At 39.8% G+C, this 72,089-nt stretch overlaps 1 protein-coding gene and 1 pseudogene across 1 annotated transcript; both read left to right on the forward strand.

The window, feature by feature from the left end:
- The first annotated feature begins 763 nt into the window (after nucleotides 1-763).
- LOC120609992 (uncharacterized) lies at nucleotides 764-879 on the forward strand (annotated as a pseudogene).
- Nucleotides 880-4,350: 3,471 nt separating this feature from the next.
- Nucleotides 4,351-33,174, forward strand: KIFBP (kinesin family binding protein). Its single transcript, XM_039871979.1, has 7 exons — nucleotides 4,351-4,851; nucleotides 14,976-15,074; nucleotides 17,067-17,146; nucleotides 17,464-17,647; nucleotides 20,278-20,362; nucleotides 28,225-28,340; nucleotides 31,715-33,174. Exons 1-7 carry the CDS (start codon nucleotides 4,426-4,428, stop codon nucleotides 32,588-32,590), a joined length of 1,866 nt encoding a protein of 621 aa, XP_039727913.1. The 5' UTR covers nucleotides 4,351-4,425; the 3' UTR covers nucleotides 32,591-33,174.
- Nucleotides 33,175-72,089: the final 38,915 nt, after the last annotated feature.

Consider the following 72,089-nt stretch of genomic DNA (forward strand, 5'->3'; position numbering starts at 1 on the left):
GAAATAAGACATCACCCAGCAATAGGTAGGAGGGGCCTAAGACTTGAGGCTGCCCGGTCCCCAGCAGCTGAATGGGACAGAGACTATGGCAGTGGCAGCTGCAGACACCTCTTAAAGGGGCCGTGTCTGCAACTGCGACCAGACTTCTTCGTTGACAGACCTGCTCGCTCTGAGCACCAGCGCCGGGCTGACTGCATGGGGGGCACTAGGGACTTACAGGAGGACACTGAGTTGTTGGAGCAAGGGCCAGAGGCAAGGCTTTCTCCTGGGCAGAAGTGCCAGTGGTATCCCTTGTTTCTCTGTTGAGCCCTCCCCTCTCCCAGTGCATGGACTCAGCACCGCCATAGCTGAGACGTCATTGAACTGGGGTTGCTCTTCTCAGAGGATTCGCTGAAACTCCACATCCCTCAGCTCGGGGCCCTACCCAAGCCACATTTAGTTGTGTCCTCGGTGAGTTCTGTGCCACTTGCTGAACAGCTCCAAGACTCACTAGTAGCAGCTGACCTTGGTTTCTGGTGTGGTTTCTTGAGGCAACTAGAAGCATAACATCTGTGAACTGCTTGCTTAATCTTAACAGGTGGTCCTCGAGGAGCACAGGCTGGGACTAAACTTAGTCCCTCTCAGGACTGTGCCACTAGACACCTGCTACACAAAGCCACGCTAATAAGACAGGGAGGACATGGTTTCATAGTGTAGCGGTTAGCACATCTGCTTTACATGCAGAAGGTCCTGAGTTTGTGCCTTAGTGGAGGAACGGTCCATGGTCTACGGCCATGCCACCCTGAACGAGCCCGATGTCTGATCTCAGAAGCTAAGCACGGTTGGGCCTGGTTAGTACTTGGATGGGAGACCACCTAGGAAGACCAGGTGCTGTAGGCATAAATTAAAAAAAAAAGTCCAGGAGACTTAGGAGCTTTGATTAGTACATAGAAACAGACACAGAAAGGCATCTGAAATGGGAAGACAAGCAGAAACCATATGAAAGAACAGAACGTAGATCAAAGAAAAATGCAGTCAAGCAATCTCACAGATGCAGAGTTCAAACCACTGATTATAAAGATGCTCGATGAAATTAAGGGAAGTGTAGCTGAACTCAGTGAGAACTTTAATAAAGGGATAAAAAACAAAAATGGAAATGAAAATTATAAAAGGGAACCAGTCAGAAATGAAAAAATACATTATCTGAGATGAAGAGTATATCAGAGAGAATCAACAGTGGCAGAAAAAGAGCATCGAAACACCGATATAGAGGATGGGGAAGCCAAGGACACTCAGTCAGAACGGCAAGAAAAAAGTAACCATGAATATAATAATAATTTAAGGAGCCTATGGGACAAAATTAAGGGTAACAACATCTGTGTCATCTTCAGGAGTATCTGAAGAAGGAGAACAAGAAGTTGAATATATATTTGAAGAAATAATGATTCGAAAACTTCCCTAACCTGGCGAAGGAAATAGATATTCAACCCCAGGAAGCTCAGAGAGTCCCCCAAAAGATGAACCCAAAGAGGCCCACACCAGGACACATCATAATTAAAATGCCAATGGTTAAATACAAAGAGAGACTCTTAAAAGCAGCAAGAGAAAAGCAGTTATCTACAAGGGAGCACCCATAAGACTGGCAGCTGATTTCTCAACAGAAGGACAGAAGGGTTTGGCACAAAATATTCAGTGTTGAAAACCCAAGATCTACAACTAAGAATACTTTATCCAGCGAAGCTATCATTTAGAGTCGAAGGACAGATAAAGAGCTTCCCAGACAAAAATAAGCTAAAGGAATTCATCAGCACTAAGCCAGCATTACTTACAGGAATTGTTGGAGTGACTTCTTAAGAAGAAAAAACATGTATCAAAAACATGAATAAAGAATGGTAACTACTTACTTATCAACAAGTATCTCAAATGGAAAAGAATTAAGTGCTCCACCCAAAAGATAGGAAAGCTGAATGGATAAGAAAACAAGACCCCTACATATGCTGCCTATAAGAGACTCACTTCAGATTGAAAGACACAGACTAAAATGAAGAGGATGGAAAAAGATGTTGCCTTGATGGACCTAGAAGGTATTGCACTGAATGAATTAAGTCAGAGAAAGACAAATACCACATGATTTCATGTACATGTGGAATCTATGAAATAAAATAAACAACAACAATAAAAACAAAAACAAACTCAAATACAGAGACTATTTTGAGGGCTACTAGATGGGAGGGAGTTTGGGGGGTACAGTGAAAAAGAGCAAAGGGATTAAGGAGTACAAATGGATAGATACAAAATTGTCATGGAGATATAATGTAACAGCATAAGGAACATAGTCAACAATGTTGCAAAATGTAAGGGGCAAGAGTGGTACCTGATTTAGTTGGGTGACCATTTTGTGAGTTATATAAATCTCTAATCACTATGCTGTACAACTGAAACTAATATATAATTGTATGCCAACTATAATTGAAAAAAACATTGAATTATATGATGTTAATATGAGCGACTAATTGTCTTTTATACTTCAGTAAAACTGGGGGAAAAGATTCAACAATTGAGTAAAATTTGTAATTTTTTGAGCAAACTCAAAAAACATAGTCGTTGAGTAAATTAATGTACATACCCCAAATGTTGCCAAATTTTCATAAATCAAATTTGTATTAATTTCTTTATATATGTAGTCAGCATATTAAAAGAACAATTGTAATTTTTCGATTGGGAGGGGCAGAAAAATGAGATGGTTATATGATGGGTTCCTGGATTACAATGTACAAAGAAGAAAAAAAATAGCGACCTTGCTTCACCTATTAACACTCCTTATCTCGTTTTGTTTCCATAACGCTCATCATCTGACATTACTATATATTTAATATATTTAATGTCTTTTCCTATACTAGTAGAGGTTTTTTGGTCTGTTTTTAATTGTTGAATTCCCAGAGCCTAGAATAGTGCCTGGCAAATTAACAGGCACTTTAGATATGTTTGGAATGAATGAATGAGTTATTTAGAATGTTGTGGAAAATGCACTGGTAGGAAGCCAGACTGGCAGCAGGAGTACCTATTAAAAGTAATGCAGATGATGTAGTCTAAACTATTGTAGATGAAAAGTAGACAGATGTAAGAGCTATGTGGAAGGTGAACCAGACAGTACTTGGTTTTACATTTAAGGATAAGAAAGAGCAAGGTGTCACCATCGGCTTGGAGTGTAGTGGTGCCATTCACTGAGATGCAGAATGTAAGGGCTAATGTGGTGTGGGAGGAAGTGGACATATGAAGAGGAAAATAACAAGTTCTCATTTGAACACACTGATGTACACAAGTCAGTGGAACATTCAGGTGTGGTTGTTCCAATTAGGAAATAGGTACTACAGTCCAAAGCTCCAGAGAGTCATCCAGACTGGAGACCAAGTTTTGGAAATAAGCAGCACATGTTTGTAACTGAAGCCCTAGGAAGTCATAAAATCTCCTTAGGACAAAAATTAGAAAGGAATCCTGAAGAACACGAACATTTTTAAAGGACAGGCATATAATTTCATTCATTTCTTAGAATAATTCTGTAGAGATAAGTAATAAATTATGGGCTCTATGCACAGTAATAAATTGTCACTTACATTTTACTATGAGACGGTCGAAGCTTAGAAAAGTTAACTTGTTAATTAGAAGATCTGAGATTAAAACTGAGCTTCCAAAATCAGTGCTAGCACTTTATAGTTAAAACTCTGTCATCCCCCACCCCACCCCCGTATTTGACTCGCTAATTTACGAAGGTATGTAATGTAAAAAGCCATGCTTGAGGTGGCTTGTCACAGCTCCGGGATTTAACTTTTGTTACTTTGGGAAGTTGTGCACATCCCTACAACCTGTATTTCATGGCTGAAGTGAAAATATTAATCGATCACTGAGTACTTTTTACTTTTATAGCTTTTGCTCGACAGGCTATATAGTAACAATAATAAACGGATCCTTGTTACATTACTAGCCAGTGCCTGAGTTACACAATAATATCAAAAGACTTCTGCCTTTCAGCTTATACCAAATAATGAGAGTAGTTAGTAGTAGTAGTTAATAGTAATTTGTATATATGCTGCCGAAATAAGCACCAGTAGACATGTTTGTAAACAATACTTCCACGTTACCTTAAAGTCAGCCGAAATTTTTATATAAGTATAACTTCGCTGGGTCAAGCGAGAGAAGAATTCACCACTACAGAGAGCGGGGCTGGAGGTGGGGGCCACCTCCCTTGGCTGCTTCGTTTCCATGACAGCGGTTGCCATGGTAATAGCTACGCCTTCCCATTGGTCATTGCCGCATTGCGGTTCCCTTGGCAGACTTCATTGGTTACCATTCTGCAGTGCTCGGACCGTAAGTGAAGTGTCGCAAAGCAGAAGGAAGGCGGGAGTCCCAATTGCAAACACTGAGGAAACCCGGGCTGCAGAGGCCGCAATGGCGAATACTGCGTGGGCCGAGATTCGTGAGAAATTCCAGGCCGCTCTGGCCCTGTCGCGAGTAGAATTGCATAAAAACCCCGAAAAGGAACCGTACAAGTGCAAATACGGCGCCCGAGTGCTGCTGGAAGAGGTCAAAGCGTTGCTTGGCCCGGTGCCTGAGGACGAGGATGAGCGGCTTCAAGCGGAGGACGGCTTAGGCGCGGAGGACGACGCCCTGGAGCTCCCGGCTGAAGTGGTGGAGGTCGAGGGCCCTAACGCACAGGGGGCAGTGAGGCTGGCGGTTATTGAGTTCTATCTCGGAGTAAACCACATCGACACTGAAGAGCTGTCGGCGGGAGAGGAGCATCTGGTGAAATGCCTGAGGCTGCTGCGCAAGTACCGGTTGTCGCAAGACTGCGTCTCCCTCTACATCCTGGCGCAGGTGAGAGCGAGCCTGGCCGGCTGCTGTCGGCCAGAGGCGAGGGGATGGAGAGGGCCCCTCTTGCCAAGGCCAAAGGCAAGTGTTATGAGACACAATTTGTCCCACGTTTTTGACAGCAGCGGCTCTCAAAACTCCCTCTCCACCTTCTTCGCCAGTTTCAGCATCACCTGCTGCTTCGCTTAGTCGTACCTAGCCAACCCATTGATTTCCGGAGACTCTCCTACAATCGTAAATGCCTTTTCCAACTCTTCCCCACCAGTCCAAATCCTGTTCATTCTATTATGAAAAAAATCCAAAGTAATTTTAATTTAAGGTCTCAAGGAAATTACAAAGAATGATCAGAGTAATTCTTAATTTAAAACCAGATATTAAAATCTTCCGTTTCTATTCTTGCCATATTCGTTTCCCAGAGAATTCCTGCCCATTCTTTAAAAGCCATCTCAAAATTCACCTTATATTTTGAATGATTTTGTTCCGAATTGACCTCTTCCTCTCACCTTTGAAATCTTATATTATTGTTTCCCATTTACATGGTATTTGGTTTACTAAGAAATTTGACGTTCTCATCGGGAACATAACACTTCAAAATTCAAATATGTATGAACTCCTTGTATGTGCCAGGTACTTTGCTAAACTCACAAGTCCTTACATCCAATAGTTCCGGTTCCTAATATTTGCAATCCCGCAAACCTTTACCAAAATTGATCATATGGTAAGTAGGCCTCAAAGAGAAACTTCAATTAAAAAGGAAATTATATAGGTCATATTTTATTATCATGGCTCAGTAAAATTAAAAGTTATATAATAACAAGAATAATATCTCTTTTTGCTCACTATTATAACTTCAGTACCTGGCACCATGTAGGCCATTCTAAATATTTGTTGAGTGGATGAATGATCTAATGAAGTCCATGAGATGTTGAATTCAAACAAAACCTCAATTATTTGAAATTTTCTTTAACTATATGGCTGCTTAAGCTCTTAATAAACATTTAAAAAATTACTTCAATATCTCAAAAATAGAATTAGAAACTTTCCTTAATGAATATAAATTCCAACATTTGTTGCATTTTATTGATTTTAATATGTACATTCTTTCATATTTTAATGTCTCCAAAATCAAGGCTGCATAACTTGGCAGTGTTTTCTTTTTGATACATAAAATAATTGTGTCTTACTAATTGTGAGATCTTACATTGAATTAAATACAGTATTTTTTTTTTTTTTGAAATTCAGTATTTCAAATAGACAACTTTTCCTGAAGGGTGAATTATTAGAGATATCCTGACTAAATCAGGAGCAAAACCTTGATTAGATGTTTTGGCCATTGCTATACATAGAAAACAAATAAGTTATTTTGGAAAAATAAAGTAATTTCTAAAAATATAAGTCACTTGTATGTGTGATTCTTGTATACCTAAAAAACCTGGTTATCAACTGAAAAACTATTAGAAATATCGGTTCAATAAAGAAGGAGGATATATAATATCAGTAGTATTCCTGTATACCAGCAATAACTTGTTAAAAATGTTATTTTGAAAAATTGCATTCACAACAGCAGTATTAGGAGTTATAGAACTGAAAATCTTAAAAGGATAGACCATGTTCGTGGGTGGCAAATTAAACATAATAGTATCATTATCCTGATATTCATTTTTAGGACTGATGTAATTTTTGCTAAAATCACAGTAGGCTTTTTTTTTCTTAGAACTTGATAAAATGAGTATGTTTATCTGGAATAATAAAGATAAGTGAATATACAAATGTGAAAAGAAAAACAATGCACTAAAACTAGCCTACCAGATACCAAAACAGTATAGTAATAATAATTTAATTAGGTTCTATTTGTGCTAGTCTGTTTCTGAACTCTACCGTTCAATTGAAGATAGAAGAGTAAAGTCTCATTTGATATTCTAATGTGGGTCCAGGTTCTGCATATCCATCTATTTATTCGTGTTATTACCTCACTATAGCCTTTTATTACATTTAACATTGCTATACATAATGAGAAATTTGACCTCACTAATAATAAAGCAAACTAAATGAAAAAGAAAATTGTATCAGATGGGCAGATTATTAAAGGTATTAATTACATTCATTGTTGGAGAGATGATGAGGAAATGGATAGTATCCATTTATATTGCTCATGGAAATATAAATTCATAGAACTTTTCTGAAGATCAGTAGGTATCAAAACTCTTGAGTCAAGACGTTGACATAAAAATTCCACATCAGTATTCTAAAATAATAGTTGAGACAGGTATGCAAAGTTATGTTAACATGGATGGTCATCACAGCATCGTTGATTTTAAAAAAAGAATAAAGTATCAGTAGATAAATGGTTAAGTAAATACCAGTACATCCATATAGAAGAACAGTATGCAGCCATTACAAATAATGGTTTATATTTGTTAACCGAAAATATCCGTATTAAGAGGGAGAGGGACGACTGTAAAGCATGTTTGAAATTAGAATGATTCTGTTTTGGTAAAAGACTGTGTGTGTGTGTATAAAAGTTTGAAAGTATTAGTTTGTGGGAGTTTATGATATTTTGACTGCTTTGTCTCAGTCTTGTGTCTCCTTCCTGGAAAACTGTGGATATGCAGAACCTGGACCCACATTAGATTATCAAATGAGACTTTACTCTTCTATCTTCATAGAGTTCTGGGGGCTCTAGGAATTATTTTTCTCTGATTTTTCTTCTGATTTTTGCTATCAGCATGTACTTTGCATTGTCATGTTGACTGAAATTCCCTAACAGATTAGTAGATTATTCTCCTCACTGCCAGGATATATGTGTATAAGGAGTACCTTTTGTGTATGTTTATAGCTTTACTGAGGTACAGTTTGACACACAATAAGCCATACATATATACAATTTGATGAATTTTGATGTATGTATATACTCATGAAACAATCATTACAGTCATTGCAGTCAAGATAATGAACATATTCACCACTAAAAGTTTCCTTGTATGCCTTTGTAACCCCTCCCCCTCCTTCCTTTATTCTTTGTCCCTTCTCATTGCCCCTCCTCCCCATTTTCTAGGATTTCATAATGGAATCATACAGTATATACTCTTCTTTTGGTCTTTCACTCAGTGTCATTTCTTTGCTGTGTCTGAGATCAAGTTTTTTTATTTTTTGGTCTGTTAATATGGTGAATTTCATTCACTGATTTTTTCTTTTTAAAAAATTTTTCAGTTACAGTCTACATATATTAGTTTCAGGTGCACAACATATGATTAGATATATATATAACTTATGGAGTGATCACCCCAATTAAATCTAGTACCCATCTGACACCATCATACTTATTGCAATATTATTGACCATGTTACTTATGCTGTACTTTACATCCCAATGCCTATTGTGTAACTACCAATTTGTACTTCTTAATCCCTTCTCCTTTTTCACCATCTCCCTAACCCTTCCCCTATCTGACAACCATCATAATGTTCTCTGTATCTCTTGAGTTTGTTTCTGTTTTTTGTTTTTATTTTATTTTTTTAGATTCCATGTATAAGTGAAATCATATGGTATTTGAATTCTCTGTCTGACTTACTTCACTTAGCATATTACCCTCTAGATCCATCCATGTGTTTCAAATGGGAAGATTTCATTCTTTTTTATGGCTGAATAATATTCCATTGTATATATGTACCACTTCTTTCTTCATTCATCTGTTGATGGACACTTAGGTTGTTTCCATATCTTGGCTGTTGTAAATAATGCTGTAGTGAACATATGGATGCATACGTCTTTTTGAGTTAGTGTTTTGGGTTTCTTCAGGTAAATACCCAGAAGTGGAATTACCAGGTCCTTCTTTGTCTTTTGTTTTTTAGCCTTTGTTTTTTAAAGTCTAAGTATTGCTACCCGAGTTTTTCGTTTGTTTGTATCCATTTTTGTGAAATATTTTTTTCCATCCCTTTACTTTCAGTCTGTGTGTCTTTCGATCTGAAGTGAATTTCTTGTAGGCAGTATATGTAAGAATCTAGTTTTCTTATCCATTCAGCCACCTTATGTCTTTTGATTGGAGCATGTAATCCATTTACGTTTAAATTAATTGTTGATAGATATGTAGTTATTGCCATTTTATTATTCATATTTTTGACCTTTTTTTCTTCTTAAAGAAGTCCCTCTAACATTTCTTGTAAAACTGGTTCGATGGTGATGAACCCCTTTAGTTGTTTTTTTTTTTTTTAAATCGGGGAAGTGCTTTAATTTCTCCTTCAATTCTGAATGATAGCTTTGCTGGGTAGCATAGTCTTGGTTGTAGGTCCTTGCTTTTCATCACTTTGAATACTTTGTTCCAGTCCCTTCTGGCCTGCAAAGTTTCTCTTGAGAAATCCACTGACAGTCTTATGGGAGCTCCCATGTAGGTAACTGACTGATTTTCTCTTGCTGCTTTTAAGATTCTCTCTTTGTCTTTAACCTTTGGCATTTTAATTATGTTGTCTTGGTGGGGACCTCCTTGGGTTCATCTTTTTTGGGACCCTTTTAGCTTCCTCAGCTTGTATGTCTGTTACCTTCATCAGGTTAGGGAAGTTTTCTGTCATTATTTCTTTAAATAGGTGTTTAATTCCTTGCTCTCTTCTTCTGGCACCTCTGTGATGGGAATGTTGGCATACTTGATGGTGTCCCAGAGGCCCCTTAAACTATCCTCATTTTTTTGGATTTTTTTGTTGTTGTTGTTCTGATTGGGTGTTTTCTGCTTTCTAATCTTCCAAATCACTGATTCAGTCCTCCACTTCATCTAATCTGCTGTTGATTCCATCTAATGTATTCCTTGTTTTAGTTATTATAGTCTTCATTTCTGATTGGTTCTTTTATGTTTTCCATTGCCATTTTTAAATTTCCTGTCTTTGTTGAAGTTCTTATTGAGATCATTGAGCATCCTTATAAGTAGTGTTTTGACTCTGCATCTAGCAGATTGCTTGTCTCCATTTTGCTTAGTTCTTTTTCTGGAGTTTTGATCTCTTTCATTTGGGACATTTTTTTTGTCTCCTCATTTTGGCTGCCTCCCTGTGTGTGTTTCTATATATTAGGTAGAGCTGCTATGTCTCCCAGTCTTGGTAGAGTGGCCTTATATAGTAGGTGTCCGGTGGAACTCAGTTGTGCAGTCTTCCTGTTCATCTGAGCTGGGTGCTCCAGTGGTGTCTCTTGTATGGGTTGTATGTGCCCTCCTGTTATAGTTGAGCCTTGATTGCTGTTGGCAGTCAAGTTGACTCTCAGGCTGACTGTCTATGAGGACAGGCTGTGATTACAGTGGACAAGCTGTTGTGTGGGGTCGACCCCAGGGAGCAAGATTCACTTTAGCGGGGCTATGGTACCTGCCAAGTCCACCCTTTGCGTGTGTCGTTTGTGGAGGTGGTTGGGTGGTTCTCTGAAGCTGGCCACTAGGTGTGTTGTTCTGGGCCTTTTGGGAGGGGCTCTGTTGTAGGCCAAGTTCAACCACTCGCTGCCAGTGCCCTGCCTGGGGCCACTTGTTATGAGCTACAAAGTGGTCTGCAGATGGTTATCACTTGTGCTGGGCTTGGATATGCCTGGGAGAGGCTAAGCTGCAAACTGAGGTCTGCTGCCACTAATACTGGGCTTAGGGGTGCTTAACAAGAGACATGGAGCATGTCCAAGCCAGATGCTGCTTGTTTGGGATTTGTGGACCTTTGAGAGGTTTTAGGAAAAAGTCTGCAGCATGACCCAAGACAGGCTGTTTGTATGGGAAAGCCACTGGAAGCAGCTTGGGTAGGCCCAAAAAGTGAGTGAGGCAGAGGTCTCAGGGAACCACCAGGGCTGGGTGACCAGTGTTAGCCAGGCTGATGGAGACTCCTGCGAGTGCAGCCTGGGTTGGGGGAGGGCTCAACAAAGGAACAATGGTTTCTGCCAGCACTTCTGTCTCAGAGAAAGCTGCTCCTCCAGCCCTTGGCCTAAAGCCAGGCAGTTTAGTTCCTCCATGTATGTCCCTGGCACCTTTTGAGGTGCCGCCCCAGTGCTAGAGCTCAGAGCAAGTGGGTCTGTCAGTGAGTCTGTGCATGGGACCTGTGACTCCAGCAGCCCTCCATCTCACTCAGCTACTGGTTTTCACAGCCAGAAGTTATGGAAACTTCTTGGTACTGGAACCCTGGGCTGGGGACCCTGGTGTGGGACTGGGACCCCTCACTCCTCAGGGGGGGACCTCTGAAGCAGAGATATGCCTCCTGATTTTTAATTGTCACACTTGGGTGTGGGAGAAGCCTGTATTGCATCTCTGTCCCTCTTAAAAGTCTTGACGTGTCGTCTTCTATACATCCTTAGTTATAGGACTTCTGTTCAGCTAGACTTCAGGTGATTCTCAATGATGGTTCTGTAGTTTAGTTGTAATTTTGTTATGACTGTGGGAGGAGATGAGTACATTTTCCTATTCCAATATCTTGACCAGAAATTATTCATTTTCCATTATTAAACCAAACTTTCATGCCTGTGATAAACTCCTCCTGGAGTTTTTACCAACAAAACTTGGGTAAACTAGTACCCTTCTTATACATTGTTGGACTCAATTTGCTTATGTTTTAACAGTTTTTGTATTTATGTTCATGAAGCTTATCAGACTGTAGTTTCCTTGTTATGTTTTTGGTTTAGTATGAAATGGGAAGTGTTTTTTCCTCTTCACTTTTCTGGAAGAATTTGTGTAGAGTCGTTGTTATTTCTTCCTTACATGTGTGGTAGAATTCACTTTTTTAAGCTGTTTTTATTTTATATTTAATTTTTTTCCCTACCTAGTCTGGTATCCTGAGAGTAAGAACATGATGATGCTCTGTGAATGATACACTACTTTCTGGTGTATTGTAGGATTTATATTATTTTTTAAAAATAATTTATGTAGAATGTCAATAGCAGTTATCTCTATGGAGTAAACACTTAAAACACTAACACTATTAATTTTGAAAAATCAAATTCTAGATTTCTTGCATGGTCCTTGCCTTCAATATCTCAATAGGTTATATATGATTCAAAAGAAAAACTTTAGTTATTTGTATACACACTCTAAGGTCTCTGCTCAGTTTAAGATTTATTGCTTCCTGTGGCACAGCCTACCCTGGATCTAGCACTAAATGCATCACCTTCCATAAATGCTCCATCAAAATAGAGCAGATGTGGCTAACCAGTTCCTGATACTAGGTAAATCTCTAGACCGTCTAGGCCAGGTACAGTATCCTGGGGTTGGGCTTAGTGGTGTCCTGGCCAAATGGAGTATCTCAAGGACTATTGTCAAAGGAAAAATAAAACTAGGGAATGAGAAAAGGTGACTTGTGGATCCATTTCTAAGATCAAGAAATAAATATTAAGGGTGATTATATTTGAGGTTGTGTAGTCAGAATAATCTGTAAGTTAGTAGTGGGCCAGAGCCCTTCAAGCTTCCTCAAGGGTCCTACAAAGGACCTCATAAGTAATATAGAGGAGAAAACTGCCCAATCTCAGTACATTATCACTATGATCTACAGTCCTAGGCACTGATGACTGATCAAGTCACTTAAAAAAAATTATAGAATAGATATAGTATGTGAAGCCTGAATACCAGAGATCTGTGTTCTAGGGGAATGATCAAGTCACCTTTAAACTATAGGGTTTCTAAACATTTTTTGTGCCATTATGCCTCTTTGCAGTCTAGCGAAGCCTATATTTTATAAACTAGAATAATGATTTTAAATGTATAAAATGTAAAGAGTTACAAAAAACCAATAATTTTGAAGTTATCAAAATATTTTTTTTAAAACAAATGTATGCAGTAATATATGTGTTTCTTTATTAACACAACACATTAAATAACACTATCCAGGGCTCCCTGAAAACTCTTAAGAATGGTAATGAAATTTCGGTTTGACAGTAATGATGCCCAATTCCCACACTATTCAAGGTACTATAATGAATTCAAGTTTTCAGATTGAGTCCCTGATCTCTCTTGGACTGTCTTTTACTGCACCAGTAAAGTGTTAGTGCTCTAACACTTTAGTGCTCTAACGAGCTCTGCCTGATCCAAATTCTAGGATTAGTTTGGAGATAGCTGGAATTGTTGTTCACATACTAAAACATCTCAACCATAAACCCACAACTGCCAGAAAATACGTTTAAGTCAATCCCAAACAGAAAGTTTTGACGTTCAAACTCAGTCTCTGCTTTCTGATAGCATTGGGTAGATTTGGTTAAAGTAAACTTGAAGAACAAACAGAATGTATTCTCTCTTTCTGGATCTACAGAGTCAATGCCCATTTGCTTTTTGTATTAATAATTATTTACCTTTATTGATGCTAAAACTAATATCTTCAATTGTTCTCCTAAGAAGTGAATGTTAGCTAATGTTGACAGTGTTGTAATTTAAACCAGAGCTGCGGCATCTATATGCATAAACATTCTATCACATTAAACATCAATTAAACATCAGTTTCCGATAAAAAAAACTAATGATGTGTCTAATAATGTTCATAATTTTGAAGTAGCAGTAACTATAATATTTTGAGATCTGCAACTGTAATATAAAGATATTTTTCACTTCTATAGATCACAAAATTCCAGGTATTATAGTACTGTTTCATTTTGTTTCCTGTATTCGTAATTTAAAAAATACAAAATTTTAGTAGGACATGTGAAAATAAATTTGTAATGTTTCTCTCATACACACAGACTCTCAATTCTCTTCATGAATACCCCGTGGGTCTATGGGCCCCAGGTTCACAATCTGCATTAAAAGTCTTATTTCCTTATCCTGTTCCCTTCCCTAGGGAAATAAGCAAAAGATGGTAGAAGCCCAGCCTCAGAAGTATACTTGCACCTGAAATACTTTCTCAAGAGAGGGGAGGCAGTCTCACCCTGTTGCCCAGCCTCAGAAGTATACTTGCACCTGAAATACTTTCTCAAGAGAGGGGAGGCAGTCTCACCCTGTTGTCTAAAAGGGAGTGAGGTGTCCAGTCTTGAGTTTTGACCGTCTAAACAAGCCTGATTTGCTCTGCACAGAGCCTGATAGAGTCATGTGGCAGGGGACAAACTGGCTTAGTTTTAAAAATGTTATTTAGGATATAATCCCAAATCTAATCAATTTCTCTTTAGTGTCTTCACGGTAGCAGAAGGAAGTTGGTGCTATGGAAATTAAAAGGAAGCAATCGATAGAAGAAAAGACACTACAAATGAATTTTTAATTGACTAGATATAAAGCTATATTATTTTAAGAATGCTGGAAATTATAAACATGTTTTATTGTTTGAAATGGTAAACATGAGAAATCTGACAACTGATGAGCAAAGGCATGTAGCATCTTCAGTTTTCATAACATATAATTTAAATTACTGGAATTTGAGAGCTCACCTACCTTTTTTCAGGTTTGAACTAAAAAATAACTTGAGAATGTTTCCTTTTTACAAGGTCTCTGGAGAAGACTGTAGAGATTTTGAAAGCATTATATGTTTCTGGCTTATCTTAAGGTCTCTGTATATCAGTTATATATTGCTACATAAAATTTTACCCCCAGATTTAGCATCTTGAAGAAAACATCAGGAATCTAGGCATTGCTTAACTAGTTGCCTCTGGCTCAAGGTCTCTCATCAGATTGTTGGCCTGTTGGGGCTGCACATCTTGAAGGCTCAGCTTGTGGGAGGATCTGCTTCCAAGCTCACTCACATGGTCATTGGCAAGATTCAGTTCCTTACACACTGTCGGTCCCAGTTCTTCGCTAGCTGTTGACTTCCCTCAGTTCCTTGCCATGTAAGTCTATCCATAGGGTGGCTGACAACATGGCAGTTGGCCTCCCTCAGAGAGAATAAGCGAGAGAGAGCACCCACAATGGAACCACAGTGTTCTCTAACCTAATCTTGGAAGAGACCTTATATTACATTTGCCATCTTCTGTGTCTTAGAATTAAGTCACTAAATCCAGCCTATGTAAGGGGAAGAGATTATACATGCCCATGAATACCAGGAGGCAGGAATCTTTAGGGATCCATCTTAGTAGCTACCTACCACTACATAAAGACAATATTATGAATAATTCATTGTTAATGAGACTCCAGAATTATTTGATAGGTAAATATTGACTTTGAAATTATGAAGTTACTTTAATTGGAAATTTATATTGTCATTATTTCTCTTATTTTTCAGAATAACCTGGGTATCTTGTGGTCTGAAAGAGAAGAAATTGGAACTGCACAAGCTTACCTAGAATCATCAGAAGCACTATATAATCAGTATATGAAGGAGGTATGTTGCATATTAGGTACATTGTAAGATTTGATTGAAACTAGTTAAGAACTGATATTAAGAATTCTTCACTCATAATATTAGTATATGACTCTTTAGTATGCTTAGGGACTTCTCTATAGAGCTGTCTAGGTGGTTATCTAATAGCTGAAATTTTACAGTACTTGCAGGCACTGTTATAAGTGATTTACAGATTTTAACTCATTTAATCCTCATGACAATTTACGAGGTAGTTACTTTGATTATCCTTATTTTAAGAGATGAGGAAATAGAAGAATAATGGATTAAGTGAGGCTGTGATTCCAACCCACATTATCTTACTCCAGAACCCATACTTTTAACCATTATACTCTTAGTAGTTGGACTTTGTCTAAAACATAAGTGAAGTGCTTTAAGAACTGTGTAGTCTAGAGAAGACTCCTGTATCTATACCAAAATGATGATAGCAGATAGAATGAGCCGTAAGCAGAATGCATAGACTGAGCATTCTTATTTGCTTTGTCAGTTTAATTCACTAGACATTTATTGTTTTACTATGCAAAATGCTAGGGAATCAAATATGAATAAAATATGGTCCCTACCCATCATAAGCTTCCCCTGGAGGGTAAAGATTGGAGCAAATCAACATGTTAATTACACCCACAAGGAATTTTAGAATGTACATTTAGACTCTGTGTTAATAGGCCCTTAACACTTTTGAGGAATATATCCCTAAATTAGAGAATTTTAAAAGTCATGGCTCTTCTACTTTGGTGTTATTTATAGCTTTCCTCTTAAAGTACTAAGAGGAACAGAGCACCACAAAGCCAAATTTAGACGTTAGTCTCCTTTTATGATTTTAGGCTTACACTCTTATAGATGAAATTGTTAATTTAAAATGCGAAGATACCAAAAACCTGTACTATTTCATTAAATACTATTAATAAGGAAACATAGAACACATAGCAAAACTGTGCTTAAAAATACCTCCATTTTAGTTGAGACTGATTTAACTGTTAGTGTTGCACACAGTCATAACAGTGAAGTATGTACATAAAATAATACATTAATTCTGCTTATCAGCACAGGGGTAAACATACTAAACAGCCCTCAAAATTGTTGAGACAGTCTCTGAACAATCACTTATCTATTGTGTTTGCCTTGGGCCTTGCTTCCTGCCTTAGTCATTTGTACTTTCTGTGAATTCTAGGAGCCCAAGTCATCATGCTTTTAGTGTTTGTAAGATCACATTTTTTAAAATAGAAAGCTTTGTTGCTATTTGGAGTTTAGTGAATTCAGTTTAAAGCAAGGGTGGGCTTGTAGATGGCACTGTGCTCTTAGAAGTAGAATGAGGCAGAGGTTAAGTACTGTTTTTCTGGAAGACTTGAGATGGGATTATAAGTGATTTACACATATTAACTCATTGAATCCCATAGCATCCTTATGAGTTAGGTACTCTTATTATCCTTGTTTTATAGATGAGGAGACAAGCACAAGAGATGGCTGACCTGCTATGGCAATAAACAATGGAATCACTGATTTTAAATTCACTGTATTGAAAGGGGGTAATCTATATACTTTTCATGTTCCCCTGAGAAAAAAATATTAGAATATTAAAAACTTTGATTTTATTTTCATTAGTGGCCAGTTTAGAGCAATATTATTCTAAGGATATGTACGTTTTTCCTATTTGTCATGCTTATGTAGGTTTTTAAAAGAACTTTTTACCAAAATTAAGACTTAAAATACTTTAAAAATTATATCTCTAAATGCAAACTGGTATTCTTTTTTTAAAAGTGTATTTGTAGTTCATCTGCAATAGCCGTTAAATTTTGTCAAGTGTGAGTTTGTAGGCAATCTTTTGTTTGACTCTTTCAGATTTTATGGGTAAGAAAATTACTTTTTGGGTAACATGAAAAGTAAACTAGTCAAAAGTATTTCTCCAGTTCCCCCAGAAGAGGGCGCTTGGTGTTTACAGTACAATTTTAGAGTCTTGTTTTTCTATAATTGTAGATTGGGAGTCCTCCTCTTGATCCTACCGAGCATTTTCTTCCTGAAGAAGAGAAACTCACTGAACAAGAGAGATCAAAAAGGTGAGTAGGTATAGAAATCATCCCTCATGGGTATTTCTACATAGTGTAGATGATTGTTGAAAAAAGCATAATGTTTTTTCTTTTAAGGCACTCATAAAGGTTATAGGATATGGATTCTGATGTGGATTAAAACCTTCATTTGTTACTTATTAGATATGTGACCCTGTTCAAATCTGAGGCTCAGTTTCCTTATCTGTAAGATAGATACACTAGCCATACCCAATTCAAAGCGTTGGTAGGAGGATCAAGATAAATGTATGTGAAATTTCCTTATAAACTAAAAACCATTATACAAATATTGTTTTTTTTCTTCATAGATTTGAGAAAGTTTATACTCATAACCTGTATTACTTGGCTCAAGTCTACCAGCATATGGAAATGTTTGAAAAGGCTGCTCATTATTGCCACAGTACTCTAAAACGCCAGCTTGAGCACAATGCCTACCATCCTATAGAGTGGGCCATTAATGCTGCTACCTTGTCACAATTTTACATCAATAAGGTAAGCTTTCAAAGTAGTTATCTAACAGAGTTACTGATAGGATATATAAAAGTAGAACCAATAATACCTTGACAATGTCCTCTTTTAAAAATAGATATCTCGTATTTTATGATGTAAACTAGACAGAAAAATGCAGAACAATTTGCCAGTGTACAATTTTGTAGCTATTGTTGCATTAATCCTTTTGGGTCTTAAAATAGTTTTATCATTGTCTCACATGTTGCTAGCCCATAAAATTACGTGTTACCTAAGATCAATTCTTTTTTGATATAAGCATGCTATCTCAATTCATTTTAGTGAGATGTTACCTTAAATTGCAGATTTTATCTTGTAGATAAAACTTTAGGCAATGGTAATCTGGTAACTGAGAATTTGTCTGAGGAAGTTGACTGTTAAATGTGGGCTTTGATAAAAGCATGTGATGCATTTCAGTTATTCTTTAGAATTAACTCTTCTATAATAATTTTTCTATATTAGAAATAGCTCTGCTTAGTTCTAGAGTTTTAGGTCTTCTTCTGGAATGTTACACAGGAACAAATTTGAGCTTTTCAGTTGTTTATCAGAATTATTCAGAATCATGTTGGTATATTCTTTATTTATTTATTTCTTCCGTCAGTCTTAAGAATTTTTAATGCTAAAACACTTTTAAGCCACCTTTCCCAGCTAGATTTTCTATTAATCTTTAATAAGATATCTCAGCAATAGAAGTTACTTTTATTTGTATTTCTTCTGATTTACAAGCTTCTCCAAAACTGTAGTAATTCTTTGCTTATGAGAGTTCCTTCTTAGATCTCTTTGGTTACCTGCTGCTGTAACTTCCTTACTGGGCCTTTATCCTTTCTAAGATTTTTGTTAGTGCTGGTTCTGTAAATGCACCCTATGTTTAAAGTATTGTCCCACAGAATTTCATTCAGAAAAGCTATTAGCAGGAGAGAAAGGGCTGTGGTGACTGCAGCATCGCTTCTAGGACTTTGGTCTAAGATCAAGCGTGTAAGTAATGCTACTGCATATATCAGAGCATTCAGTTAAATCTAACTCTCATGAATCCATTTCATTGTAGTCATCATGAAAAAATGTTATCTGGTGCCTCTGCTTATGGCACCTTTTTTATAGCTTTTGGAGGCCTCTTATTTTGTTTAGCAACTTTAAAATTACATATTCACTATGATTTTAGTTAACACTTAAAACAACATGGATATTAATAATTCTAAGACATCTAGACATTAATTGAAAGTGTAATTAAAAATTTAAAGTTGTTAAGCATTGCTTATATGGAGCATGCAGTAATTTTCATGAGTCCCTCCCCCACCTTATGCTTTTATTCATTTGTTTTTGTTTTATTTTCTTACCAAAATATTTTATATGTTTTGTTAAAACTCAATTATATTGCAAAGAGAGAGATTCGAATCATGTTTTTTAAAGAACCAATTGTCATTTATATCACCTTCATCTTCACCTGGTTCCAGTGATGAGGTTTTGCTACTTGGCGAGTCCCTACCTGGCAAGTGCTAAAGTCCCACCCACATTTACCAGCCACCTAGAGGGCTTGAGGCACTCACTGTTATAGTAGTGGTTGCTCACGAGGAGCCAATCTGAAAAAAGCTAAAGTGATAATTATGGATAAGGGATTGTAGAGGGACAATTAAAGCTGCTTTATATAAACTAACTTTTTCGGTTTTGAGGTTTAACACTAATGTTTTGATCTATAGATGTTATTGGGCTAATACTACATATGGTCCCCAGCTGTCTTCAAGATGGCTTCTGAATTTGCCATAAGGGAAAGTTACATTTAATGCTGAGATTTTAAAGTCATAGCCAACCATTAAAAATCATCTTAGCAAAATCAGGTATTACTAATACGAATTAGACATTATATTTAATGAGGGTGGCTTCCAACTAAAAGTTGTCTTCAGCTTTGTACTTCTGCTGAGTGGTCCTGAGACTCACATGACAAATGCAACATATTTATATTAACAAGGAGACATTCTCTAAGTGTTTGAGAAGTTTACCATGCCCACATTTGAATTATGAAGCCTTCAAGTGTGTTGGTAAAGCAATATCATAAAGTTTTTACCTGTGGAAATCTGTTGGCTTCAAAATTTGGTGGGAAGTCTCATTATTAAATTCCAAAGATTTTTAGAAGACAGGAATCTCTTTGTATCAAAATTTATATTCTTTTTGCCTTTGAATGGTAGAATATAAAAGGGATCTTTAGACCTAAAAAAAAATCTTTAAATCCTCTAATAGAATGTAAATGGTCTAAGAATTTATCACGCATAGAACTTTGGCTCTTTGGACTAAAGAGATCTGAGGCACTTTGCGTCTGCAATGATAGCTATTGTTGTATACTTTCTACCTGAGGAGAGCTAACTTTCAATCAGCAGCTGTCTTTCAGCCAGTTTGGATTATTAAGAGTTTAGGGGCATTATACCACTTTGAGGAAGCTTTTTAACCAGATAATATTATATTATGTCTAATATACCTTAATGTTCAGCAGCTATACAATACAGGTTCTCAATGGTTTTTACCTGATTTTATAGACTTTCCCATATCCAAAGACTTTATGCAAGTATCATTTGCAAATAAGTCTGTGGGATAATTGCATTTACTCTTGTTCATTTCCTTAACAGCTATGTTTTATGGAGGCCAGGCACTGTTTATCAGCTGCTAACGTCATTTTTGGTCAAACTGGAAAGATCCCAACCACGGATGACAGTAAGTTTAGTGCATGTTAAGTGCATGTTTCATTATATAGAGCTTTTTAAAGTTTATTTTGAAATATTTTGAAGCTTTAGAAAATTCAAGAACAGAACAAAAAACTACCATATGCCCTTCTCAGTTCACCAATTTTTAATATTTGCCTCATTTGCAATCACATATTTTTCTTTCTGAACCATTTGAGAGAAGATTGCATATATTAGGCTCCTTTACTCCTCAATACTTAAGTATTTCTAGAGAATAAGAATGTTTTCTTATATAATCATAGAATAAGAAATGATAACATTGATACAATTCTTTTTTCTGTAATGCATATTTCTGTTTCATTAATTGTCCCCATAATGCCTTTATAGCAATTTTTTTCTGGTACTAGAATCCAGTTCAAGATTGCAGTTGCGTTTAGTTGTCATACCTCTTTAGTCTTTAATCTGGAACGTTCCTCAACCTCCTTCTCTTTAATCACAGGTGTTTTTGAAAAATACAGTGCAGTCATTTTATAGAATTTCCAGCAGTTTGTGTTTTGATGTTTTCTTATGCTAAGTTTTAGATTACAGTAGTCACCCTGTATCTCTGGGGGGTATATTCCAAGACCTCCAGTGGATGCCTGAAACCATGTATAGTACCAAGCCCTTTATATACTATGTTTTTTCCTACATATACATACCTGTGATAAAGTTTAAACTACTCTTATGCTTTGGGGCATAAGCAAAATAAGGGTTACTTGAACACAAGCACTGCAATACCAAGGCAGTCAATCTGATAACTGAGATGGCTATTAAGTGACTAACAGCAGTTAGCATATTCAGAGCATGGGTATACTGTACAAAGAGATGGAACAGGACAGCATGAGATTTCATCACGCCACTCAGAACGGCATGCAATTTAAAACTTAGGAATTGCTTTTTTCTGGAGTTTCCCATTTAATATTTCCAGACCATGGTTGACCTTGGGTAACTGGAACCATGGAAAGCAAAACCACAGATAAGGAAGGACTACTTTATACATTTTTGGTTAGAATACTGCATAAGAGATGTGTTCAAATACCTAGTATTTTAATTATAGTATTTTACTTAGTCTTACAAATCATGGTTAACATTTATATTTGAGCAAATCAAAACCACAATGACATATCATCTCACACCTGTTAGACTGGCAATTATCAAAGTCAAGAAATAACAAGTGTTGGTGAGAATGTGGAGAAAAGAGAACCCTTGCACGCTTTTGGTAGGAATGTAAATTGGTGCAGCCACTGTGTAAAACAGTATGGAGGTTTCTCAAAAAGTTAATAGAACTACCATATAATTCAACAATTCTACTTTGGGGTATATATCCAAGGAAACAAAAACACTTACTTGAAAAGATATCTGCAGCCCTTCATTCATTGCAGCATTATTTACCTTAGCTAAGATATAGAAGCAATCTAAGTATCCATCAATGGATGAGTAAAGAATATGTGGTGTATATATCCGGTGGAATATTATTTAGCCATAAAAAGAAGGAAATCTTTTTTAGGGGAAAGTACAAACTTCCAGTTATGAAATAACTAAGTCATGGGATATAATGTACAGCATGGTGACTATAGTTAAGAACACTGTATCACATATTTGAAAGTTGCTAAGAGAGAAGATTTTAAAAGTCATCATCATAAAAAAATTTTGAAACGATGATGACGGATGTTAACTAGACTTATTGTGATCATTTTGCAGTATATACGAATATCGAATCATGTACATCTGAAGCTAATATATTTTATGTTAATTATAGCTCAATTTAAAAAAAGATGGGTACTTTCCATTATAAAAACCTGTAACATGCCTACACAGGGCCCCTGAACATGTTTTATTTAGGTATCAATCCAGTAACTCTTGTTTTCAAACCTTAAGGAATTCAGGAACCCAGATCCATAGGCCATTTCTGAAAATGAAAGATCAAGGATTTCATGTAAGTGCAGATTCCAAAGTACAGTCAATCCTCATTATTTATGGATTCCATGTTTGTGGATTCCATATAATTCCATATTCCAAATTATTACATATTTGCAAATTTACCTACTTCCTACAATTTACTTGTAACCCCAAAATCAGTACTCGAGATGCTTCTGTGGTCATTTGCAGACATGCGCAGAATAGGAAAGAGTCTGAGTTGCTCGAAGTGCACATTCCCAGCTGAGGTTGAACAAGGCAGCACTCTGCCTTCTTGTTTCAGCTCTCATGGTGTAAAACAAATGTCCTTTATGTGTCTATTTAGTGCCACATTTTTGTGCTTTCTGTTGGTGATTTCATTGTTTAAATGGCGCCCAACTGTAGTGCGGAAGTGCTATCTAGATCCTAAGCACATGAAGGCTGTGATGTGCTTTATAGAGAAAATAGTGTTAGAAAACTTCATTCAGGCACAAATTATAATGCTGAAGTCAGTGTTAATGAGTCAATCATCTATATTAAATAAGGTGTCTTTAAACAAACACATGTAAAATAAGATCATATATTGATCAGTTGAAAAAAGTATTGTGACAAGAAGCTCATAGGAAGCTAATCCTGTATTTCCCCTAGGAGCAGCGTTTCAGCATTCACTAATTTAGTGTTCACAGGGACTTTATAGAACATAGCTGCCATGATTAATGAGGATCAACTGTATATTGTTTCCTTGTAAGAGAATCTAGGTAGAAAGTTTTACTGTTTAGGATAAAACTTTTTCTGCTGAAATATATGTTCATCTGAAGGAGATAATCCAACCTGTCAGTGACTTACATCAGTGGGGTGCTTCTGTGTTGCTTGGGAGGTGAGTGACTTGCTTTTCTCCTTGTAGAACTAGGCAGCGCTACTCTTGTTCTTGGCATTGGTGTCATTGGTGGCACACCGTTGTTGAAAAAGGAAGACTACGAGACTATGTGGATAAATAGCAATACTGCAGTAAATCTAACATGGTGACTGAAAATGTTATTTCATATTATATAAAGGACTTTTTAAAAATACTAGTGAAAACCAAAATAATTTAAACCATGAAAATTTTTTAAATAAATTTTTCCTTGCAAAAGGGAATTCCTTTCACAGAAGTAACGATATTTTTGTCAAACTGTACATGGGACTCATTACAAAATGATATAATTGGCCCTTCATTAAATCACCTTCATCATTCTGAATGTTATTTTAGGGGATGCTTGCCACTCAGGACTACTTTTAATTCATGAGAAATCCATTTCAATTTAGATTCCACTAAATTGGAATTTTTGACAAATTGGTTAGGGGTTATGCTCACCTTAACCTGTTCAGCACTATTTCTTCATTAACAAAGACCACAGAATAGGGAAGGTGATAAAAGCAAATGTTTAAACAGTTAGAGGAAAGTGCTTTCAATCACCTCATGGGGATCCATTTGTAGACATGAAATATAGAATTTATATTTTAATTAAAGTAAGTATTCTAAAAACCTATATGAATGATCTTTGTATTAGTCCAATTTGATTAATAAGTGTTGAGCACCTACATGTAGCAGATCCTGACCTAAGTTCTTCGTGGGCATCATCTCATTAAATCCTCTTAACATTTTCAGACAATCACTGTTACTATCTTTAGTTTACAGATAGAAAAACTGAAGCAAAGAGAGGTCCAACAACTGCTCAATGTCACACATACAGTGAGGGGCAGGGCTGGCATTCAAACCCAGGCAGGATTGTTCCAAGCCCTTAACTCTACCAAGGCAAACCACTGACCTGACCCTTCCCTACCTCATGCCTCTCCAACCCTCTCTACTGGCTGGAGATGGCTGGGGACTCTGCAGCCTTGGAAATGCTTGGAAATAAGTCTTAGATAAAATTAAGTATTATGTTTGGGAACAAGCCTGAGATCATGATAATAGGCATTGGTTTCTAATAAGGTGATTGAAGTACTTAAGACATGCATTCTTAATAGGGGTGAAAATTATTTTAGAAAGTGAAAAAAAATTAAGTTGTTATAAAGGTCTAAAAAGAAAAGGAAATCTTGTCATCTGCAACAACATGAGTGGACCTTGAGGGCATTATAACCAAGAAGAGAAAGACAAATACTGGATGATCTCACTTATGTGTGGAATCTAAAAAAAATAAAAAAGCTGAACTCCTCTTTAAGAGAATAGTTGATAGTTGCCAGAGGCAGGAGGTGTGTGCAATGCGTGAAAGAGGTCAAAAGGTACAAACTTCCAGTTATAAAATAATTAAGTTATGGGGATGTAATTAATATACAGCATGGTGCTAAGAGAGTAGATCTTAAACATTCTAATCTCAAGAAAAAAGTTTTGTAACTATATATAGTGACATGTTAACCAGACTTATGGTGATCGTTTCACAATATATACAAATATTGAATTACTATGCCGTGCACCTGAAATTAATATTATATGTCAATTATATCTCAATTTAAAAAATGTATTCGAGTCATTAAATAGGTTTTGTAATAAGGTCACAATTTTCTTTATCATTGTGGATCAGAAGAATACAGACGTTATGAAGATTTAGAGGAATGTACATTATCAAATTAAATACAGTTGACCCTTGAACAACAGAAGTTAGAGGTGCTAATCCCCCACACAGTTGAAAATTAGCATATAACTTCTGACTCCCCAAAAACTTTACTAAGAGCTTACTGTTGACGGGAAGACTTACCATAAACAGTTGATTAACACATATTTTATTATATACATATTATATACTATATATTTTTTAAATTTTATTTTATTATTAGTTTCAAGTCTACAGTACACTGGTTAGACATTTATATAAACAATCCCCCTGATTGCTCTTTCTCTCCTCAGGCTCCACACCGAGCCATTACATTGATGCTAACTGTATTCCCCATTCCGTGCTCTGTATCCCCGTGACCATCTATCAACTACTAATTTGTACTATATTCTTAAAGTAAAGTAAAGAAAATATTGAGATCATAAGGAAGAGAAAATGTTTTTACAATATCATATTGTATTTATCAGTACCATAAGTTTACAAAATTGTCAGTACCTACATCGATATTATCTTATTTGATATAAAACACTTACTGTAGATATTATACGTTTTACTAAACCTAGACATAAAAAATGAGAATATGAAAGATTCACATTTATTTACAGATATAATAATTCATGCATTGACGAAGCAGGAATATGATGGCTTTATGATAGCCTAGTCTATACACTAATGAATGAATGATTATAAAATTTTAATAGAATACAGTCGTAGTCATGGTATAGTATTGAAAACGTTGTTACATTTTTTTTGAAAAACCACTTACCTGTGATGACAGAGTGGTAGGCAGTTTCTCCAATTCCGAGAGAGAGAGGCATTTGTATGGTAATATAATTCTTTGAAAGCAAAGTTTATAAAAAAGTAAGAAAATGAAAACATTATTAATTTTATATTAAATATCACTTACCTTATGCCTATGTAAGAATAAGCTATCCACTTGAATATAGGTCTTGCACATGAATTTCTATACAATACTTAGGCAATTACAATCACAAAAACATCTCATACAGTTTTTGCCATACAATTATTAGATTTTCACATGAAGACATGTACAGAACAGTTAACTTCATTAACTATATAACATGATTATTTACTATTCATTAAGTAGAAGAGGATCATCTTAGTTGTCTTCGTGCTGAGTAGGCTGAAGAGGAAGAGGAAGGGTTTGTTTTGCTGTCTCAGCAGTGGAAGAGGTGAAAGCAGAGGTAGAAGACTTCAGGGACAAAGCATCAATGGAACCAATCCAGAAAAAGAGTTCTTGTCCAGGCTTTCTTATTGTACAACAAAAGACAGGCAGCTGGATTTTTCCTTCAAAATTCAGGGGTTAGCAGCTTTATAGATAAGGATACTCCTGATCATAAACCTGACTGCATTTGCACAAAACAGCCTATCCCTTCCTGCCTTAAATTCTAGGGATTTCTTCTCTTCCTAATAAATGTCTTTTGTGACTTTTTTTTTTTTTTTCAGAGTAGAGTACTTTTGTCTACATTAAAAACCTGTTAAGGCAGATATCCTTTCTTAATTATTTTCTTAATGGCATCTGGGATCTTGTCTGCTGCCTCTTGGTTGACAGAAGCTACTCTTTCTGTTATCTTGACATTTTTTAAGCCAAACCTCTTTCTTAAAGTATCAGACAATCCATTGCTGGGATTAAATTCTTCAGCTTTAGATCCTTCACCTTCCTTTTGCTTTAAATTGTCATATGACTTCACTTTTTCTTGAATCATAACAGTCTATAGGTAAGCCTTTCTTATAGCAATCCTGTACCCACACAAAAGCTGCATTTTCAGTATGAATAAAAAGATATTTCTCAAAAAGTGCAAGTTTTTTTGTGCCTGCTGATGTAGCTACAGTGATGGCTTCGTGAATTATTTTTTTTAACAATATTCTTTATGCTGGATTCATTTATCTTGAAATGGTAGGCAACCGCGGCTACAGAACTCAATCTACAGTACATATCAAGCAATTCAGCTTTTTCTTGTAATGTTATACTTTTCTCTGCTTCTCGGGAGTACTTTCAGCATCATTCATGGCATTTCATTTGGATCCCTTGGTATTTGTCAAGGCTTACAGTATTGACTAAACATGATGAAAAATACATGAGAACCATCAGAGCACTTTTTACTGCAGTATGAAATTTATTGGAGAGAGAAACTGTTCAGAGATGACTAGCATTACAGTGTTTTAAATAGATACTTGCAGTACTTAAGCTCACTGCAAGAGCAATAGGCTAAAAAATTATTACGGTATGTACAGTTAATTTCACAGTTATGATTTAATACTGCATCTTTACATTTGTTTATATTTCTCTTGATTGCAAATGGCACCAGGTACAGTCCATGTTTGTGTACATAAATTTTGATACATTTTAACTTTTTGTAATAGATTTGTGTATATTTTATGGTAGTAAATGGTAAACTAATATCTACATATATTTTATGCATTCATGATATACCCTTAATTTTTCTGATATTTCTAGGCTATATGATTTGTCTGTTTTTTCAAATTGTTGAATATCTCCAAAAAGTTTTCCAACATATTTATTGAAAAAAATTCGCCTATATGTGGACCCATGCAGTTCAAACCCATGTTTTTCAAGGGTCAACTGTAGTTTTTTCCTTTTATGAATTGTAGATTGGTTGAAATCTAAGAGGCCCTTGTCCAAAAAAAAAAAAAAAAAAAAAAAAGCCCACTAGTAATATATTTTTTTATTCTTCAAAATAGAAAGCTAAAAAGAAATGACAATGTCCAGTGTTTTCAGAATGCTTTCATTGAGTAGCCTGATACATTGTTGGTTAGAGTATTTGTCGAAAATAACTTGGTGGTATGTAATATTTAACATTTAATATGGTGTAGACTCTGACTCAGTAAGTTTCACTTCTAGGAATCTGTCGTAAGGAAAAATCTAGACAGATTTATGCACAGAGATCTTCCTGTTTAGAGTTGTTTGTAATAAAAGAATTGGAAACAACAAATGCCCAATATTAGAAGGATGGTTTAAGTATGGAACTATGTAATTATATACAATGCTATACTTAAAAAAGATGTTAAAGAGTTGATAATTACATGAGTAAGTGTTAGTAGTGTAAAACAGGAAGAAAAAGCTATATTCAAAACAGAATAAACATTATGACTTTAGTTTTCACCTACAGATAATACATAAGGAAAAACTAGAAAGAAATATGGAAGAATAATAGCTGTGAGTGCCTCTGGGCGGTAGGGACTTGGGATGTGTTTTTCTCCCAGTGCTTCAGTGAGAATTTGTTACTTTTATAATCAAGAAAGAGTAATATAAGAAAGAATGCAGCACACAATGAAAATTATAATCGTGACCGTTAACTTAGACAAATAATGTTTATAATTTTAGCTGCTGAAGCTGAAGGAGATGTGCCAGAGCTTTATCATCAAAGAAAAGGGGAAATAGCAAGATGCTGGATCAAATACTGTTTGACTCTCATGCAGAATGCCCAACTTTCAATGCAGGTAATGCATGCAGTCAAGGTTGCCTTTTCTTTCTTAAATGAGCAGGATGTAAGTAAAAGCTTAAAATGGAGATTATGCTTATTGAGCTCACTGCGTGTTTATTATGCAAGGCGTGCAGAATGCTCTCATAAATATTTCTTACTTTCCCCATCTCTGCCTTTTAAAATCTTACTTATTCAAGGCCTATCTCAAATACCACTTCTTCCTAGAAGACCTTCCTTTGAATAGAATATAAATTCCCTGAAAAGTGGGGTCTATATCATATTCATATTATATCGTCTCCAGGCAAAACAGGTTCTCAATAATTATTAAATGTATAATTTTCACCCCCTACAGATATCTCCCTCCTTTAAACTCCATAGAACCTTCCTAAGTCACTTAAATTCTGCTTTGTAATTTCCCTGTTCATGTTCCTTTACCTCTTTTTAGGCTATAAGCAACTTGAGGGCAGGAAACAATTCTTACTGATCTTTATATACTTTATACAGTATATAAATATATATTTTTGTAAAGGTAAATATATTTGGAAACAGCCCTGCCAGTTTGTAGCTGTATGTTCATGGCAATTTACTTAATCCCTGTGTGCCTCAATTTTCTCACAAGATGGAGGTACAAATAGTATGTACTTAATAGTGTTGTTATGAGAGTTAAATTTTACACACACACACCCCCACGGCTGAGAACAGTGCCTGAGACAGTGCTTCAATAAATGTTAACTATTATCATCATCATCATCATCGATCCATACTGAACCCTAGTTCCTAACCACTAAACAGGAAACTAAATCACTTGGATGCCGTATACTATGTGTAGGTAGATTGTCCTGAAGGAGTTATTTTGCTTTTTTCCCCCTATTTGCATGTATTAAAGTATAATAATTATTACTAGTAAATAATATAGAACCTTGTGAAACTACTAAACAAAATAAAACTGAACAAAGCACAAAACCTCAGAATCATAGGACTTAGAAAGATGAGAACATTATAGAGGTGGAGTTAAATATGAGGCATATTTAGGAAAGAAAGAAAGTAGGGAAAAGAACTAGGGAGTTTTATATCTAGAGAAGTTGGAGCCAGGAAGAGCTGTCAGCTCTCTTCTGCTCAAAGCATCTAAGAACACATGTAAGTAAACAAGCAGCCAGGAAGCAAGTAGATAAACAAGACTGAGAAACTTATGGCCTGCATTTAAAGTAATTGTGTCAAGCAAAGTACACTATGATTTAACTCTTATCCTGCAGTTAGGTGATGTTTTCCAGACTGGGCACTAGAACTTACCATCTGATTACTTTAAACTCAGAAAATTGCCATGCTACTAGATTACTCAGATTTTTCTTAATCTGACCTTTTTCGGTTACTTTAACTTCATCCTTTGATCATCTGTTTATTTATCTGAAAAGCCTTCTTCAGTTCAACTTAAAGACATACACAAATATATTTAGTTAAGTATTTATTTGTGCTAGCTCTATGCTAGTTATTGTATTATGTTGAACAAAAATAGACCTCATTTTTGACTTCATGTAAAAGTGCAACTTTGATAAGTTCCACAGAGAAGAGACACATGATATAAGAAGATGTAATAGGAAGAAGTAACATTCGAAGGAAGCTCCGGGAATGAGTAGGAATTATCTAGGATAGAGAAAAGAGGGAGCACCATTCCATGGAGCTGAAGCAACATGTTTAAAAGTTGTAAGGCATAGAGAGCATGGTATTAGAAGGGATGGAACAAAGGCCTATGAGGCTGGAGCAGAGTGAGAGCATGTGACATAAAGTAGAGTTAGAAAGCGGCTAGAACAAGCAGGGCCTCAAAGGAATGGAAGCCCTAAAGGGTTTTTGGAACAATCGCTTAGGAAGCAGAATGAAGATGAATTGAGGGAAAGCAGGAATAGATGAGGGAGATTAGACAACCACCGGAACAGTCTGGGTGAGATGTGGAGGTTGCTTGATCTAGGATGGTAGCAGGAGAGATGGAAGGAAAAAAAAGAATGGAATCAGAGGTATTTAGAAAGCAAAACATTAAGGTCTTGGTGTTAGATTGGACGTATGGAGTGAAGGGGAGAGGTGAGGGGGCATCTCAAGAATGATTCCCTAAGTTGCTGGCTGTCCACGTCAATGGACTGTCCTTCCCTAAAATAACACTAGAATAGGAACCTGTTTGCTGAAGAAGGATGGGAGTTCCACTGCGGACATGTTGAGGATGAGGTACCTTTGAGTCTTCTGAGAGGAGATGTCATATAGGGAGCTGTAGTTTTGGGTCTGGAGCATGAGAAGAAGTCTAGGCTGTAGCTGTAGACTTGTGAGTCCTCCTTCCATGGATGGCATTTGCAGCCTTGAGTGTGGATGTAGTCACCTGTCCAGAGTGGTACTGTTCAATAGAAATTGAATACCAGCTACGTATGTAATTTAAAATGTTCTATGGTTATATTATAAAAAGAAAAAAGCAGGTGAAATTCATTTTATTTATGTATATTTTAACCCAGAATATAAAAAAAATTGTCATTTTTCCATGTCATCAACATTAAAAAACTAAGAGATATTTTTAAATTCTTAATTTTTATATGAATAATTTCTTGGAGTAAACAAAAATTTCTTGGGAATTGGGTGTGCATTACTTTACACAGCCCACATCGCAGTTGGACTTGCCACATTTCAAGTGCTGGGTAGCCATCCACACATGGCTCTTGTTTTGAGCAGTGTAGGTCTAGAGAGACAAAATCAAGAGAAAAGAAGAAGAGGCCTTGGAGCTGAGCATTTGGGGATCTGATCATTTTATTGGCCAACAAGAAGAGAATGAGCTTACTCTATTTTAGCCGTCTTAGCTTTTTTTTTTGCCCCAGGAGGTAGGGGAGATAACTTTAACTATGAAGGTAGATTTATTGAACTCCGTCTTCACATTACTGTCTTTAAAAGACCTAGAGCATTTCTCTGTAATACATTTCATTAAGTAACTTAACATGAGCATCATATTGTTCATCTCAATGGCATGTCTGTGAAACATTTTTAGGATTTAGATTCCAGTTTTACTCTAATGTTAAAATACTACCAATAATGTATTATGTGTATGTTTCACAACTCTTAAAGTTCTTTCATATGTATTTATCTTATCTGATGGAGTAACTATGAATGAGTTTTAGTTCCTCAAAGAGGAATAAATAAAATATGTAAGTGGTTTATCTATTTAAGTACTTTCTAATTTCTTATATTTGTAACATCATTGGAAGAAAGAAGTTTTAAAAGATGTTTAAGATTATAATACCTCCCTAAACCAGGCTAGGAAGTAAGAATGTTTTCTTTTTTTTACTCTTCAGTTTTCTTTAATATTATTTGACAGCAGGAGATTAATGTCCTTCTTAACCGTAATTTATTTTTTTCTTTCAGGACAACATAGGGGAGCTTGATCTTGATAAACAGTCTGAACTTAGAGCTTTAAGGAAAAAAGAACTAGATGAGGAAGAAAGTGTTAGGAAAAAAGCTGTGCAGTTTGGAACCGGTGAACTCTGTGATGCCATCTCTGCAGTGGAAGAGAAAGTGAGCTATTTGAGACCTTTAGATTTTGATGAAGCCAGAGAACTTTTCTTATTGGGTCAGCACTATGTCTTTGAGGCAAAAGAATTCTTTCAGATTGACGGTTATGTCACTGACCATATTGAAGTTGTCCAAGACCACAGTGCTCTGTTTAAGGTGCTTGCATTCTTTGAAACTGACATGGAGAGACGGTGCAAGATGCATAAACGTAGAATAGCCATGCTAGAGCCCCTAATTGTGGACCTGAATCCACAGTATTATCTGTTGGTCAACAGACAGATTCAGTTTGAAATTGCACATGCTTACTATGATATGATGGATTTAAAGGTTGCCATTGCTGACAAGCTGAGGGATCCTGATTCACACATCGTAAAAAAAATAAATAATCTTAATAAATCAGCATTGAAGTACTATCAACTCTTCCTAGACTCCCTGAGAGACCCAAATAAAGTATTTCCTGAGCATATAGGGGAAGATGTTCTTCGCCCTGCCATGTTAGCTAAGTTTCGAGTTGCCCGTCTCTATGGCAAAATTATCACTTCAGATCCCAAGAAAGAGCTAGAAAATTTGGCAACATCATTGGAACATTACAAATTTATTGTCGATTACTGTGAAAAGCACCCCGAGGCTGCTCAGGAAATAGAAGTTGAGCTAGAACTTAGTAAAGAGATGGTGAGTCTTCTTCCAACAAAAATGGAGAGATTCAGAACCAAGATGGCCCTGGCTTAAAAAACCTTTTTTTCCTAATGAAAACAAAATGTGCAATATTAAAGAGGTTTATTTCCCTTAGTCACACTGGCCCAATTCCATTGTGATATTTACTTTTATAGCCAGATGAGTACAGTTTGAACTTGAGATACAGTCAGACCAATTAAGTCTTTACTAGGACCTTAATCAACATAAAGATATAATAATTTATACTTAATTATGTAAATTGCCTTGTTAAAGTGATGTGATTGGTATGTTAGATTGCTTGTTTCCTGTTTAGATATGAACCTTTCCCGCCTCAGTTTCTAAAGGTAGGTTCTTTCCTGTCTAATACTTGGATTCTTTAATAGGAAAAATGCCAGGTAATACCTGGTAGACAAGCCTGTTATGTTAAAATAAAAAGTAACTTGCTATAGTCATTCTTCCCCAAATATTTACTTTCCTAAATTCCCCCTAATTTTTTCCTTTTTGAAAATATTAAAAAACTAAATTATGTTGTTGTAAAGTATTGTAAAGTAGTTTGTCTCATTTATAAGGGAAAAAAGCCTTGTTGGAAATATAATAAATTGACTTGTTTCACTAATAAAAGCTTCCCGTTACTCTTCTGTTTTCTTGTAAGAATTGATTTTTGATACTTCAAAGGTATTTCCTTATTTGAAGCTGGAGAGGAATATTTCTTTGGTAACATTGCACAGATAAAAGACAATTAGAATCTTATTGGCTGCAGTTTCTCATCAGAGGATTGTAGCATATTTATAAACCTTTAAGCACTGTTGAAAAAGGATTCGTATATCATAATAATGTTAACATATGTCATTTTAAGAAATGCAGAATTGAAATGCAGTCCCTTTCCAGTGCAAAAATCAAGATCAGTTGTAGAATTTGATAGAGAACAGCTCTGTATGTTGGCTTGCCAGTTAATTTGCTTCGGGAAGTTTAGGACTAGGTCAACTCTAAGATTCTGTAACATTTACATACGTGTGATAAATACCTTTTCCTTTGAGATCAGTCTGCTGGGAAAAAAAAAAATCTTTTAACAGCAATGTGTAATTCACTCAATATTTAGTATTTATTAAATGTCTACAATGGGTCAGGCACTGCTGTTCTCACTTTTCTAAGCATTGAGGATACAATGATAAATAAGATAAACTAGATCCTGCTCTCATGGAACAAGTAAACAAATGAGCAAGATGATTTCAGCCTATGAGTGCCATTTAGAAATGAGCCAGCGTGATACGGTAAACATTTATGGGAAGGGGTGCTTCTTTAGCTATAGTGATCTGGAAAGGCCTCTGAAAAGGTGGGAGGCGACACTGAGCTGAGAACTAAATGGGAAAAAAAATGGCAGCACAGTTAACGTTTTTGGTAGATTATTCCAGAGAATGCTAGGCCCTCAAGCTAGAATAAGCTTTGGAAGGAGTTTGGCATTTAGAAGATAGTAAAAGCCAGTGTGGGTGGTACTGATGTGGGTGGTGAATAGAATGGAGTGGGGCAGGGATAGGGAGTCCAGATGGAGAGGGCCTTGTAGATGAGGGAGAGGAATTTGGATTTATCCTAGGTACAGTGGGAAACTTTGTATAATTTTTTAAAGAGTGGCATGATCTGATATGCATTTTTAGGAAACCTCTTTGGCTCCTACAGGAATAGATTGTAGAGAAAGGGGGAGGCAAAGAGGAGAATGAGGTTCTTGGGGATAGTGCTATAGCTCTGCATCTCAACTACTCTCATTTCAACTCTCTTGAGAACTGATTCTAGAATACATCTCCATTATAAGCCTTTTCTGATATAGCCGTTTTGCTACCAACTTTATTCAACTTCACGACTTCATTTATGTAATCATTCATTCGCTTAACATAAACTTACTGAGCTCTTTGTGTGTGCTAGTCACTGTGCTAAGCTCTAAGAATATGATCTATAAGTCACAGCCGCTAAAATCTTGATAACTTTTCTTCTTCCCAACTGTGCTATTTAACTTGAGTTCAAAAGATAAAATTCAAGTATAACAGGCACTGGTCTTAAAACCAGTCTTTATCCCAATAGCCATCAACATATTCTATTTGTCATTTGCTGTTTGTAGTGGCTTTTCATATTTTCAAACTTTGTCTTTAGTTATCGGAAAATATTACTGGCTGCTTTGCAATCCTGCAGTCTATTCACATAACCTATTCCACTAACTGCTTTCCCTGAGCATGGCTTTCCAAAGACAGCTCCCACTGAAACTTTGTTGCTTCTCTGGATTTTTCAATAGTCCTCAAACTTTTTGGTCTCAAAGCCCCTTTGCACTTAAAATTGAGGATGCCAAAGGGCTTTTGTTTATGTAGGTTATATCTTTCTATGCTTACCCTATTTAAAATTCAAATTAAAGTTTTAACGATTTGTTAAAATTACAATAATAAACCCATTAGAGTTAAATATCTCTTATGAAAAATGTTCCTAAAAAACCGGGATGTTTATATTTGTACAAATATCTTTAATGCCTGGCTTAGTAGGAAACAGGTTGATTCTCATAACTGGTATGATAAAACATGTCACGTAGCCTCTGGAAAACACCGCTGCTACATTTGTGAGAGAGTGAAAAAGGTAATGTTTTCTTATGAAAATAGTTTCATGAGATCACCTGCCCCACTCAGAGGTTCCCTGGACTCCACTTTGAGAACCACTGCCCTAGCCTATTCTGTGTTGGGTATAGTGCAGAGTGGATGATGTTGAGGGTTGGTTTGGGAAACAATAAATCAGCAGTGGTTGGTCTAGGTGTCACATCCAAAGGAAAAATTGAGTCCCTCTATTATTTAGTTCACGTTGGTTTTGGTTGAGTTTGGAGTCGTGGCAATATCTTATTAATCTTTATTTTATCACAGAATATATTGGATTTCTTGACAGTACTGAGTTCTTTTAATACTATTTTATCTGCTTGAACTCTGCCAAAGCTGTTTCATTGTTTGTTTTTTTTTCATCCCTATTACTATAGAGTCACTAAAGGGTAGTAGAGGCTATCCCTTACACGGTCATCATTTTGGGCTAATTTTGCAAAATCTTACATGAAACATGTATGCCCAGAACCCTTAGAGGTGTTGGCGTATGACAGAATTTGGGCTAGAGGTAATGACCTGTCAGCCATAGATTTATTTCAAATAACCTTTTGGTCCTCTTTTTCTTCACCCCAAAACTAATTATTAGAATAAAGACTACCTACCGAGCTAATAAAAACATGATTTTTGACACAAAAGCCCTTTGTAATTTTCTTTTGAATCTTGCTAGATTTAGACAATAGGTTAAAGACATCATTCATTCACTTATTCAGTAAGTATGTGTTGAATGCTTACTTATCAGAAGACTGTATAATACCTGTCAATCCTGAGCAGTTGTCTGAGAAAAACATTTAAATTTGTATATGAATATTAGGGTCTTGCGACTATGTAGGCTATCTTTTAGGGAAAATCCTAGTTACTCATAACAGGTTTGTATAAATGCTATTCTCATCCTTTTGCGGTTATTCTTGGGGGATCATACTGGTTGAAGAAGAGACTTTTCCCTTGCAATCCCTTGGGGAAAGTTATTGCAATTGCCTGTGACTCAGTGGAGTTTTCTGAGTCATCTACATCTTATTCATCTCTGCTTTTCAGATCTGTTTGAGCCAATGCTGTCAGCTTCTCCTTGAATCATGTGAGAGGAAGGGCTTGATAAGATGTATTTTCCTTTATATATTTTTGTTTGTGATTACAAAATAAACGTCTTCATTTCAAATGCTATTTGCTTTGACTAATTACATTTCTTCTTATACTGGGAGGTTGGCCAACGTTCTATAAATGGCCAGATAGTAAATATTTTAGACTTTTTAGGTCATACAGTCTATTGCAGCTATTCAATGTTGCTGTGAAAGCCGTGATAGGCAATACGTAAATGAATGAATATGGCTGTGTTGTAATAAAACTTTACTCATGAAAACAGATGGTGGGCCAGATTTGGCCTGTCGACATAGTTTTGCCAACTCTTACTGGTTTACTTTTAGAGTTTCTTTATACCTTATATATAAAATACTTAGAAAAGCTGATGTTATTGAGCACTATCTAATCTATTCCACGCCCTCTGCTAAGCATTTTATATGCATTATTTCATGTAATTGTCTAAAAAAACTTTATGACATGAATACTATCAGAGTGTGAAACTGAGTCTTTGCAAGAGCTTCAGTGGCTTGTCCAAGGTCACATATAAATATCTTTTACAAAGTTAACAAGCTGCTGGTTCTATCAATTTTAGTTTGAGTGGACTGTAAGAAGGGACAATTAGACCTAAAGAGAGAACTCAAGTAAAATTGCTGACAAGCCATTAAGCCAGGCAGAAGCTATAATGAGAAGATTAACCTAAAGTCATATATTGTCCGAATCATAATTATAGCTATAGCTATATATATATATACATAGATTATTTAAAAATTATCCATTTTGTAGCCAAGTAGCTGTTGCAGTATTTCCAAACTTTTCATAGTTATCTATATTGCATGTGTGTGTGATTATCACAATAAGTTACTAACCATAAAAAAGAAAACTCAAAGACATTAGGGCAATAACTTAAATTGCTCGGTGTATACAGATGCATTCACATCGTAAGTGGCAGTACACAAATGGTGTACTTTTAGTCATTTTGCACTCTAGAAAGATGTAATCTTTTGGTGGAAAAAAAAATCAGTTAGGGACCATAATAGCCATTCAAATTGTTTTTATCATATATTCTTATTGGACTTTGTATAAAACCTAGAATGGGAAAAAAATTCAAGAAAGCAACCAGGAACTATGCTTCAAGGAAAAATCCCAGAGAAAATACAGCTCACATAAAATTGCACCCATGTAACCCATCTGATCCATATCATCCAACCAGACTCTAAGCCAGTAGCTTCATAGGAAGGTCATGACCTAACGTTAATTTTTATCTACAGGAAGTGACAAGAAGGCCTTATACATTCTGTATATGAAAATAGGGTTCAAAAATAAAGTTAAGAAAAACAAACCAGAGAACCTACTGGTTGATAATGAGCTTCTGAATCCGTCATGACCTGTGGCAGCCACATACCAATTCTGTCAGTACAGAGCCCTTCTCCCTGACTCCCTTCTGAATTATCTCACACTCTTTCTCCACTGGTTATCTTAATCACTTTGCCTTTCCTGTTACCGCCCTAAGTCAGGTTATGTTATCAGGAGACTGACTCATTACCCTCTGAAGTCATCTGTAATCTTGTTTGGATGCTTTTTAGGCTTTTAATTTTTCCCCAAGCGCACCAATAGTATAATCCTGTTAAGAAATTTAAAAATTGAAAACAATCTTCAATCTGTTCTACTGATTATGCAAAACTGTAAGATGGCTTTAAGAAATCGTCCTTTTACAACATTCCACTTACAAATAAGGAGAGGTCCCTCTCACTCTGCCCTGGCAGGAGACCACCCTCTGTCTGTGGAGTGTTACCACTTTTCTAATAAACTTTCCTTTTGACTCTAAAAAGATAATAATGAGAAACGATTCCCAAGCTCCTCTGGAAGAATAAGTTTCACTCACTGAGGATGTGCCAGAGTGTTCCAAGTTGTAACCTAATTCCATGGGTCTGCTTTTACCATAAATTGTTAAAAAAAAAAAAAAAAGAATATTATCATGTGAATTCAATAGAGCACGTATACCAAATATAGAGGTATGTTTGGAATGATCTGACTTGACGTGCTTACACATTAGAAATGAAAGTCAGAGATTCTGAGTTTCCTTGGGGCACTTAGAGAACTAGGCAAACACCCTCCAAGAAGAGCTGATAATGAAGTATGAAGCTTGGGTGATCACTGTTCAGCTGAGATGGTACTATGCTGCCGGAGACAGAGAAAACAAATAGGTTTCAAATATGAGCTCCAAATAGTATTGGTTGCTAATTAAGCTACTTCTCACATGGGCGACTGCGTTGTTCAGGGGTCAGCAGCAGGAATTTGTTCATATAATTATTTAATGATCGTTAATGACTATTGACGAATTGGATAGTTATGCTTAAGGTCATATTTTCAATAATAGGTTGTAGGGCATTGTTTCCTAGAGTCAAGTCCCAGGAGCAAGTGCATTAGGATCGTGTAAAGGTTCTTATTAAAATGCAGATTCTCAGGATCTAGCCCAGAACTAATTAAAAACTCTGAGATTGAGGTCCAGGAATCTACATTTTAGTAAAACTCCATGTGATTCTTATGTACATTAAGTGCAAGAATCTCTTTTCTTAGAATTAAGAGAAGGAAGCTAGAGCTAGAGGTGTTTTGGAGCAGCTGTTATGGGGAGGAGCATCCTGAACCAGAAAGTCATTTGGTGCCTTTGGACCCCAAGGAAAGTTTGCCCTAGGGACAGAGGGATAAACAACATTCCCAGTGGCTTTAGGTAGCCAAGGAGCTGCAACTCTCCTCGTTCTCTAAGCACTTCCTCCTATACTAGAATTCTGCTGGGGACATGCCAGTGCTGAGCGGAGACTGCTAACCACAGCACTAGGTCTCTCTGCGCCCAAGGGAAAGCGTCCTAGATGAAAGCTGGGGACTCCCTAATGACCCCCAAAGAATATTCTAGCATGCCTCAGGGAGGCAAGGAAAAGGAAAGAGGTTGTTCCAGAAGGAATGCAGACTGCAATTCTTAGATTTGAATAAAAATATCCAAATGGTTGTCCCAGTGGCGTGACATTAACTCCTCTGCATATCGAGCCAGGACCACCTCTCAGGAACCTGATAAGTTTGGGATGGAACAAATTCTCACACTTAAGAAAGGCTGTGTTCTGGTGATATCTGGTTGAAATGAGAATTGAGTACCTGCTTATGGTGATGCAAGTTTTTCTCCTGTAGTAGACAGCATCTCTTCCCTAGGGAAATCTCCGAGCTACAGAATGGAGATGTATGTTTGTAACTTGAATCCACCATTAATACTGTCTTCTTTGGAGGGGATGAGAGTCACCTGCCAGGTGGATGAGAGCTTAGAACTCTGAGAAAAATGCAATCCTGCTCTCATATTTCTGTAGCCAGGAAGCCCAAGACACCAATATATGCAGCACATACAGTGCATAAAGTCAAACATACCAATATATGTGCATACAGCATATGGCAGACTTAGCCATTGACTGGGAGTCCAGGGACCTCCATGCTGCTAAGTCCAATGGAAACTTCAGTCCTCATCATTCCTGACCTCTTGATGGTATGGCATTTGACAGACTGACACTCTTTCCTTGAAATGTTTCTTTCCTCATCCTTCCATAATACTGCACTTTCCCACACTTCTACCTTGCCAGCCCTTTGTGTTTCCTTTAAGGATTTTTAAAATCTATCACTTTATGATGATCCTTAGCATTCTGACCTAGGTTCTTATTCTCTCCAGGCTCCCCAGGGTGATGTCATCCATTCTTAAGATATTGGTTACCATTGATATGTTGTTCTTAATCTTTTTAGTTCACTATTCCAAATTAGCATATGTCGAATATTACTTAAACTCACTCACACACTTGCATCGATTTTTTAAAAGTTATTTTAAATAATATTTTTAGATCAATTAAGAAGTACCCTTAATTTTAAAAGTTATTTTAAATAATATTTTTAGATCAATTAAGAAGTACCCTTAATTTTAAAAAGATTCAAGGAGTTTAAAATGAAAAGTAGCAGTCCCTAGTGCTATCCTTCCTTACATACTCCCCACCCCCCACCCCCCAAGCCACTCCCAGGAGGAAACCTGTTTAACTGTCTTTTGGTGGTTACCTGGATATATGGTAATAGCATGTTCATATCACTATTTCTTAAGTTGTCAACTTAAAACTATCTATTGACTTCTTTCAATGATAGTAAAGGATTTAGCTCACGACACCCTACCTCCCCTCTTCACCTCTTTCAATTTATCTTCAGTATTAATGGTTTGAGGTTAAACTATATATGTATTAACTATAATATGTAATGAATATAGATACATATGCAAATGATACATAAATATGTATGTGTAAATATGTATATACATGTGTATTTTTCCATTTCTTGCCCATCTACTAAGATTAGAATATTATTTCCCTTTTAACTTTCATTTCCTCATCAACCTCACAAATCATCTATCTTTTCCTTTATACATTGGCGGTGTTGATAAATTATGTTTTATTATGTATACATTTTACTGCCATAAACAATTTTCTTTGTAGGAAGATTCTAAAAGTTAATAAATTGTATTTACATAACCATAACTATGTAAAATCACTATTGCAGAATTAAGTAAAATATACTATGATTATATTCCTTTCTTGCACTGATTTATGTCCTTCTTGGAATTACTAACTGCCTTATTTTCCCCCTCAGTATTTGCCCTTATCATATTCTGGCTGTCAAACTCACCATATCATCTATTCATTTTTTCCCCCCTCCAAAGACATCCCTCCAAGAGCCTTTCTTCCTGCCCCAATCTGCATTGATTGATCTCTAGATCTGATGTTCAACTGTCATCCTTGGACTTCCCTTCATTGTTCTCCCGGCGGGGAGCCACTCTTCTCTGGATCCTGTATCTTCTGTTTTCTTGGTTTATTAAAATTTAATTTAAAAACTAACATATACTTATTATAACAAGTACTAGAGATATATAAAAATTTCCCCTCATCCTCCCCCAGCCTTGCCACGTCTGAGGGAACCTAAGTCAACAGGCTGCCCTTCTACACATTCATCTATGCTCAAATACATGTATTCAAGCATATGAACACATACACGGCTCCCTTCTGTTTTGTTTTTTCACAAAAAGGAAATCATTACACATCTTAACTCTAACTTGCTACGCTCAGCTTAATATGTATCATCAGCCTTTCTCCAGCTCATTCAGATTAATATAACTTTTTAAATAAGCTGCTTCTGATTCCACAACATGGCTATACCACTTTTGTTCACCTATTTCCTATGATGGTCAGGTTATTTTTAGTTTTCATGTCACTACAAACCAATAAACATGCCTGTGAATGAATCCTTACATATTGATATATACTGATGCTTTTATTTTTGCAGGATAAGTTTTTTAAAACTCGAATTAGTAGATCAAAGGACATGCATGTATTATTTTAACTTTCTATGGGAGTATAACATACATACCAAAAAGAGCATGCATCATAAATGTACAGTTTAATGAGCTTTCACAAACAGAACACATAAGTGTGACCAACACTCAGATTAAGAAACAATATCGCCAGCACCTGAAGAGCCTGCCTTATACTCTCTTTAGGTCAATACTCCTCTCCCAAGGGTACCCACCCCAATCTGACTTCTAACGACGTGCATAATTCTCATCATAAGATTGCCACTTTATTCTCCCCAAGAGTAGTAGCAATTCACATTCCCACAAATAATGCACAAATGTATCAGTTTCCCCACATCTCTCTTACATTGTCACTTTTTACAACTTTCTGCTTCTCTGGGGGTGAAAATGGTATTCATTGTTATTTTAACTTGCATTTTTCTGAGTAACCAGTGAGGTTGGGCCTGAGGGCACAAACTCCTTAATTTACAGATGAGAAAACCAAGGCTCAGAAGAGCACTGATCTCGCCTAAGTCGCTTTAAAGTTTGCTTCATTTCTGTGGTTAGCAGTGTTTTAGGGCTCAGCAAGGAATCATAGGTTACTCTTCAATGTGTAAAGTTCCCTAAGCATCTCTCATTTAAGCTCTAAAGGAAAGTAGTGAAAGAAGGATACACATATACCTCATTTCATTCTGCTGGGCCTGGGAGACAAACCTTGTTCTGCTCGTATAAACCTCTGCGATTTTATAGACTTGGGTCAAAGACTGGTTTGGGGGCATCGAGGGAAGGGAGCCATACTGAATGCAGGCAGGGATGGCTGGCTGTGGAGACAGTATAAGTAATCCAACCTGGTTGAGGAAACAAGCAACCATGCATGCAGCGAATCTCTAGTGAGAGCCTGACGGCGGCAGAGAAAAGTGGAAAGATCTGTGGACTGAAAACCAAGAGGCTTTGGGGCATTGCTTGCTCTCTCAGAACCTGTTTTCTCCTCTCTAAGAAGAAGGGCTTGGAAGGTGCTGAGATACACAGCCTGGGAAGGAGGCAGGTCCTTGACGATCTGCGGTCCAAAGCCAGTCAAGACAAACAATTATTCTCACACCTGAAACTGTAACAGCAGGCAGGAGTGGTCCACACCCAAACGAGTATGTGTGTAGAGGCTGAGGATGAAAGTTACATAGGAGAAGTGGGACTAGAGCCAAGAGCCCCGAAGGGACCAGTGGAGTTACAACAGGCAGAAGGAAGAACATGGTGTAATCTGCGGGGGAAGAGATGGAAAGGAGGGTTGGATCAGTTTTAACACCAAAGGCCCAGAGAAGAAAATGAGAATAACTGTGACTAAAGAAGATACTGAAAGAAGGATTTATGGAGACATGAGGCTGGAAAGATAGGCCGAGGCCAGACAGATTGGCCCATGAAGTACCTGAGTGTGAGATTATCCTGTGGCTGTGTTAAAACAGGGCCGTGTTAGGAGACAACTGGTTAAATAGTTTTCTAAACTAAACTGTAACAAATTATTACACATATGGTGGCTGCTGTAACAAATCGCCCAAAAGTTGGTGGCTTAAAATGACACAAATTTATTATCCCACAGTTCTGCACGTTAGAAGTCTGACATGAGTCTCACTGGGCTAAAACTAAGGTTTTGGCAAAGCTGCATTCCCTTCTGAAGACTAGAGGAGAATCTGCTTTCTTACCTTTTCTAGTATCTAGAAGCTTTCTGCATTCCTTGGCTCGTAGCCCCTTACTCCATCTTAAAAGCCAGCAAATGTGATCTGTATCCTTCTCACATCACTCTGACCTTTTCTTCTGCCTCTCACTTCCATTTTTAAGGACTCCTGGGATTACATTGGTCCCACGTGGGTAATCCAGGATACTCCTATTTTAAAATTATTTGATTAGCAGTATTAATTCCATCTGCATCCTTAATTCCCTTTGCCATGTCAGGTAACATGGTCCCAGGTTCCAGGGATTAGGATGATTAGGACATGGCCATCTTTGGGGGAGGGAGGGGGTGAATCAGTATTCTGCCTACCATTCTGTGTTAGTTGGGACTCTTCACAAGAAATACAATAGAAGCAAATATACCTGCTTAAATAATTGAGGCCTCACTACCTTTCTCTCTTCATCTCTGGATCTGCTTTCCTCTCTGTTGATTCTCAGGCAGTTTCCTAGGCTTACATCCTAGCAGCTTGGCAACATAAAGGAGTCTCCTCTCCCAGTGGTTTCGACATAACCTGGGATGATAAGTATCACCCTAATTGACCCAGCTTTTGTCCAGGGCTGTCCCTGGACCAAATGCTGTGGCCTGGGAGACAACTTTCATTGGCCAGGCATGAGTTTTATATGCACCCCTGGAACCGAAATAGGGGAAGTTCCACCAAACAGAATGGAGTTGGGGATGGATGGTTTCTTAGAGGAAAACCGGCAGACCGCTACCCCCCAAAAAACAATGGTGGTGACAATTGCACAACCATGTAGATGCATGTAATACCACAAAACCGTACACTTAAAGATGATTAAAATGGTAAGTTTTATGTGATGTGTATTTTACCACATAATCAAATAAAGAGTCAACCCTTGGGCTTTTGCTAGACCTGTTAGAAAAGAGGATCTATCTTTCCATGGAGATTACTAGAGTGGTCTGAGCCTATGTTGGAGCTGCTGGGGCCATCATGTCACCATGTAGGGAAGAGAATATGCCATCATGTCACCATGTAGGGAAGAGAATATGCCTGAGAGCAGAAATGACATGAGGAAAACAGAGCCCAAAGATACAGACAGATTCCTGATGATGATCATGACACATGAACCCAGGCCTGCCAGAGAGCCTGACCCACTCAATAAATTCCCTCTTATGGTTAGATCAATTTAGTTGAGTTTCTGTCATTGGCAATTAAAAGAGTACAGCTTAAAAAAAAAAAAAGTAAAAAGTAAAAAGAAGGACTCCTCGAGCCATGCCCGAGGAGGAAGATATCACCAATCTATTCAAAATACCATTGCATCTAAGCTTATCAGTCCACACTGTCCTGTCTGTATGAAAAGATGTGGTACTGTTATGCACATGAAGCTCAGATAGAGTGAAGCAAACTCCATGTAAGACGATTCAATTTAACAGAAAATGTGATTTGGGAATTATTTTCTTAAAATAGTGGTTCTCAGAATGTGGTCCCTGGATCATCATCATCAGCAGCAGCTGGAAACTTGTTGGAGAGGCAAACTCAGGCCCCATACCAGATCTACCAGCTCTGGGGTGAGACCAGAATCTAGATTTTAACTAACCTTCCAGGTAACTCTGATGCAAGCTCAAGTTTGAGAAGCACTGTCCTAAAACAGTGCTTTTTTTTTTTTTTTTAGTTCTGAATATTTTAAATATGATTCATTTTGACCAAATAGATTTAACTGTGGACTTTTAGGGAGTACAAATTACTGCTGAAGTGATATGCAGTACACATGGGAGCACATGTTATATTAAATTATTTGCTTTAAAATGTTTAAAAGTAATATATAACCATAACTTAAAATAAAATTTTTAAAAAAGGACAAGGAATGTTGGGTAGAAAACAGCCAGAGAAATCTACAAACAGCAGTTGCCTCAAGGTGGAACAAGGACATCTGGAGGCCAGAGAACATTTGACAGTTCTAAAGAAAGTTAAATGTGAGATGTTGAGGGAAAGGAAAGACTGTAAGAAGAGAAGCTTCAAATCAGTGGTTCTCAAACTTTTTGGCCTTAAGACCACTTTTCACTTTTAAAAATTATTGAATTTTGTTGCCGTGGTTACAGTCATTGATGTTTACCATATTAGACATTAAAACTAAGAAAAAAATCTAAATAACAACAATAAACTCTTTATACGCTAACTTAATTAACATGTTTTATGATAATAACTATATAGCCCAAAATGAAAAAAAAAAAAAAAACTAGTGAGAAGAGTGGTATTGTTTTACATTTTTTTCATGTCCATCTTATGAGAAAGATAACACTGGATTCTCATATCTGTCTCTGCATTCATCTATCGTGGCACCACATATCACATAGCTTCTGAAACTCCACTGAAATGAGAGTGAAAAAAGCAAATAACATCTCAGTGTTATTGTGAACATAGTTTTGACCTCACAGACCCCTGAAAAAGTCTCAGGGACACCCAAGGGCCCCTGAAAAAAACATGCTGCTCATTGGAAATAGACCTGGATTTGAGTTCTGGTTATGCTACTTTCTAGCTAGGTGACCTTCGGCAAATTAATTAACCTTTCTGAGCTTCCCTTTTCTCATCTGTAATGCAGCTCACCTCATAGCTTTGTGGTGAGGGTTAAATAAGATAACATATGTGCCTGGAACATATTCAGCACTCGGTAGATGTGACCCATTTCTATTGTCACGGAAGTTTGGGGCTGGGTGACTGATAAGTAGTAATGTCATTGGCAGGAATAGGAATGTAAAGTGCAGGGGGAGGGTGGTAAGAAAAGTTTAATTGGGTCATGGTGTGTTTGAATTGATGATGGGCCGCCCAGGTGGACCAGCCAAGCTGGAGCACTGGGGTCAGGTCCCAGCTTGATATGATTTGTGAGTGGTAGAGTCACAAGAGGAAATGGAAGATGTAAAGGCCAAGAATGCCAGCTCCGCGAGGACGGGAACCGTGTCGTGGATCCCCAGCTCTGAGAACAGTGCTGGGCACAAAGTGTTTGTTGATGTGATTGAATGCGCTCTAGGGGGAAATCTGCTCAGGAGTGGCGTGGAAATGCACCAGGGAAGGGAAGGCAAGCTAGTCGTGGGCCGTGGACGGGGGGAATGGCTCTGATGCTAGGTGTCCTGAGACAGGCAGGAATGCCAATCTCCTTTGGAAACATTTGCTTTCATCAGCAAGGGAATCTTCCTGAAGTTTTGATTGAGATAGCCACCTTTTAAATTGGGACCACGTAACTAGGCTCAAGATCTGGACAAACAGGTAAGAGAGGGGTCTTGGCTGTATTCAGGTCCTTTAGATGTCGCTTCACACTTAGGCGCTCATTTATGTAGGTTACCTCACCCCTGAGTTGTCTTATTTCATGTTGCAGGAGGGAGCGAAAGTGTGTTTTCATGTGATTCTTGAAGCTGGGATTTATAGTAGATTGTTGACACTCTAGTTTCACAGAATAAAGAGGAGTTGCAGGACAGACTCCGAAGTGTCCTCTCCATCTGCGTCCACTCTTGCCCGGATATGCAGGGAGTACACAGGATGGGGACCTTCCCTCTCCGCCCTCCCCTTGGCCCAATGCTCTTCTTTTCCAGGATGTACATGCAGGCTATTGTCTTGGAGGCAGCAGCTACGTGTCCCCATAATTTTTCCATCAAGCCTGGAATGGATAGTTTTAAGGTCAGTATGATTTCAACAAAGTCATTCTTTCTTAATTTTAATTTTAGTTGTTTTAGGGCATGTCAATGGCTGAAAACTACTGGATAATGCAGATCTGGGAACCCATCTAGACTTTGGACTTTAATTCTTGGGGAAATAATTCCCTTTTATATGTGCTTTTGCTATGAGCTGTGTATTTTTAGATTTAACTTTATCATGCGAGATGAACTCTCTGCTGAGGGCCTCTTGGTGATCCTTTCTTGGATAGATGTATCTGATGGCTTATCCTTTCCTGTGGGGTGCCAAAGGACACAGAGACAGGTCACTGGGCTGGCCCTTTTTGGGATGGGACCTGGTCTCCTCTCCGCTAGTGTATTAGCATCACTGCCTTCAGGATAGACCTTAAAAGACACCATGGTCAGGCCATCTAGAGAGAGGAAACTGACATCTGTGCCTTCATTGTTCTCAGAAGGAGTGAGTCTTGAGGATGCGTTTCTACTTCCATGCTGTTTTCAGAGCCTGGTAGAATGCATTTCCATAGTTGGAAAGGTGACTCAGCTGCCACTGACACTCATGTGGAAGGCCAGATGCCTGGATCCCCTTCAAACTCTCCTGCCAGGGACCCCACTTAGACTTGACCCGCCTTACCATGTGCCAGACACTGTGCAAAGCATTCATGTGTGTATCTTTTCTGACCCACTCAACCTTAGGAAGTAGATGCTGTCACTGTGGCCCAAGTCACAAAACTAGTAAATGCCTGAGATGATTAATTTTATGTGTCAGCTTGGCTAGGCTATGGTGCCAGTTGTTTATTCCAGCACCAGTCTAGATATTGTTGGGAAGATTATTTTTAGATGCCTTAGTCCGTTCAGGCTTCTATAACAAAGTTCCATAGATTGAGTGGCTTTTAAACAATAGAGATTTATTTCTCATTGTTCTAGAAGCTGGAAGTCTGAGATCAGGATCTCTGTGTGATTGGGTTCTGGCGAAAGCCCTCTTCTGGGTTACAGACAGCCATTTTCTGGCTGTCTCCTCACATAGCGGAAAAAGCAAGCTAGCTCTCTGGCCTCTTATAAGGATATTAGTCCGTTCATGAAGCCTCCATCTTCATGATCTAATTGTCTTCCAAAGGCCCCTTAGTATAATACAATCATACTAAGATTAGGGTTTCAATATGTGAATTTTGGGGGACACTAGCAATCAGTTAATTGAAGATGAGATTAACATTTAAATCAGTAGACTTTGAATAAAGCAGATTACTTCTCGTAATGTGGGTGGGCCTCATCCAATCAGTTGAAGGCCTTAAAAGAAAAGACTGACGTCTCCCAAGAGGAAAGAACTCTATCTCCAGACTGCCCTTGAATTCAAGACTGTAACATCAACTCCTGTGGGCATTTCCAGCCTGCTGGCTTTTCCTGCAGAGTTTGGATTTTTCCCATACAATCGCATCAGACAATTCCTTAAATCAACTGTAGTAATGGAAAGCTTTTATAGACAGAGACTGGGTGCATCAAGAAATTTAGTAGCAGAGTAAAAGAAAGGATTGTTTCAGCCCAGGGCACCTTTCTTTGGGGAAGGACATCAGGGGTCTTAACAGGTAGATTACCTAGTGTTGACCAGGAAACTCCAGATGGCTTTAAAATCCCATTCCTGGAAGAGGCTGAAACTATAGTTAGGTTAGGTATTAAGTCTTGGTGGGACTTAGCAAAACTGACTCCATTTTGGACCTGTTGTTTTTTAGTGAACGGATTTGAGCCCAGTTTGGACTCCAAAGCCCTGGAGTTAATCACTGCCCCATTCTGCCTTCCGGCTGTTGATGGTGCTCATTTAGCAAAGTGCCGGGGGATGTGAAGTCCAGAGACAGCCCCTGCCCCTCAGCCTTGCCAGGTGAGGGGCCATCTGTCGGCATAAGAACGTCCAAACCTGTAGAAAATGTTTATATGTCTCTTTGAGCCAAAATGGATGACAACGCCAGGAGGCAAGATTTTAAATGCTCCACAGAATAACAGTTTTGCAGATGCTTTTATGCGTTTAAAGTTAAGGAGGGACTGTAAGGAAGATCACATGGAGATGGGAGAGAGCAAGGCAGGGATTGGATGACAGGGTAGTTTACAAGATTACGTGCTCTCTTGAGGGTGATTATACCTTTGAGGGCTATTACTTCTGGTGTTTCAAAGATGTGTTAACCTAGATGCTCCAGAGCAATGGACAGGACTGGCTTAAAACCTTTCCCTAAAGAAGTTTTAGGCCTGGCACGTGACTACCCACCATGACCTGCCCAGTTAGGAATTTATGATTTATGATAGCACCACTTTTTCATTCACACACCCCAGGGGCTAACTCCACTTCTTACTGATTCCACATCAACCCTGGTGGAAATCATTGTCCTCGCCCTCTAAGTGTGAACTGCCTATGTAGGCTCCTGAACTTTTACTCTGGAGGCAGACCTGTTGCTTACTATTCTTTCCTTTTTTACTGGAATTTGAAAAACTGAGTGCCACTTCTGTGAGCAGTGTTATAATGTAAAAGGCAGGTACCTTTATAGGACCCTGTGTGGTCTGAATGTGTCTTTCTATATGCGTGTATGTGTGCGTTATGTATGTGATCAGAATATAATTGTGTGGGTTTGGGTATAGCTGCTGTCATCTGCAAAATGCCAACCGTGGAGACACAGTCCTTGCCCTCAGGGGGTATGCAGCCCCCCTGTCATCCCGAAGCATGGGTTTGAAGGGAAGTCAGGAGCAGTAGCATTAGGACCCTCAGGCCCTTTACTATTTTAGCTACTTGTCATTATAATCAAGGTACTATGAACCTAGTAATATTCTCCATTTGAGTCAAAGACATTGGCATTTTTTAGAGCAGGCTGGCCAGGTGTTACCTCTTTAACTGTTAACTCCACATACCCTCTACGAACCCCACCATGGCACAGACGTGTGATTTTGTAGATATGGTGCATATAAGCCCAAGCTTTGGCATCACCCAGACCTGGGCTTGGGTCCCGTCGTACCATTCAGCAACTATGTGATGTTGGCCTCATGACTTAACCTCAGCTTCTCTTTCCTCATCTCTTTCCTCAGTTTTGTACTTACCTGGCAAGCCTGCTGGGGGGAAATCAGTGAGATGATATATATCACAGTGCCCTGCATAAGTGCTAAATAAATGTTAACTTCTATAATATTATTTTCATTATTGTTACTTATCTCATTTATCTGTTCTTGATTCTTCAAGGGCAAGGACTTAAGCCAAATTTCAGCAGGTTGATGATAAAAATAGAGGAAAAATGAAGATATGGACATAAAATGTGGCCAGGCAAGATACAGAAATGCACAGCCTCACTTTGGTGGGTCACGAATTGACTCTGAGCTTCCTAGCAACCAATGAGAAGAGGGAAATTAGATCAGTTACATAGATCAACACTGTGTCCATGAGATAAAACAGGCTAATGGCTCAGGAAAAATGCTCCCTGGGCAGGACCTTTTCCTTCTTAATATGCTTCCTTCTTGACTTTGTGATTCACTTTGCTGAAGGGAAGCCCATTTATGGAAAAGTTTTTCTGAAAATGACAGAGGTCCTAAGCCTGAGTAGAGGCCCATCCCTCACTGTCTCCAGCTGATCTAATAACAAATACCTACTTCCTGGCCCAGAGAACTAATCTTGCAATAGACCTATGTTTCTGAAACCAGAAGCGTCACATGCAGATAACAAACAAGATGTGTGCACACTGTGGTTAAGCTGTTTTGTAGCAACTTTTATTTCCTCTCTTCTGGCACTTCGGGTTCAATGGGACTTGACCTCAAGTCATGAGTCATGCAGTCCCAGTTCTCAGGCTGATATAATTTATGTCTAGGCCTGAAGTTAATTTGAATTTCCACTTCCACCCTTTGGAGCACTTATCAAACCCATCAGTCAGCAAAGCTTTATTGAGCCCGTCTTTCTTGAAAGGCCCCTGCACCAGGCTCTGCTTGGGAACCTGGGCTCCAGCTTCCAGTAAAGAGGTCAAGGAGGAAGTGCACGTAACCAAGGCTTTGGAACTCAGAAGGAGGAGCCTGCAAACCTGGGGAGCTGGAGAGGCCTGCAAACTTCTCGGAGGAGGTGGTACTTGAAGGATGAGAAGGGATGGTAAAGAAAAGAGGGCACGCATGATGACGAAGACTCAGGCTAGGATGGTCTAGCGGCATTCAGGCTCCAGGAAGAGCCTGACCTACATGGAGTGGAGGTCCACGAAGCGGGAAGGGGAAGAGGGTGCGGATGTCAGGAGGTTCTGGAGCTGCTCCCTGCCCCCCGCCACCCCCTCCCCTAATCTACCCTGCTCTGGGGACAAGGAAAGCCATACTTGTTCCTCATGGCAGCTGCCTCAGGGGATCTTTGGGAGTAATACAATACGGGACTTTCTGAAACAATTTGTTACTTGGGAATTTATGGACTTTTAAAAATACAACATCTCTAAATGACTGTGGCTGAAAGTCATCGTTAACAATTGGGTTGATGGAAATTCTAGAATCCCAGCCACTGACTTTGTGGGAAATCTGTAGTGTTCCTTAGGATCATGTTGAGACTCTGAAATCGGTTTCAGGAATATTCTTTTCTATCTTTCAAAGAAAGTAACTAGGTTTATCTTTATTTTGGCATCTTGGGAGGAACTCAAAGAAGTGTCTTTACCCTAAAAGTGCTGGTGTCTGAAACATTTGGTTCTCCTTCAAGCCACGAGACCACATTCTTGAAAGAAACTTCCCAGTTATATGGGGGAGGATGAAGAGTCAGTGGAGTGGGCTGGAGAGGCGAGGGCTGGGCCCAGGAGGCTGGCATCTGTGAGGACCAAGAGCGGGACTCTTATAGCTGTTAATCATTTAATCTCATATTATCTCCATCCTTCAGGTAAAGAAATGAAGACTCACTGAGGTTAAAACAAAAACTTGTCCAAAGTCACAGAGCTAGAAAGTGACGGGAGGCAAGCTTCAAAACTCAGGTGACTGCAAAGCCCAGCTCTCACCCTGCCATGCCACCCTCCTTAGGAAAAAGAAACAAATCCAAAGACAAACACAAATGGAATCACCAGGAGACCCTTATCAGTAGAGGATTCCTGGGCCCTTTTCCCAGAGATTCAGGTGCGATGCCCAGGCACCTTCCCCTCTCCCCAGGTGATTTTGATGACCAGATAGATTTAATGACTCTCATTATAAAAGAGCCTTCATTGTAGGTCCACCCTGGATGGGTGGGGGAGTGGGAGAGTGGGAGAGTGAAGGATTTCTGCTGAGAGACTCCTTCTGAGCAGCACGGTAGAAACTTACAGATGGTAGGCTCTTGATGAGGAAGATGGGGCAAGAACAAAAAAAAAAAAAGAAAAGAAAAGAAAGAAAAAGAAAAAGAGGAAGTTGTCCTTTCCATCGAAACTTATACGAGAACAAAGATGAGTGCAGAAGACTGCGTCACACTTGTAGGCGCAAGATGCTGTGGAAACTGATGCTTGCTGACTTCAGTTCCTGTCCTCACACCCTCCTCACTGCTGATGTCACACCAAGACTATCAGCTACTCTCCAGGGCTGAGGGCAGGGGCAGTGAGGGGAACTAACAGAACCCAGAAGCATGGCTTCTAGTCCGAACTGTGTCACAAAGCAATATGTTCCCCTGAGTAGGGCAACCCCCTTTTCTGTCCACAGAACCCTGTACTGCAAAATGAAAGAGCTGGGCTCAGTCCTCAGTCTATAAGTCTGTAACCATTGCAGGGGTTCTTCACCTTTTTTAGGAATCCAGACACCTTTGAAAATCTAGTAAAGCTATCAACCCTCTCCTGAGGAAAAAGCACATGCACTCAAATTTGGGCTAACAGTTCCAGAGAAATTAATGGACTTCCCAGAGCTCATTCATGAAGCCCTAGAAGTCTGCGGGTCTCATGCTAAGCACAGCTAGTCTGTCTGGAAGCCTCTAAGACTGCACTAACCAGTATGGCAACCTCTAGCCACATGTGACCACAGAGCACTTGAAATGTGGCTGGTCTGAATTGAGATGTGCTGTAAGTGCAGAGTGCACACTGGACATAGTATGAAAGAAGAAATATCTAAATAATTTTTATATCGATTATATCTTAAAAGATAAATTGGATATTTGGGGTTAAATAAAACATTTTATTAAAATTAATTTCACCTGTTTCTTTTTGCCTTTTAAAAAGATGGCTAGAACATTTGAAATGACATACGTGCCTGGCACTATTTATGTATTGGTCAGCACTGCTCTGCGATGACATTCTGTTGGCAGGAACTCGCTGCCCTTTCTATTTTGTCAGCATATGCTTTCACCATGTGAGCTTGCTTCACTGCAGGCCCATCACTTCCTCTTTCTGGAAGACGTAGTTTTGAGAATAGGCAGGGAAATTTTTGCAAGAACGAGCTGTTAAGTCATGTTTTCCCGACGAGGTTGAAATCTCCTTGAGGACAAGAGCATGTCTGATGCTTCTGGGTCCCTCCAGGGATGGGCACCCAGCAAATGGAGTGATCCATTTTTGGCCACTTAAGAGACTAGAGTTCTAGGTAACATTGGTGTATTAGTTTCCTAGGGCTGTTGTAACAAAGAGCCACTGGCTGACTTAAAACAGAAATTTATTCATTCACAGTTTTGGAGACCAGAAGTCAGAAATTAGGTGTCATCAGGTTCATGCTCCCTTTGAAAGATCCTGTCCCTTTTCCTAGCTTCTGGTGGTGGCCGGCGATCCTTGGCTTATAAATGCATCACTTCAATCTCTGCCACCATTGTCATGTGGCTTTCTCCTTCTGCCTCACATCTTCTTCCCTCTGTGTTCAAATTTTTCTCTTCTTATAAGGACAATTGGATTAGAGCCTGGCCCTAGACTTGATTGTATCTGCAAAGACCCTATTTTCAAGCAAGGCCACATTCTGAGGTTCCAGTGAAGATGAATTTTGTTGGGGGTGGGGGGACACTACTCAACTCAATATATGATGAATATCTTTCGTGAGAAAGATATTTCCAAAGATTCTGGTTAGCACTCGGGTAATTTGCCCAGCATTTCCTGATTCCAAGAAAGGGCAGAACAGAGTGCTTAGTGAGGGCCACGCCCCGGTCTAGACTCTAGGGACACAGTGATGAAGATGACACATCTTTGCCCCCATGGAGCTTACTTTCTAGTGATGGAGACAACACATTGGTATATAATACAATGTCAGGTTGCGGTAAATAGGGTGGAGGATAGAGAGGAACAGGGTGATAGAGGTGGTGGGCTATTTTTTATAAAAGAGGATGGGAAGGGAAGACCACTCTGAGCCAACATTCGAGAACAGAAATGAGGTGACAGTGAGCAGCAGAAGTATCTGGGGGCTAGGCATCTGGCCCCTCGGTCCAGAGCTGCTGGGACTGGGTGGGGTGGCAGTGGGGAGAGGCCTTCCAAGGCTTCCAGCTCAGGAGTTTCACTTCCTCCAGCCCCACATACCCCATTGTTTGGCTGGAGTGGGAGGCTGCTTACCCCTGACACTCACTGGAGGGGTCCTATGCCATTGTCATATTGTCTTTTCCAGACAATAAGAATGGAATTGGGTCTTGTCTTTGCTGCTTGCTCTTTAAGGTCAAGGTCCTAAAATCACTTCCTTCATTTCTTCCTTGTTTCTCCCAGGGATAGGCCTGAGTTTTTCACCGTGTCTCTCTGGCTTTTGAGGCTGGCTTCTGCTTTCCTCTGGAAGGGGGCACGTAGCCCCCGGGCTCCTACACGGGTGGGCTCTCCACCTGGTTGGCTCCCTCACCTCTTTCAAGTCTTCATGCAGATCTGTCAAGTGCCCCGACCACATTATTTAAAAAAGAGTGCATCTCACTTCCAACTGCCTGTCCTCTTTACTTTGTTAATTCCTCCCCTCCAGCATACTGTATAATTTCCTTAAGCATGATTTATCACTTAGCGTCTCCCCCAAAACCACCTCTATCCTGCTAAATTATAAACTCTATGAAGGCAAGGATTTGTACCTTTTATTATTATTATTAATTATTATTATTGATACAGCTCAAGCACTTAGAACAATGCCTGGAACATAGTAGGTACTTGAATATTTGTGAAGTGAAATGGAATGAATAAACAAACGAATGGGTTGTGGAGAAGAATCTTAAATGGAAGAGTCTATATGATTACTCGCAAGGGAACTGAGATGCAGAGAAGAGAAAGGAATTCTCTAGAATGCTTCTTGAGTGTGCCAGGCTTGGTGCCAGAAGCAGAAAGGCAGCAGGGAGCAGTAGAGCTAGACGCAGAGATGCCCTCGAGGACTTGGCATTCTAATTGAGGATGGGCAGTTTCTCCCCTTGCACAGCTCCAGGGGGCATCGTTTCCACAGAATGCAATGTAAGTGGTGTCCCTGGAGTTCTTCAAGGCAGGCACCTGTGGGTGAGGTAGGTGGAGGAAGGCGTGTATGGATCATGGTGTGTGGCTCACAAGAGGGAGTGAGTACAACTGAGCAGGGGGGGACAGCTCAGAGGAATGACCCGACCCGAGAAAGCATCACCTCTGTGCTATTCTCTATGCCCAGCACAAGGCCTGGCCTGAGGCCAACACCCAGTAGGTGAAAGCTTGATGCGAGGGCAGCAATGCCCAGGTTCCAGTCTCGAGAGCAGAGTTCAAGCTTGCTCTTGGGCCTGACCCTCTAACCCAGTGGGGTTCGCTCCCTTTGATTCTGTTCCTCTAGCTGGTGGCTCTTCACTCTGGCTGTGTGGTAGAATCTAAAATCCCCTGGGAAATTTTTAAAAAACACCAGATGCCAGGGCCCCATCTCGAGGGTTCCAATTCAGGTGGTCAAGAGTGGGGCTGAGTGTCACCTCACCAGGTGATTCTTGCGTGTAGCCAGTTTGAGAACCACGGCCCTAGAAGTCCTGCTATTGTTGCAGTACTGTGGAAGATTAAGGATCCTTAACCCCACAGCTCTACAAATAGAATTCAAAGGAGTCTGTAAACAAGTGTGAATAAATTACACCTTAATTTTCACTACCTCCAACTGAAATGGAGTATTTTCTTCCACTGTGAATGTGGGTGTCAAACCACAGTAGTGCCTGTGACTTGTCACCCATAAAAATCACAGATATTTTCATATTACTTTAGGATTGTTGTGGTATCTCGAAATGTCATTTCAATTCATCCCTACTGCAAACTTAAGGTATTAGACTTGCTCCTAGATTTTGTTATTTAATACATTCATAAAGATGCACATATACCACTATATTACACTTTCTAAAATATTTTGATTACTGGTATTTGATATGATTGTTTCCATTGAAATTTCGTGTTTCTTATATGCATTTGAAAACAGTATCCTGAGAAGGGGTCCATAGGCTTCCCCAGATGGCCAAAGGGGCCCCTGATCCAGGAGAAGATGCACTTTCAGAGGCTCACTCTCTTGTCCTATGTGGCCTTTCGGCAAAGGTCACGTCATTCACTGTTAGGGCTGCCTGACGTTCCCCTTGGGGTGGGCACCACGGGCTCACTCACCCTATTCCCCAGTTTGAGAACCTTCGCCAGCCACCCTTGGTAGCCTGGAGGAGACCCTCCCGGCTAAGCTGGGGCTTTCCTTTCTGCTGTGTCAGCTCCCTGGGGAGGGGGAAACCCATACAGTGAGGAAACAAGAGCTTAGACTGGAGGAGGGCGACAGTTCCCTGAGCTTGGGCTGGCGCAGGCCAGCCACTGGCTCCTTGCTGCCTCTCACTGATCTGTCCTGCCCCAATTATCGGTATGTCAGGCAAAGGAAGAAAAGGGGAGACCCATGGATTCCCGTTGGCGCTCCTTTAGAGCCCTTCTTCAATTCAATGGACAAGGGGCATCCAAGCCTGACCCAGACATAGTCCCTGCCCTCGGGGAGCTCTAGGCCTGGCCAGGGAATCAGAGTAAAAACTCAGAGTAGAAAGAGAATAAAACCATATAAATGTTTGGAGCCAGAGGAGAGTATAGGTGCATAGAGCAAATCAGACACAAATGGGTTAATTATAAATGATGCTTCCCCACTCTCACACCCATTCCTGGGCTGTCGGTGTGTTGCTCAGTGGGCCAACAGCTGTTTGCTGGGAGTGAAAAGCAGAGGCACAAGAGAAGAGCTGGAGAAGAGTCTGGGCTCACTTCCTGGGCTGCTCAGCACATGCTGAGAAGACACTATTTTCAGGCAGCCTGGATGCCAAAACTTTTCACTTATTTTCCTTTTAGATTTCAGCAAAAGCAAACACTCTAGGCCACCGTGGTTTAGTTCTTGTTAAAATCTCGATCCTTTTCTCTGCTTGAGGAGGAAGGTCTTAGATGGAGAAGATGCTAGAGTGTTAGCTGTCCAGCTCACAACAGGGTCCTTGGGGTCCATCTACCACCCCCACCCTCACCCCGCGGACATACACATTGTGGAGGTCATGCACGTTGGCGACCAGTTGGTGAGAGGTGGCAGTGTCACCATGGGGAACTTGACCTCTTGACTCAGCAGCCAACAACAAGGCTTTATTAAATACAAAGAATTGTAGTTGTGGGTGGCAGGTGTCTTGGAGGGGACCAGAGGGCTCTGGGCAGGTATCTGAGCTGTGACTGGGAGGTTATTGAGGTAAGAGTCTGCCTAACACCCTGTCAAGTGGCAAGCCCAGGAAATGGCCACCATGATGCCTAAAGTCAGAGAACAGGGCCCTTAGACATGACCTTTCATTTTCGTGGGGTCCGGGAGCTCTTTCAGCCTCTGGTGAAAGCCACAGAGGCTTCTCCCCGGGAGAAAGCATGTGTATCATTTAAATACTACACCCCATTTCAGAGGTTCTCAACCAGAACATGGAGACCCCATGTTTGCAGGAGAAAGAAATAAAGCTAGGGATATGAAATGAATTCTTCATGACCCATTGCACAACTAGCAGCAGGGCCAGGCCCCCGGGTGCCTGCTTAGTCTGCTGCCCCTTCCCCTCCCCTTCACTGTCTCTCTGGAGAGGAGGAAGTGAGACAGAGGGTAGGCTACACCCTGGTTCCACACCAGTGGGTAAACTAATTGGTAGAAATAGACACAGGCACCACAGGTACCAAAGGTGGCGGAGGCTTCTAATAATCCCCACTTCTCACCCTCCCTCTGAATTCTTGATTCCACTGTAAAAGACCAGTAGGTTTTCTCTCTGAGGCCTAACCTGGGGAAGTTACAAAAAGTCTTCTAACTTCTTCTGTATCCACGACCCTCTCTTCAAGCAGAGAAAGTTTTCAGGATTTTAACAAAAACCAAACCATGGCGAGCCCACAGTGTCCACTGTGCTGAAATCTGAAAGGAAAGTGGGCCAAAGGTGTCTTCCCAGCCTGAGCTGAGCATCCCCAGACTCACTATTCTCCCCAGATACCTCTTGGCAATAGTGGAGGGGCTGCTGGTGACAGAAGGTACCTCCCTCCTAGAAATAAGTGAATGATCACCCACGTTCTCTCAACTGCCTCTACCTACAGACAAGGAGGAAAGGGTAGGGAATGTGTCTTTGGTGATCTGAATCCTTCCCAGAGGGCTCAAGAGTGATTCAGGCTGCAGGTATCTGAGGTTAGGGTTGGAGAGAGCTATGTACAAAGGCTTGGTTTTCTGCTTCAGTGTTCATTTCAGATATGCTATTTCCCTGCAGTTGTGTATCCTGGATATTGATTCAGAAAATTTGTCACTATGGAGGGTCTGAGGCAAAGCCTTGGGGTGCCTCATATGGGCAGGGCTCAGTGATGTCTGTAGGAGTGCATAGATTCAAGTTCTGCTCCCAACTTTTACTCTCTGAGGTCTGATTGATGTCTGTTTAATATTAGTTTAGCATGGACCAGCTCATTTCTCTTTTCTGTTTTCTCTTTACTTTCTCCTTCTTTTTCTTCTGTATCGTCCAATTTTAGCCACCACCAAAGGGGAGCCAGCTCCCTTTTCCTGCCTCCAAACTATTTTTGATTTCACAGTCAAATTTGACCAATTTGGGGCAAAATACAGACTGATTAGTGAAGAGTCTGTCTTAGAGAATATTTGAAAAAGAAAATCAGGTAAGAATGTCCCTTGCATGTCTAGCATGTCTCTTGACTAAACTGGGGTCTTAAAAGAATTTGTTTCCTTAAGTTTTCTTAAATAATTAAGAACCCCCCCTCCCCCAACCCTGACCCTTGATATTTTTTACTCAATTCACTCATTCTATCTCAGGAGTTTGCTAAGTAAAGGTAAATTTCAGCTCCAACCCTGAGAAAATGAGTGAGATTTTTCTTAGTCTAGAATTATATTTGGGGGCTCCTTCTATACAAAATTCTCCTGGCTTATAAGTGTTTCTGAATATAAAATAGACACGAAGCAAGAGCTACCATGGCCCCTTGTCAACACCCGCAGGAAGCTCGTGTCCCATGATGAGACTTGCAGGGAGAATAACCCTTCCCATATAGCCGCTGCCTCTCAGAATTGCAACAGAAAAAAACTAGAGAGCCACTTTAAAAAAATTTATATACATATGACTTTCATTTTTGCATTCTTGCTTATTGAAATAAAAAATTCTGTGACTTTTTGATACAAGAAAAGCAGCTCATCCTTAATGAAGCTCACCTGAAGAAAAGACATCTCTCAAAGGCAAACGTGTTATTATTCCTTGCAAACTTCTGAAGATTAAATATGGGACATGCACTACCAATGTGTGATCACCTTTGCAGGGCATCATTGAATGGGAGGAATTTTTTAATATCCTTCGTCACAACTCTTGAGTAAGTGTTAAAGCCAATCCAGGAAATTTCTCAGGGACAGAGTGAGTGTAGTTTAGAAGTCACAGTATTTCTTTGGACTGGTGGGCTGATGAGAGGCATGGCAGTTTGAGAATTACACAATCTCTGCTCAGAAGCATTTCTTAATAACTCACTGGATACAGTTAAATGAATACTATCTGTTCCTGTTTGCATTTAATAAAAATAGCAAAGGAAGCATCTATGAGGTTAGGAGTGGAAAAAAGCCCAAACAGCAAATTCTGTTCCATTCGACCCAATGTAAACGATAGAGATCAGAAGACATCTCTGAGAGCTCATTTTCCTTTTGACCTTGTGTACTTCCTGTACTTGGCTGCCTCTGCTGGGCGTGCTGCCCAGCCAGGGCCTCGGCTCCACTGCAGCAATGCCATGACGAGACTGTGGCAACCATGGGCTATCGGTGTCTACCATGCACGAGCAAGGTGCTTCTGCAGCTCGCTGAAGATCCTTGCCATGGCTCTGAGAGGCAGCTGCCCCCATCTGCATTTCACAGATGAGAAAGGAGGCTCCGAGGGTCTCAGCTTCCTGCCAGGGTCAGGTGGCTCTAAGTGGCAGAGCGGGGCTTAAAACCCAGGTCTGTCTGGTTCCAGAGCTCGTGCTCCTATGACCCTACCACCCCCTCTATGACTTTGCCTCCACTTGTTATCTCGTCAAAATTTTTTTTAGCACTCTAGGAGTGAGAAAGTGTGGCATCAAGGAGCTCATAATCTAGCTAAGGAGAAAAGTTGGACAGTAAAAAGCATTTCCTTCTCTGTACAACAAAGAGCCTGGTGTTCAGGGATTCTAACTGGAGCATCGGACAGATGAGCTGACCTGCAGGCTGCTGGAACAGAACACTGTGGGGATTCTGGCTAATTCTGGCCACAGCTGTGTGTATGGGGCAGTGGCAGGGAAATGTGTCAGGAAACTGTCGAAGTTGGAGGGACCAGGATTCACATCCCTGAACTATGGGTAAGGTATAAACAGCATAACAGCAAATTCAGCAGCTAGTATTTATTTGGGGTTCACCAGCACTGGGGTTTAGGTGCTTTACAGGTTTTGATGCATTGAGTCCACTTTACATCCCTCAGGTTAGGTGCTATTATTCTGCCTGTTTTCCACATGAGGAACAGAGAGTTAGGGGGTTAGGGACCTTGCCTAGCTGATCCCCCAGCTAGCACATGGGGAGCAGAGATTTGAAGACGAGCAGACTGGCTTCAACCCCAAGTTCTTACTACACAAAGGACAGGATAATTTAGGTTATACCCTCTCATAGACCACCTTTACGCTTGTCAAAATTGTGATTATTTGCTTACTGTCTGTTTTCTCCTTTAGACTATGTCTCCAAGAGAGTAAGAAAGGATTTGACTTTCTTACTCTCAGAGATAATTCCAGTACCTAGATTTGTGACTGGCACATAGAAGGCACTCAAAGTTTAAAAAAAATGGATAAACCGCATTGGAGGGAAGCAGAGGATTTCTTTTCATGAGCAAGACCCATCCCATCTGTCTCCCGCGTCCTCCATTCAATAGCTGGTAAATGTGATCAAATCACTTCACTTCCTCTTCATCTCAGTTTCCTCATCAGCAAAATGAGGATAATAACAAAGGTGAAACTTTAGAAAAAAGTGTTGCAATTCTTCACAAATTTCAACAAAGCGTCACCATATGACCCAGCAGTTTTACTCCTAGGTATATCCAACAGAACTGAAAAGACAATATACGTTCACAAAAAGACTTGTACACGAATGTTCAGAGCAGCATTACCATAATAAACAAAAAAGTGGAAACAACTCAAATATCCATCAACTGATGAATGGATAAACAAAATACGGTATACCCAAACTATGGAATATCATTAGGCACACACACAGAAATCAAGTATAGATACATGCTATAACATGAGTAAACCTCAAAAACATTATGCTAAGTAAAGACGCCAATCACAAAAGACTACATATTGTACGATTCCAATAGACAAGTCCATAGAAGCAGAAAGTAGATTAGCGGTTGCCAGGGGCTGGGTGGAGGGAAGAATGGGAAATGTTGGGAAGAGGGAAAATTCTCTCTCTCTACCCTTCTTTAGTTCTTACAGCTGGACTGATTACGAAATAATAAAATTGACACAAGACCAGGTTAACAGGAGAAAAAAACAATTTAATATATGCACATGAGATAATCACAACATGATATGCAGACCATAAAATGAAGCTCAAAGAAATGATCGAACCAGGTAGCTTTTGATACTTTTTCCTCAAAGAAACAATAAATTTGTGAGAAATTGACAGAACAAAGAAAGTTAGTTTCGTTAAAAAGGAATTTAAGGAAGGTTTGGACTTGGGTAGTAAATTAGTGAAGGCGTTACAAGGCTTGTTGATACAGATTTTTTTGACTCTGGGTTTTATAACTCTGTGATAAGGTTGTCTCTCAGCCCTCAGGAGGAGTAGAGCACCTATCACATGGAGATTTATTTCCTGCATTTAGAGAGGCAGAGAAGGGTCAGAGAGCTCCAGATGCTCCTGCTGCTTCTCAAGTGATTTGAATTCTAAATAATCAATGTGCCACTGTGGGATATTCTTCAGCCTATCCTGAGCACCCACAGGATTGACTACTAACGGCTTCAGGATATCTTTTTGGAGTGACACAAATGTTCTGAAATTAGATTCTAGTGGTGATGGTTATGAATATGCTAAAAAAAAAAACAAAACGAAAAACCCCCACTGAATTGTACACTCTAGAAGGGCCAATATTATGGTATGTGAATTACATCTCAAAAAAACAGAAAGGAAGTGAAAACAATATACTTAGGTCTGCATAAATTTAGGTTGGCTATTTATTTACATTTTGTAGGGTCTGGGCATAGTCTCAAAAATGAGGGGTTTTTTTTGGCCTCTGATCTAGTTTAGTTGTTGATGGTAAATAAAAAGGCAAAAAGGAGGGAGGAAAGTACAGGTATGAGCCTGGAATTCCAGGGTGTGCAGCTCCAGAGGCCTAATATGTGAGGAATAGGGAAAAGAGGACTTGGGCTGGGGACCAGCCAGCTCTCACTTGCTCGGCCTAACATTCCAGAATTCTTGCTGCCCTTTGCCTCCATGTTCTCTGCCACCATCCTTTTACAAGCCACCATTATCTTGTAACTGAACTAATGTAATTGCCTCTTAAGTGCTTTATTCATTCCAGAAATATTTACTGAATACTTGCTAGTGTTGGGCAGTGTTCCAGGGACTGGGAATCAGCAGTGAACAAAACACACAGCAATCTCTGTACTCATGGAGCTGATATTCCAGCTGAGTCAGACAATAAACAAATGAATGTGCAAATTGTTTGAGGTGTTAGAAAATGTTAAGTCCTCTGGAGATGAATAAAGCAGAGGAGGGAAGTAGCGTGTGTTAGGTTGAAGAGTTGCAATTTTAAATTTGGAGGTGGGGAAGGCCTCGTTGAGAGGCCTATCATTTGAGCAAAGATTGACAGGTGAGGGGGAAAGCCATGTGGATATTTGGGGGGAAAATGTTCTAGGCAGAGGGAACAGCCAGTGTGAAGGACCCAAGGTAAGAGTGGCCTGGAGCGGTCCTGTTTGTGGAAAAGCAGGGATGCCAGTGTGGCTGGGGGAGGAGAGGAAGCATAGAGGGCAAAAAGGTGAGGGGAGAGGGGACCCCCTAGGGCCTAGAGTCATCTATTCTTTCCTTTCTGCAAAACTTTCCAGCGGCTTCTAACTCCTAGCCTACAAGGTTCTGCTTGGTATAATCCTGCTCTCCCCTTCACTGCTTTGCCAAGCTCTTTCTCACCTCAGCGCCTTTTCCCTTGCTGTTCCCTCTGCCTGGAAAGACCTTCCCTCATCTCTTCCTGGCTGGCTTGTTCTTGTCATTCTAATCTCAAACATCACTTTTTCTGATGTTCATTATCGGTTTTATTTTTTTCTCGCTTTATTACTACCTAAAATGACCTTGAATGTTTTACATGTGAGTGATCTGTCTGCTCTCACAGAAAGGAAGCCCATGAGGTCAGAGGCATCCTCTGGCTTGTTTACCTGATATTTCTAGAGTTTTTCTTAATAATTATTTGTTGAATGCAAAGAGGAATTTGATAACCTCAGTCTCCTAGGTATTTCTCTGATTGAAGGGGTGGCTTCCACTGTAGCCTCTAAGCTTTCCCAAGGGGCTTAATACTGCATTATCCGGACAACCTTTGACCTGAGGGAAGACTGTTGGTACCTTGGGCTGGGACCCAGCATTCTTGCTCTCTGTCTCTAGTAAGGACAATGCTTCGTGCCCTCCACTTTCTGTTTACCCTCAAGAACTTCCAAGGTTCCATCTACTTTTCTTTATAATCTCATTTAAGTTGGCTAGCTCTCTAAAAACGGGGTGGGAGTGCATCAGGGACCATCCGGTGAAGAGAGTCTAGAGAATTCGTGTTACAGGTGGGGAAACAGGCCTACAGTAGGAAAAAAATATGTCCAGGAGAATTTGTAGAAAGTCCCAGATAGAAAAGTCATTAGACTGGGAAGTCTAACTTTGGGGGTTCATTAAAACCCTTAAAATTATGTAAATAATCTTATGATTATAGTCCTTTTTCTGAGAAGAGTGTTCATCAGTATCTTAAAGGGTTTCTATAATGGCTTTAGGAGTTGAGAACACTTTGAGGGGCATGGACTCTTTTGGGAAAATTATAACTGAACTCTTTGGGGTGTCATGTTGCCATTCTCCTAGTAAATAGCAGTGTCAACCTCATAGTAGATTCCCAAAAACTATCTTTTGAATGAGCGAATGAATAAATGAATGAGGAATAAACAAATAGATTAATGGATTGATAAGTGAAAGCATCTACTCTATTTAATTCCAGTGCTCTTTTCACCAAGTCACAAATGTAAGAAGTTAACCCTAGCCCCAAAAGTACTGAGGACCTTTGATTCTCATCACCTCATGCCTGACTGCCCAGGCCCTCCAGAATGATCTCCTGGCTGGCTGCACATCTGTGCTTTTGGGGTTGGGCAGACCTTGAGAAACAAGCTATGAGCCCTCTGTTGGACCAGACTGTCAGCTTACTTGAAGATGGTCCTATTGTATGTAACAGGCTCAAGCTTACCCTGTCTGACTTTGCCAGGTGTCAAGAAACCCAACTTCCTGCTCAGCTCCAGTCCTTGGGAGTGCAGCTTGGAGAGGGACAGAGATAGGAACCAGGACAGAAACCAGAGACAGGTGAGTGGCTGAAAGTCTGAACTTTCCTGCCTTTTCTGGGCATATACTAGTGATTCTCCTGGGGTATAGTTTAGTCTGGGACACAATAAAGTCTACTTTAAAAAATCACCAGGCAGGTTCTTATGTTTTAGCCTTCAGCCACAAATACTCAAACCGAGGTTCTGTGAACAATTGAGAAAGAAAGAGTTAGACCCAAGGCTGAGGAAGGTGAGACAGCTGAGAGGTGGAGAGTGTGTCTGGGGCTGGAGACTGTTGACTTGCAGATTTCACTGTCAACGCCGCTATTGTGAGGCGAGCTAGGCGGTGACTTTCATTAGGACTTCTGAGCCCTTCCTGCATTATACAACAGTAGCTACTGGGAAAGAGCACTGGACCTGGAGTCTGGAAGCTTCGACCTGAGTCTTAGCTTGGCTACTTAAAAGCCAAAAGGGCCTGGTCTTCGGAGACAGAGAGAGCTGTTTCTCTCTCTGCCTGGCATGTGACCCCAGGCACGTTGCTTCATTTTCTGAGCCTCAGTTTTCTCCTCTGTAAGAGAACCCTGATCCATTTTGATCCCCACCCTGTTAGCTCCTCCCCTAGTACTTGGTGATGAGCTCAGGAAGAGAGATTGTCCCCAGTCCCATTGGATTGCCCTGAGGGCAGCGGATGCCCTCGATTGCTCCTGGATCAGCCTTTTCCTTTGTTTTATGTTGAGGCCTCCTGCCATGTGCTTGCTCTGAGGAACCTCTCCTCCCCCAGAGTCTTTGGTCCTTCTCCTCCTTCCTAGTTGCTCCTCATAGCACTATTTTGATGACATTATTTACTGAGTCTTTTTAGACTAAGAAGGTGAAGAGTTCCATAACTTTTCTAGGCTCCTTGGTGACCCCAGGGAAATGAGGGAGAGATTCAGGGGTAGAGGGCAAGCTGATGGCAGAGCGAGAAGCTAGCTCTACTTCTTATGCTTGGATTCCACAACTGCAGCTGGTTCATAACGTGGACTGAGCAAAATTAGCGATTATTAAGCAGTCACAGAAATCTTTTCTTACCTACTGGTGAGAGGCTGGGTACAGGCCAGGAGAGAGAAGCCGTTGCAGCAGAGATGGAATGATACCAGAGGATGTTTCTTGTACCCCACTTATTTCAGAGAAAGCTTTCTGGATCTTTTACAGCTCCCAGGTGATCCTAATGTGCAGCCAACTGAAAAGTAGAAGGCTAGAGTAAGAAAGCTCATAAGCCTAGGCTTCCATGAGACCCCCTGATCAACGTAAAATGAGTAATACACGGTGAGTGGGCAGAGCTGTGGAGCAAGGAGCTAGGAGGCCCTAATCCCTCCTCTTCTGGGACACCGTGAAGCCTTGGCAACGGCACAGCCCTCTGAGGGACTCAGCCCCAGACAAGCACAAGCAGGGACTGGGCCCAAACTTCAGTTAACATCAGAATCACCAGGGAGCTTACAAAAAAGAGTACAGACTCCTAGGACCTAATTCAGGAAGTCTGAGGCTGGTTCTGGAATCTTCTCGAGAAACACTAACTTGAACTAGTGTGCACCAGAATCACTGAAAGGCATTTGTTTGTTAAATATCAATTGTTGGGTCCACCCCCCTAGAGTTTCTGATTCTGTAGATCTGGGTTGGGGCCCCAGAATTCACACTTTTAATAAGTTTTCAGGTGATGCTGATTTTGCTGGTCTGGACCATTTTGGGCCCATACCAGAGCAAGGGGATTCAACCTTGGCTGGACAGTAGAATCGCTTTGGAGCTCTTGCAACTCTCAGCACACAGGCTCTAGGGTGGGACCAGGCATCAGGATTTTCTTTCCAACATTGCGTTATGAAAATTTTCAAATATATAGCAAAATTGAAAGAATTCTACAACGAAGAGCCATATAATCACCACCTAGATTTGACTTCGCTTGAGGTACCTATTCATCTAATATCAGGGTTTCTTAAAGCTCCAGCTCCCCAGTGTTCAACTTAATTTGAGGACAGGGCACTAGTGTTTCTGGGCTTCTCCTCTGTAAAGCTCTTTCTGGCTGTGATCTGCAGAATCTCTGCAGATACTCCTTATCCCCACCCCCTGAGATTTGCCAAGAAAAAAGACATGCATTTATTCGGCACACACTGAGTACACCTATCATTGGGGATCCCTTTCTTTTAAACTGAGTCAAGTGGGAGGTTTCATTTTCTGAAATGTTTTAAAACCAGAGAAATTCAGACCAAAGAGCCTAATGTACTTAATATGCGGCCCTCTACTGGTGGGGAGGGTCCCGCTGTTGTCCCATCCTCAGGACATGACTGGATCTGGATGTGACTTGTCCTGGATCCTCTATCTAATAAAGATCAGGAGAGGATGAAGCTTCCAGACAGGGCTTTTGATTCACTGATCACAAGATACTGACCAACTGTCATTGTGAGATCTGTGTCTGCCCTCAGAGCTCAAGGCTTTGTAGGGGCAAGTAAACTGCCCTTCACAGTGCACTGTGGTCCTATGTGGTAAGTGCTCTGCCAAGTCCCCCACAGCTCACTAAGCATGGGAGATAGCCTTTGGAGCCAGCCCTGGAGGGAAAAATGATAAAGAATTGTGCTGTGCAGAAGCTTGTAGAAGGGCAAATCTGATCAGTAACCATCCCTCTTTCCATACTACTGGGCGCACAGCTGCTCCTGTGGGGCCTTAGATTCTAGGAAGAAGGAGAACCCACAAGCTTGCCCTAGGCTGCCCGAGGCCTGGAGTTTCCAGCTGGGCTGTGTACCTTTGGTTTTTCTTCTGTATCAGCTTCTGGCAGCTGGGGTGGAGTGGGGCCCAGAGAAAGAGGTTTTATGAAAGAGACAGTCTTGGTAGAGTAAGTGAATGTGTGTCCTTTTATTTCTAAGGAAACAGTGGAAAAGTTAGTCCATGAGGAAATCCAAGCCATGATTCTTCCATGCTCCTTTGCCAGCCTGTTTGGAGTGAGACGTGAAGAGAAGGAAGGTCTGGAGAGACCAGCCCAGGGACTCTGCCATGCTGGACACAAGCCTGGCCTTGTTCTCCCATGCGTTGAAGGGGAATCTGGGATTTCCTGGCTGGTCAATAGGGTCAGGGAGTACATTCTGAAATAAAGGGGGTTTTCCATCAGTTGCCAATGAAATCAGAGGAATTGCCATTTAGAAGCATAATTTTGTGCGGAGGTAGTTTCAGCTCTGCTGGTGACTGAAATCTGGAGCTGAGACTTCCTCAGACACTTTACTTCAGTCATTGTGAAAATGTAGAATTCCTTTTGGCCCCTCAGACTTGAGTCCCTTCTGCTGGGGCTTTTTAGTGTGATTCAACTAACTTTGTCTGTTTTCCAAGGTGTATTTTCATTTTACTGAAATGGTTTGCTGCTATTCTTCGAGACTTTAAGGGCCAATGGGACCTTGATCTCCCTGAGAACTGAGGTTGGCCAGTAGCTCCCTGGGCCCCTGGTGTTCTTAGCACAAGACCTGGTTAGAGTAAGTGCTCCACGGGCATCGTTGAGTCAGTGAACACTGCACTATTTTCCACACATCCCTCCCACCCCCCAAAAAGGCGAAGGTCGAACAGCAGAAAAGTAGTTTGTAATTCTGGCACAGGAATCAGGATAGAGTAGCATGTAGCCTTTTGAAAAAGCTAATTAAGAAGACTAGGCAGGAATATAAAAAATATAAATGGTGGGAAAATACTATCCCCTAAGTAGGTTGTGATTGCTGCTGCTAGAAAGCACAGTGTGTATGTTACAGTTAGGAACCAGAAGAAAAGGCAAATGGAAGTCATTGCATTAAGGCAGCGAGATTATGGGCAGTGACAGTTCAAAGCTTTTCTTAAATTTTAACTGTTATACCACTGATATAAGATCAAACCAAACCTCTGTGACAGTGTCTCATGATAGACGAAACCAGGACTTGGGTGGCCAGTCCTTTGCTTTTCCAGGCTAGACGAGTTCCTCATGGTCAGAGTCCATTTTGTTCATGCCTGCCCCCTACGGCCCCACACCTAGCGCATAATAAGTGCTCAAGAAATACTTGCTGAGCTAGTGGCTCAGTGGGTATCTTATGCCAAAGATTTAGGTCTTTTTTGAAGACACTCAGAGCTATTTTGATTGGAAGAGAAAATGACTTGGGAAAAAAAATCACATCCAATCCACAAACCAACCAAAGGAAAAGTTTAAGTGCTTTGACCTCTTGTCTTGATTGTATATAAGTTGGCTCTTTTCAATTAAAGTGGTTTAGTAAATGTATAACCATTAATGGGATTTTTTTTTTTTTTACCTCAGCTTTTTTGCGTGTGAATGAAATCACAGAAAAGGAGGAAAAAACTCTTTGACTTCATTCTGGGTTCAGAGTCTAGTAGGGGTGATAAAGACCTGCACTCAGAGAGAAGCGGCTGCCTAACTGACATCCCCTTGGCCTGGGATGCAGAATTGATAACTGCAGGTCAACCTTGCTCTTGCTTCAAGTGTGGGCCTCAGTGGAGCTGGGAGGCCGGGCATTCGCTGCCATCTTTCCCTTCTTGGGATCCTAGTGTGTACGTCCACGACTCTGCCAGCCTTGCCAGGGCCTTTATATCAGCATATGGAAGAACTTGGCTTATGGACGAGGAGCAATGATTGGTTTGGCATTTGCTAAGTGGTAAAGGTCTTGTCCCCAAATATTTCCTCACTGACACCCTGCATCTGAAATACCACTGCTAGTTGCTCCTTGAAGGCAGGGTTTTGAAGGCCCTGCTCAGGCACAGATCTGCAGAGGGAGCCTCTCTGGACCATTTCTCCAGTGAAAAGAGAATCACAGGTGATTCAGCTCTGGGGGAGATTAACCACCGAATCCAGTTGGGAATATTGTTTCTGGGAGCTAGCAAGGGAGGCCCAGAGCAATTCTATCTTATCTAGAGCATCTACCTGGAGTGCTAATATTAATTAATATATCCAGCCAGTTGGTCCCTCAACTAGCAAGACCCTGAAAGTATGGAATACAACACAGTGAATGGTTGGCTTCTTACCTATTTTCCAAGCAGTGCACTAAGCCTTCTACACATGCTACTCTCCTTCAATCTTCCCAACAACTTCGTGAGGGAGATAATATCCCTACTTTACAGGAACAAAAACCAAGGCTCAGAGATGTGATTTGCCCAGTGTCACGCAGCTAAACTTAGTAATGCTAATTAATAGCAAACAACCATTGAGCACTTACAACTAGAAGGCTTCCTGTTTCAACTCACTTAGTAAATCCTTGTGAAGGAAGTGGTATTATCACATTTTAACAAGTGCAGAAACTGAAGCACAGGACGGTTAAAGGCTCCCCAAGGCATCAGCTAGCAGGTATCAGAGTGGGGACGTGAACCCAGGCAGCTCCACTCAACTGTGCTCTCAAGTCCTGTGCTGTATATGGTAATGTTGGATCCAGCTGTGTCAGGTCCACAAAAATGTACTAGAGTTCGCTGTATGCCAAGCACATACCGCTACCCTGGTGATCAGACCCAGTCGCTGCCCTCGCGGAGCTCCCATGCTGGTGTGATTGCACCAGGACAGTGTGGAGATAGGCCACAGTGGGGAAAGGGTTAAGACAGCCAGGAGCAGGACATCTGGAGGACAATGGGCCCTGCCTCCTGTCTCCCTCTGCCTACAAAGGGCAGTCAGGGATGACCCTAACCTCATCCTTTATGGCTACCCTGAGGTAATGATTATCCTCTTTGGGGGACCGGAGCAAGAGGTCAGGTGTCTCTGGGGCCTGTTATCTCTAGGACTTGGACCTCTGCGGGGTCTTGCTTCACACGCCACTTGTGGGGTTCTCACTATCTCTGCTTCACACTCACACCGCAGAATAGGATGTGCTGCTGATGGATCCTGTAAGAGAAGCTCCTCCCACGACGGCGAAGCCAGGATCAAAGGGACTTAAGTCGAAATTTCTGCTCAGGAGAAATTGTGCTTGGCTTTATCGCTCTGCCTTTGAAGGGTCTGGAGGGGCGTGACTTGATCTGGTTTGTGTTGTGAAAGCTGCCCCTTGCTGCTGCGTGGTGAAAGGATTACCAGGGCTTAAGTCTGGACTCTCCCTATTGGGTCAGCCCTATGGGAGCTCGTCTCAGCCCGCGCTCCGGAAGCCTGTCCTGGATTGGAGAGGTCCCCTCCATTCTGCACCCCTGGAACTCAGCCTCAGCTGATCAAATTCTATCCTCGGCTTCCTTAACAGTACAATCCTCAGTGGACTGTGAGAGGGTTAAATGTGTTAATATGTGAAAAGTGCTTAGCGTACCGCCTACTCATAATTTACATGTGAGCGATTATTATTATAATCACACTTGGCCTCGTGAACAGAGGCAGACAGAAACCTGGGTCCGTCCTGGCTCCTTCCCCTTTACCAGCCAACTTTGAGCCTCCATTCTCACCTGTGGGCTGGGGATGGTTTGGCAAACCTGGCAGAGTTGTGTGCCCCAGCCTGCCTGGTAAATAGTAGGTGCCTCCTCCCCCAAGATCAAAGAAAATGGGTTTAAAATTTCTGAGGCAGGTTTTGTTTCTGCTGTTTCTCCTTCTCCACTTCTCAATTGTCCACCCTCTTACCACCACCTTCCCCCAAGCTAACCATCCTTCAGTTCCCAGACCTAGTACGTCTCCCTGCAGCTTCTGCCTCAACTAGGATTACCCTTTGGTCTTTATTCCAGCTCTCCACCTCTGGGAAATGATATGTACCTTTAAAGACTTCTGCCTTTACTACACCCAAATGGTAAGAGAGACGACTTACACTGACTGGGTATCTGGCTTTCTTCTTTTTTGCCATGTGCTAGGTCTTTGCACGGATGTGCTTGTTTGATCCTAAGTGTTCTTAGGAGGTTGGTGTGATTCTTACCCCCATTTAAAAGATAGAAAAACAGGCATGAGTGGTGAAACAACTTGCTTGATGCCATAGCTAGGAAGTGGCAGGCTTAAACCCAAGAAGTCTCAGTCTAAGCCCCAGCTCCCAATCACTCTATTTTCTTGCCACCATATGACCCTTATGTTTAGAATTTATAAGAAGTGGGAAAAAGAACATCGTCTTTGTCTTATGAATGTTGGAGCTTTATTTGCTTTTTTTTTTTTAATCAAAAGATATTTTACACCAGAGTTGGAAGTCCAAATTTCCCCTGGTGATATTCTCCTTTAAAGGAAGACATTCTTTCTAAATCCCACGGATCTCTTCTATACTGGGAAAAAGGCATATTTTCTCTTGCTCTGTCACCTGTAGAGAGAGGACACTGCCGATCAGCACATTCTTTCACATGCTTGAAAATAATCTTAAGATGTCTCAAAATCTCTCTGAGCCCGTTCTTCTCTGAAGCA

This window comes from Pteropus medius, unplaced genomic scaffold (assembly GCF_902729225.1).
Source record: "Pteropus medius unplaced genomic scaffold, Ma_sr-lr_union100, whole genome shotgun sequence".
In the NCBI taxonomy this organism is placed as follows: Eukaryota; Metazoa; Chordata; class Mammalia; order Chiroptera; family Pteropodidae; genus Pteropus; species Pteropus medius.

Excerpts from the sequence above, each read along its gene's own strand:
- KIFBP (XM_039871979.1), top strand. The coding sequence starts at position 4,426 with ATGGCGAATACTGCGTGGGCCGAGATTCGTGAGAAATTCCAGGCCGCT. Across the intron at positions 4,852-14,975 it reads CCCTCTACATCCTGGCGCAG|AATAACCTGGGTATCTTGTG; the intron begins GTGAGAGCGAGC and ends CTTATTTTTCAG. Across the intron at positions 17,648-20,277 it reads CACAATTTTACATCAATAAG|CTATGTTTTATGGAGGCCAG; the intron begins GTAAGCTTTCAA and ends TTTCCTTAACAG.